The sequence below is a fragment of the Lissotriton helveticus genome, chromosome 4_1 (assembly GCF_964261635.1).
Source record: "Lissotriton helveticus chromosome 4_1, aLisHel1.1, whole genome shotgun sequence".
NCBI classification, from domain to species: domain Eukaryota; kingdom Metazoa; phylum Chordata; class Amphibia; order Caudata; family Salamandridae; genus Lissotriton; species Lissotriton helveticus.
The window spans coordinates 81810970-81881258 of record NC_136063.1 but is presented as its reverse complement, the minus strand read 5'-3'; the positions used below and the strand labels follow the sequence as shown (position 1 = coordinate 81881258).

At 50.3% G+C, this 70289-nt stretch overlaps 5 protein-coding genes across 5 annotated transcripts; 1 reads left to right on the top strand and 4 right to left on the bottom strand.

The window, feature by feature from the left end:
* Window positions 1-31854: 31854 nt before the first annotated feature.
* Window positions 31855-32166, bottom strand: LOC144827903 (histone H4). The gene has a single exon (XM_078686065.1). The coding sequence runs from the start codon at window positions 32164-32166 to the stop codon at window positions 31855-31857; it is 312 nt and encodes a 103-aa protein (XP_078542191.1).
* A 6655-nt stretch (window positions 32167-38821) lies between these two features.
* On the bottom strand, window positions 38822-39220 carry LOC144827902 (histone H2A type 2-C-like). Its single transcript, XM_078686063.1, has one exon. The coding sequence runs from the start codon at window positions 39218-39220 to the stop codon at window positions 38822-38824; it is 399 nt and encodes a 132-aa protein (XP_078542189.1).
* A 284-nt stretch (window positions 39221-39504) lies between these two features.
* LOC144827901 (histone H2B 1.2-like) lies at window positions 39505-39885 on the top strand. Its single transcript, XM_078686062.1, has one exon. It carries the CDS (start codon window positions 39505-39507, stop codon window positions 39883-39885), a length of 381 nt encoding a protein of 126 aa, XP_078542188.1.
* An 894-nt stretch (window positions 39886-40779) lies between these two features.
* On the bottom strand, window positions 40780-41400 carry LOC144827005 (histone H3). The gene has a single exon (XM_078685469.1). It carries the CDS (start codon window positions 41240-41242, stop codon window positions 40832-40834), a length of 411 nt encoding a protein of 136 aa, XP_078541595.1. The 5' UTR covers window positions 41243-41400; the 3' UTR covers window positions 40780-40831.
* A 796-nt stretch (window positions 41401-42196) lies between these two features.
* Window positions 42197-42975, bottom strand: LOC144827004 (histone H1.4-like). Its single transcript, XM_078685467.1, has one exon. The coding sequence runs from the start codon at window positions 42973-42975 to the stop codon at window positions 42331-42333; it is 645 nt and encodes a 214-aa protein (XP_078541593.1). The 3' UTR covers window positions 42197-42330.
* Window positions 42976-70289: the final 27314 nt, after the last annotated feature.

The following is a 70289-nucleotide window of genomic DNA, read 5'->3' as shown; positions in this document are numbered from 1 at the left end:
GGGTAAAAGGTGTGACTTCATCCCCTTGAAGCTGAACACCTCCAAATGTCTCAAGTATCACAAAAACAGGTGCCTGGAGGCTGGAAACTGGCACTAGGCATTGCAGGCCTTTCCTGATACTATGAAAGGGGTGAAATAGACTTTATTGGGCATGTGAAGTGTTTTTCTTTAACACCTCCAGCCAGGGGGATAACCCGAATTCTTACCCTGCACTGAGCTCCATAACCCTGGGTAGAAGGTGTGACTTCATCCCCTTGACGCTTAGCACCTCCAAATGTCACAGGTATCAGTAAAATTGGTGCCTGGAGGATGGAAGTAGGCCCAAGGCCTTGCAGGCCTTTCCTGATACTGTGAAGGGGTGAAATAGACTTTATTGGGCATGTGGAGTGTTTTGCTTTAACACCTCCAGCCAGGGGGATAATCTGAAATCTTACCCTGCGCTGAGCTCCATAACCCTGGGTAAAAGGTGTGCCTTCATCCCCTTGAAGCTCAACACCACCTTATGTCACAGGTATCAGTAACATTGGTGCCTGGAGGCTGGAAGTAGGACCAAGGCCTTGCAGGTCCTTCCTGATACTGTGAAAGGGTGAAATAGACTTTATTGGGCATGTGAAGTGTTTTTCTTTAACACCTCCAGCCAGGGGGATAACCCCAATTCTTACCCTGCACTGAGCTCCATAACCCTGGGTAGAGGGTGTGACTTCATCCCCTTGAAGCTTAACACTACCAAATGTCACAGGTATCAGTAACATTGGTGCCTGGAGGCCTGAAGTAGGCACAAGGCCTTGCAGGCCTTTCCTGATACCGTGAAGGGGTGAAATAGACTTTATTGGGCAGTTGAAGTGTTTTGCTTTAACACCTCAGGCCAGGGGGATAAACTGAAATCTTACCCTGCGCTGAGCTCCATAACCCTGGGTAAAAGGTGTGACTTCATCCCCTCGAAGCTTAACACCACCAAATGTCACAGGTATCAGTAAAATTGGTGCCTGTAGGCTGGAAGTAGGCCCAAGGCCTTGAAGGCCTTTCCTGATACTGTGAATGGGTGAAATACACTGTACTGGGCATGTGAGGTGTTTTGCTTAAACACCTCAAGCCAGGGGGATAACCTGAATTGTTACCCTGCGCTGAGCTCCATAACCCTGGGTAAAAGGTGTGCCTTCATCCCCTTGAAGCTCAACACCACCAAATGTCACAGGTATCAGTAACATTGGTGCCTGGAGGCTGGAAGTAGGCACAAGGCCTTGCAGGCCTTTCCTGATACTGGGAAAGGGTAAAATACACTGTACTGGGCATGTGAGGTGTTTTGCTTAAACACCTCCTGCCAGGGGGATAACCTGAATTCTTACCCTGCGCTGAGCTCCATAACCCTGGGTAGAAGATGTGACTTCTTCCCCTTGAAGAATAACACCACCAATTGTCACAGGTATTAGTAACATTGGCGCCTGGAGGCTGGAAGTAGGCACAAGGCCTTGCAGGCCTTTCCTGATACTGTGGAGGGGTGAAATAGACTTTATTGGGCATGTGAGGTGTTTTGATTTAACACCTCCAGCCAAGGGGATAACCTGAATTCTTACCCAGCGCTGAGCTCCATAACCCTGGGTAGAAGGTGCAACTTCTTCCCCTTGAAGCTTAACACCACCAAATGTCACAGGTATCAGTAACATTGGTGCCTGGAGGATGGAAGTAGGCCCAAGGCCTTGCAGGCCTTTCCTGATACTGTGAAGGGGTGAAATAGACTTTATAGGGCATGTGAAGTGTTTTGCTTTAACACCTCAGGCCAGGGAGATAAACTGAAATCTTACCCTGCACTGAGCTCCATAACTCTGGGTAGAAGGTGTGACTTCATCCCCTTGAAGCTGAACACCTCCAAATGTCACAAGTATCACAAAAACAGGTGTCTGGGGGCTGGAAGTAGGCCTAAGGCCTTGCAGGCCTTTCCTGATACTGTGGAGGGGTGAAATAGACTTTATTGGGCATGTGGAGTGTTTTGCTTTAACACCTCGAGCCAGGGGGATAACCTGAAATCATACCCTGCGGTGAGCTCCATAACCCTGGGTAGAAGATGTGACTGCTTCCCCTTGAAGCTTAACACCACCAAATGTCACAGGTATCAGTAACATTGGTGCCTGGAGGCTGGTAGTAGGCCCAAGGCCTTGCAGGCCTTTTCCTGATACTGTAAAAGGGGTGAAATAGACTTTATTGGGCATGTGAAGTGTTTTGCTTAAACACCTCCAGCCAGGGGGATAACCTAAAATATTACCCTGCGCTGAGCTCCATAACCCTGGGTAGAAGATGTGACTTCTTCCCCTTGAAGCTTAACACCACCAAATGTCACAGGTATCAGTAACATTGGTGCCTGGAGGCTGGAAGTAGGCACAAGGCCTTTTAGGCCTTCCCTGATACTGTGGAGGGGTGAAATAGACTTTATTGGGCATGTGAGGTGTTTTGCTTTAACACCTCCAGCCAGGGGGATAACCTGAAATCTTACCCTGCGCTGAGCTCCATAACCCTGGGTAAAAGGTGTGACTTCATCCCCTTGAAGTTTAACACCACCAAATGTCACAGGTATCAGTAACATTGGTGCCTGTGGGCTGGAAGTAGGCCCAAGGCCTTGCAGGCCTTTCCTGATACTGGGAAAGGGTGAAATACACTGTACTGGGCATGTGAGGTGTTTTGCTTAAACACCTCCAGCCAGGGGGGATAACCTAAAATCTTACCCTGCGCTGAGCTCCATAACCCTGGGTAGAAAGTGTGACTACATCCCCTTGAAGCTTAACACCTCCAAATGCCACAGGTATCAGTAAAATTGGTGCCTGGAGGCTGGAAGTAGGCAGAAGGCCTTGCAGGCCTTTCCTGATACTGGGAAAGGGTGAAATACACTGTACTGGGCATGTGAGGTGTTTTGCTTAAACACCTCCAGCCAGGGGGATAACCTAAAATCTTACCCTGCGCTGAGCTCCATAACCCTGGGTAGAAAGTGTGACTTCATCCCCTTGAAGCTTAACACCACCAAATGTCACAGGTATCCGTAAAATTGGTGCCTGGAGGCTGGAAGTAGGCCCAAGGCCTTGTAGGCCTTTCCTGATACTGTGAAAGGGTGGAATACCATTTATTGGGCATGTGAAGTGTTTTGCTTTAACACCTCAAGCCAGGGGGATAACCTGGAATCTTACCCTGCGCTGAGCTCCATAACCCTGGGTAAAAGGTGTGACTTCATCCCCTTGAGGCTTAACACCACCAAATGTTACTGGTATCAGTAACATTGGTGCCTGGAGGCCTGAAGTAGGCACAAGGCCTTGCAGGCCTTTCCTGATACTGGGAAAGGGTGAAATACACTGTACTGGGCATGTGAGGTGTTTTGCTTAAACACCTCCAGCCAGGGGGATAACCTGAATTCTTACCCTGCGCTGAGCTCCATAACCCTGGGTAGAAGATGTGACTTCTTCCCCTTGAAGCTTAACACCACCAAATGTCACAGGTATCAGTAACATTGGTGCCTGGAGGCTGGAAGTAGGCACAAGGCCTTGCAGGCCTTCCCTGATACTGTGGAGGGGTGAAATAGACTTTATTGGGCATGAGAAGTGTTTTGCTTCAACACATCCAGCTAGGGGTGAAAAGCTGAAATCTTACCCTGCGCTGAGCTCCATAACCCTCGGTAGAAGGTGTGACTTCTTCCCCTTGAAGCTTAACACCACCAAATGTCACAGATATCAGTAACATTGGTGCCTGGAGGCTGGAAGTAGGCACAAGGCCTTGCAGGCCTTTCCTGATACTGTGAAGGGGTGAAATAGACTTTATTGGGCATGTGAAGTGTTTTGCTTTAACACCTCAAGCTTGGGGTATAACCTGAAATCTTACCCTGCGCGGAGCTCCATAACCCTGGGTAGAAGGTGCGACTTCATCCCCTTGAAGCTTAACACCACCAAATGTCACAGGTATCAGTAACATTGGTGCCTGGAGGCTGGAAGTAGGACCAAGGCCTTGCAGGTCCTTCCTGATACTGTGAAGGGGTGAAATAGACTTTATTGGGCATGTGAAGTGTTTTGCTTTAACACCTCAAGCCAGGGGGATAACCTGGAATCTTACCCTGCGCTGAGCTCCATAACCCTGGGTAAAAGGTGTGACTTCATTCCCTTGAAGCTTAGCACCTCCAAATGTCACAGGTATCAGTAAAATTGGTGCCTGGAGGCTGGAAGTAGGCCCAAGGTCTTGCAGGCCTTTCCTGATACTGTGAAGGGGTAAAATAGACTTTAATGGGCATGTGGAGTGTTTTGCTTTAACACCTCCAGCCAGGGGGATAACCTGAATTCTTACCCTGCGCGGAGCTCCATAACCCTGGGTAGAAGGTGTGACTTCATCCCCTTGACGCTTAGCACCTCCAAATGTCACAGGTATCAGTACAATTGGTGCCTGGAGGCTGGAAGTAGGCCCAAGGTCTTGCAGGCCTTTCCTGATACTGTGAAAGGGGTGAAATAGACTTTATTGGGCATGTGAAGTGTTTTGCTTTAACGCCTCAAGACAGGGGGATAACCCGGAATCTTACCCTGCGCTGAGCTCCATAACCCTGGGTAGAAGGTGTGACTTCATCCCCTTGACGCTTAGCACCTCCAAATGTCACAGGTATCAGTAACATTGGTGCCTGGAGGCTGGAAGTAGGCCCAAGGCCTTGCAGGCCTTTCCTGATACTGTGAAGGGGTGAAATACAATTTATTGGGCATGTGAGGTGTTTTGCTTTAACACCTCCAGCCAGGGTTGAAACTTGAAATCTTACCCTTCGCTGAGCTCCATAACCCTGGGTAGAAAGTGTGACTTCTTCCCCTTGAAGCTTAACACCTCCAAATGTCACAGGTATCAGTGTAATTGGTGCCAGGAGGCTGGAAGTAGGCCCAAGGCCTTGTAGGCCTTTTACTGATACTGTGAAGGGGTGAAATAGACGTTAATGGGCATGTGAAGTGTTTTGCTTTAACACCTCCAGCCAGGGGGATAAACTGAAATCTTACCCTGCACGGAGCTCCATAACCCTGGGTAGAAGGTGCGACTTCATCCCCTTGAAGCTGAACACCTCCAAATGTCTCAAGTATCACAAAAACAGGTGCCTGGAGGCTGGAAACTGGCACTAGGCCTTGCAGGCCTTTCCTGATACTATGAAAGGGGTGAAATAGACTTTATTGGGCATGTGGAGTGTTTTGCTTTAACACCTCCAGCCAGGGGGATAACCTGGAATCTTACCCTGCACTGAGTTCCATAACCCTGGGTAAAAGGTGCGACTTCTTCCCCTTTAAGCTTAACACCACCAAATGTCACAGGTGTCAGTAACATTGGTGCCTGGGGGCTGGAAGTAGGCCCAAGGCCTTGCAGGCCTTTCCTGATACTGTGAAAGGGGTGAAATAGACTTTATTGGGCATGTGAAGTGTTTTGCTTTAACACCTCAAGCCAGGGGGATAACCTGGAATCTTACCCTGCGCTGAGCTCCAGAACCCTGGGTAAAAGGTGTGACTTCATTCCCTTGAAGCTTAACACCACCAAATGTCACAGGTATCAGTAACATTATTGCCTGGAGGCCTGAAGTAGGCACAAGGCCTTGCAGGCCTTTCCTGATACTGGGAAAGGGTGAAATAGACTTTATTGGGCATGTGGAGTGTTTTGCTTTAACACCTCCAGCCAGGGGCATAACCTGAAATCTTACCCTGCACTGAGCTCCATAACCCTGGGTAGAAGGTGTGACTTCATCCCCTTGAAGCTTAACACCACCAAATGTCACAGGTATCAGTAACATTGGTGCCTGGAGGCTGGAAGTAGGACCAAGGCCTTGCAGGTCCTTCCTGATACTGTGAAGGGGTGAAATAGACTTTATTGGGCATGTGAAGTGTTTTGCTTTAACACCTCCAGCCAGGGGGATAACCTGGAATCTTACCCTGCGCTGAGCTCCATAACCCTGGGTAAAAGGTGTGACTTCATCCCCTTGAAGCTTAGCACCTCCAAATGTCACAGGTATCAGTAACATTGGTGCCTGGAGGCTGGAAGTAGGACCAAGGCCTTGCAGGTCCTTCCTGATACTGTGAAGGGGTGAAATAGACTTTATTGGGCATGTGAAGTGTTTTGCTTTAACACCTCAAGCCAGGGGGATAACCTGGAATCTTACCCTGCGCTGAGCTCCATAACCCTGGGTAAAAGGTGTGACTTCATCCCCTTGAAGCTTAGCACCTCCAAATGTCACAGGTATCAGTAAAATTGGTGCCTGGAGGCTGGAAGTAGGCCCAAGGTCTTGCAGGCCTTTCCTGATACTGTGAAGGGGTAAAATAGAGTTTAATGGGCATGTGGAGTGTTTTGCTTTAACACCTCCAGCCAGGGGGATAACCTGAATTCTTACCCTGCGCTGAGCTCCATAACCCTGGGTAGAAGGTGTGACTTCATCCCCTTGACGCTTAGCACCTCCAAATGTCACAGGTATGAGTACAATTGGTGCCTGGAGGCTGGAAGTAGGCCCAAGGCCTTGCAGGCCTTTCCTGATACTGTGAAGGGGTGAAATACAATTTATTGGGCATGTGAGGTGTTTTGCTTTAACACCTCAAGCTTGGGGTATAACTTGAAATCTTACCCTGCGCTGAGCTCCATAACCCTGGGTAAAAGGTGTTACCTCATCCCCTTGAAGCTTAACACCACCACATGTCACAGGTATCAGTAACATTGGTGACTTGAGGCTGGAAGTAGGCACAAGGCCTTGCAGGCCTTTCCTGATACTGGGAAAGGGTGAAATACACTGTACTGGGCATGTGAGGTGTTTTGCTTAAACACCTCCAGCCAGGGGGATAACCTGAAATCTTACCCTGCACGGAGCTCCATAACCCTGGGTAGAAGATGTGACTTCTTCCCCTTGAAGCTGAACACCTCCAAATGTCTCAAGTATCACAAAAACAGGTGCCTGGAGGCTGGAAACTGGCACTAGGCCTTGCAGGCCTTTCCTGATACTATGAAAGGGGTGAAATAGACGTTATTGGGCATGTGGAGTGTTTTGCTTTAACACCTCCAGCCAGGGGGATAACCTGGAATCTTACCCTGCACTGAGTTCCATAACCCTGGGTAAAAGGTGCGACTTCTTCCCCTTTAAGCTTAACACCACCAAATGTCACAGGTTTATTGGGCATGTGAAGTGTTTTGCTTTAACACCTCCAGCCAGGGGGATAATCTGAAATCTTACCCTGCGCTGAGCTCCATAACCCTGGGTAAAAGGTGTGCCTTCATCCCCTTGAAGCTCAACACCACCAAATGTCACAGGTATCAGTAACATTGGTGCCTGGAGGCTGGAAGTAGGACCAAGGCCTTGCAGGTCCTTCCTGATACTGTGAAGGGGTGAAATAGACTTTATTGGGCATGTGAAGTGTTTTGCTTTAACACCTCCAGCCAGGGGGATAACCCCAATTCTTACCCTGCGCTGAGCTCCATAACCCTGGGTAGAAAGTGTGACTTCATCCCCTTGAAGCTGAACACCACCAAATGTCACCGGTATCAGTAAAATTGGTGCCTGGAAGCTGGAAGTAGGCCCAAGGCCTTGCAGGCCTTTCCTGTTACTGTGAAAGGGGTGAAATAGACTTTATTGGGCATGTGGAGTGTTTTGCTTTAACACCTCCAGCCAGGGGGATAACCCCAATTCTTACCCTGCGCTGAGCTCCATTACCCTGGGTAAAAGGTGTGACTTCATCCCCTTGAAGCTGAACACCTCCAAATGTCTCAAGTATCACAAAAACAGGTGCCTGGAGGCTGGAAACTGGCACTAGGCATTGCAGGCCTTTCCTGATACTATGAAAGGGGTGAAATAGACTTTATTGGGCATGTGAAGTGTTTTTCTTTAACACCTCCAGCCAGGGGGATAACCCGAATTCTTACCCTGCACTGAGCTCCATAACCCTGGGTAGAAGGTGTGACTTCATCCCCTTGACGCTTAGCACCTCCAAATGTCACAGGTATCAGTAAAATTGGTGCCTGGAGGATGGAAGTAGGCCCATGGCCTTGCAGGCCTTTCCTGATACTGTGAAGGGGTGAAATAGACTTTATTGGGCATGTGGAGTGTTTTGCTTTAACACCTCCAGCCAGGGGGATAATCTGAAATCTTACCCTGCGCTGAGCTCCATAACCCTGGGTAAAAGGTGTGCCTTCATCCCCTTGAAGCTCAACACCACCTTATGTCACAGGTATCAGTAACATTGGTGCCTGGAGGCTGGAAGTAGGACCAAGGCCTTGCAGGTCCTTCCTGATACTGTGAAAGGGTGAAATAGACTTTATTGGGCATGTGAAGTGTTTTTCTTTAACCCCTCCAGCCAGGGGGATAACCCCAATTCTTACCCTGCACTGAGCTCCATAACCCTGGGTAGAGGGTGTGACTTCATCCCCTTGAAGCTTAACACTACCAAATGTCACAGGTATCAGTAACATTGGTGCCTGGAGGCCTGAAGTAGGCACAAGGCCTTGCAGGCCTTTCCTGATACCGTGAAGGGGTGAAATAGACTTTATTGGGCAGTTGAAGTGTTTTGCTTTAACACCTCAGGCCAGGGGGATAAACTGAAATCTTACCCTGCGCTGAGCTCCATAACCCTGGGTAAAAGGTGTGACTTCATCCCCTCGAAGCTTAACACCACCAAATGTCACAGGTATCAGTAAAATTGGTGCCTGTAGGCTGGAAGTAGGCCCAAGGCCTTGAAGGCCTTTCCTGATACTGTGAATGGGTGAAATACACTGTACTGGGCATGTGAGGTGTTTTGCTTAAACACCTCAAGCCAGGGGGATAACCTGAATTGTTACCCTGCGCTGAGCTCCATAACCCTGGGTAAAAGGTGTGCCTTCATCCCCTTGAAGCTCAACACCACCAAATGTCACAGGTATCAGTAACATTGGTGCCTGGAGGCTGGAAGTAGGCACAAGGCCTTGCAGGCCTTTCCTGATACTGGGAAAGGGTAAAATACACTGTACTGGGCATGTGAGGTGTTTTGCTTAAACACCTCCAGCCAGGGGGATAACCTGAAATCTTACCCTGCACGGAGCTCCATAACCCTGGGTAGAAGATGTGACTTCTTCCCCTTGAAGCTGAACACCTCCAAATGTCTCAAGTATCACAAAAACAGGTGCCTGTAGGCTGGAAACTGGCACTAGGCCTTGCAGGCCTTTCCTGATACTATGAAAGGGGTGAAATAGACGTTATTGGGCATGTGGAGTGTTTTGCTTTAACACCTCCAGCCAGGGGGATAACCTGGAATCTTACCCTGCACTGAGTTCCATAACCCTGGGTAAAAGGTGCGACTTCTTCCCCTTTAAGCTTAACACCACCAAATGTCACAGGTTTATTGGGCATGTGAAGTGTTTTGCTTTAACACCTCCAGCCAGGGGGATAATCTGAAATCTTACCCTGCGCTGAGCTCCATAACCCTGGGTAAAAGGTGTGCCTTCATCCCCTTGAAGCTCAACACCACCAAATGTCACAGGTATCAGTAACATTGGTGCCTGGAGGCTGGAAGTAGGACCAAGGCCTTGCAGGTCCTTCCTGATACTGTGAAGGGGTGAAATAGACTTTATTGGGCATGTGAAGTGTTTTGCTTTAACACCTCCAGCCAGGGGGATAACCCCAATTCTTACCCTGCGCTGAGCTCCATAACCCTGGGTAGAAAGTGTGACTTCATCCCCTTGAAGCTGAACACCACCAAATGTCACCGGTATCAGTAAAATTGGTGCCTGGAAGCTGGAAGTAGGCCCAAGGCCTTGCAGACCTTTCCTGTTACTGTGAAAGGGGTGAAATAGACTTTATTGGGCATGTGGAGTGTTTTGCTTTAACACCTCCAGCCAGGGGGATAACCCCAATTCTTACCCTGCGCTGAGCTCCATTACCCTGGGTAAAAGGTGTGACTTCATCCCCTTGAAGCTGAACACCTCCAAATGTCTCAAGTATCACAAAAACAGGTGCCTGGAGGCTGGAAACTGGCACTAGGCATTGCAGGCCTTTCCTGATACTATGAAAGGGGTGAAATAGACTTTATTGGGCATGTGAAGTGTTTTTCTTTAACACCTCCAGCCAGGGGGATAACCCGAATTCTTACCCTGCACTGAGCTCCATAACCCTGGGTAGAAGGTGTGACTTCATCCCCTTGACGCTTAGCACCTCCAAATGTCACAGGTATCAGTAAAATTGGTGCCTGGAGGATGGAAGTAGGCCCAAGGCCTTGCAGGCCTTTCCTGATACTGTGAAGGGGTGAAATAGACTTTATTGGGCATGTGGAGTGTTTTGCTTTAACACCTCCAGCCAGGGGGATAATCTGAAATCTTACCCTGCGCTGAGCTCCATAACCCTGGGTAAAAGGTGTGCCTTCATCCCCTTGAAGCTCAACACCACCTTATGTCACAGGTATCAGTAACATTGGTGCCTGGAGGCTGGAAGTAGGACCAAGGCCTTGCAGGTCCATCCTGATACTGTGAAAGGGTGAAATAGACTTTATTGGGCATGTGAAGTGTTTTTCTTTAACACCTCCAGCCAGGGGGATAACCCCAATTCTTACCCTGCACTGAGCTCCATAACCCTGGGTAGAGGGTGTGACTTCATCCCCTTGAAGCTTAACACTACCAAATGTCACAGGTATCAGTAACATTGGTGCCTGGAGGCCTGAAGTAGGCACAAGGCCTTGCAGGCCTTTCCTGATACCGTGAAGGGGTGAAATAGACTTTATTGGGCAGTTGAAGTGTTTTGCTTTAACACCTCAGGCCAGGGGGATAAACTGAAATCTTACCCTGCGCTGAGCTCCATAACCCTGGGTAAAAGGTGTGACTTCATCCCCTCGAAGCTTAACACCACCAAATGTCACAGGTATCAGTAAAATTGGTGCCTGTAGGCTGGAAGTAGGCCCAAGGCCTTGAAGGCCTTTCCTGATACTGTGAATGGGTGAAATACACTGTACTGGGCATGTGAGGTGTTTTGCTTAAACACCTCAAGCCAGGGGGATAACCTGAATTGTTACCCTGCGCTGAGCTCCATAACCCTGGGTAAAAGGTGTGCCTTCATCCCCTTGAAGCTCAACACCACCAAATGTCACAGGTATCAGTAACATTGGTGCCTGGAGGCTGGAAGTAGGCACAAGGCCTTGCAGGCCTTTCCTGATACTGGGAAAGGGTAAAATACACTGTACTGGGCATGTGAGGTGTTTTGCTTAAACACCTCCTGCCAGGGGGATAACCTGAATTCTTACCCTGCGCTGAGCTCCATAACCCTGGGTAGAAGATGTGACTTCTTCCCCTTGAAGAATAACACCACCAATTGTCACAGGTATTAGTAACATTGGCGCCTGGAGGCTGGAAGTAGGCACAAGGCCTTGCAGGCCTTTCCTGATACTGTGGAGGGGTGAAATAGACTTTATTGGGCATGTGAGGTGTTTTGATTTAACACCTCCAGCCAAGGGGATAACCTGAATTCTTACCCAGCGCTGAGCTCCATAACCCTGGGTAGAAGGTGCAACTTCTTCCCCTTGAAGCTTAACACCACCAAATGTCACAGGTATCAGTAACATTGGTGCCTGGAGGATGGAAGTAGGCCCAAGGCCTTGCAGGCCTTTCCTGATACTGTGAAGGGGTGAAATAGACTTTATAGGGCATGTGAAGTGTTTTGCTTTAACACCTCAGGCCAGGGAGATAAACTGAAATCTTACCCTGCACTGAGCTCCATAACTCTGGGTAGAAGGTGTGACTTCATCCCCTTGAAGCTGAACACCTCCAAATGTCACAAGTATCACAAAAACAGGTGTCTGGGGGCTGGAAGTAGGCCTAAGGCCTTGCAGGCCTTTCCTGATACTGTGGAGGGGTGAAATAGACTTTATTGGGCATGTGGAGTGTTTTGCTTTAACACCTCGAGCCAGGGGGATAACCTGAAATCATACCCTGCGGTGAGCTCCATAACCCTGGGTAGAAGATGTGACTGCTTCCCCTTGAAGCTTAACACCACCAAATGTCACAGGTATCAGTAACATTGGTGCCTGGAGGCTGGTAGTAGGCCCAAGGCCTTGCAGGCCTTTTCCTGATACTGTAAAAGGGGTGAAATAGACTTTATTGGGCATGTGAAGTGTTTTGCTTAAACACCTCCAGCCAGGGGGATAACCTAAAATATTACCCTGCGCTGAGCTCCATAACCCTGGGTAGAAGATGTGACTTCTTCCCCTTGAAGCTTAACACCACCAAATGTCACAGGTATCAGTAACATTGGTGCCTGGAGGCTGGAAGTAGGCACAAGGCCTTTTAGGCCTTCCCTGATACTGTGGAGGGGTGAAATAGACTTTATTGGGCATGTGAGGTGTTTTGCTTTAACACCTCCAGCCAGGGGGATAACCTGAAATCTTACCCTGCGCTGAGCTCCATAACCCTGGGTAAAAGGTGTGACTTCATCCCCTTGAAGTTTAACACCACCAAATGTCACAGGTATCAGTAACATTGGTGCCTGTGGGCTGGAAGTAGGCCCAAGGCCTTGCAGGCCTTTCCTGATACTGGGAAAGGGTGAAATACACTGTACTGGGCATGTGAGGTGTTTTGCTTAAACACCTCCAGCCAGGGGGGATAACCTAAAATCTTACCCTGCGCTGAGCTCCATAACCCTGGGTAGAAAGTGTGACTACATCCCCTTGAAGCTTAACACCTCCAAATGCCACAGGTATCAGTAAAATTGGTGCCTGGAGGCTGGAAGTAGGCAGAAGGCCTTGCAGGCCTTTCCTGATACTGGGAAAGGGTGAAATACACTGTACTGGGCATGTGAGGTGTTTTGCTTAAACACCTCCAGCCAGGGGGATAACCTAAAATCTTACCCTGCGCTGAGCTCCATAACCCTGGGTAGAAAGTGTGACTTCATCCCCTTGAAGCTTAACACCACCAAATGTCACAGGTATCCGTAAAATTGGTGCCTGGAGGCTGGAAGTAGGCCCAAGGCCTTGTAGGCCTTTCCTGATACTGTGAAAGGGTGGAATACCATTTATTGGGCATGTGAAGTGTTTTGCTTTAACACCTCAAGCCAGGGGGATAACCTGGAATCTTACCCTGCGCTGAGCTCCATAACCCTGGGTAAAAGGTGTGACTTCATCCCCTTGAGGCTTAACACCACCAAATGTTACTGGTATCAGTAACATTGGTGCCTGGAGGCCTGAAGTAGGCACAAGGCCTTGCAGGCCTTTCCTGATACTGGGAAAGGGTGAAATACACTGTACTGGGCATGTGAGGTGTTTTGCTTAAACACCTCCAGCCAGGGGGATAACCTGAATTCTTACCCTGCGCTGAGCTCCATAACCCTGGGTAGAAGATGTGACTTCTTCCCCTTGAAGCTTAACACCACCAAATGTCACAGGTATCAGTAACATTGGTGCCTGGAGGCTGGAAGTAGGCACAAGGCCTTGCAGGCCTTCCCTGATACTGTGGAGGGGTGAAATAGACTTTATTGGGCATGAGAAGTGTTTTGCTTCAACACATCCAGCTAGGGGTGAAAAGCTGAAATCTTACCCTGCGCTGAGCTCCATAACCCTCGGTAGAAGGTGTGACTTCTTCCCCTTGAAGCTTAACACCACCAAATGTCACAGATATCAGTAACATTGGTGCCTGGAGGCTGGAAGTAGGCACAAGGCCTTGCAGGCCTTTCCTGATACTGTGAAGGGGTGAAATAGACTTTATTGGGCATGTGAAGTGTTTTGCTTTAACACCTCAAGCTTGGGGTATAACCTGAAATCTTACCCTGCGCGGAGCTCCATAACCCTGGGTAGAAGGTGCGACTTCATCCCCTTGAAGCTTAACACCACCAAATGTCACAGGTATCAGTAACATTGGTGCCTGGAGGCTGGAAGTAGGACCAAGGCCTTGCAGGTCCTTCCTGATACTGTGAAGGGGTGAAATAGACTTTATTGGGCATGTGAAGTGTTTTGCTTTAACACCTCAAGCCAGGGGGATAACCTGGAATCTTACCCTGCGCTGAGCTCCATAACCCTGGGTAAAAGGTGTGACTTCATTCCCTTGAAGCTTAGCACCTCCAAATGTCACAGGTATCAGTAAAATTGGTGCCTGGAGGCTGGAAGTAGGCCCAAGGTCTTGCAGGCCTTTCCTGATACTGTGAAGGGGTAAAATAGACTTTAATGGGCATGTGGAGTGTTTTGCTTTAACACCTCCAGCCAGGGGGATAACCTGAATTCTTACCCTGCGCGGAGCTCCATAACCCTGGGTAGAAGGTGTGACTTCATCCCCTTGACGCTTAGCACCTCCAAATGTCACAGGTATCAGTACAATTGGTGCCTGGAGGCTGGAAGTAGGCCCAAGGTCTTGCAGGCCTTTCCTGATACTGTGAAAGGGGTGAAATAGACTTTATTGGGCATGTGAAGTGTTTTGCTTTAACGCCTCAAGACAGGGGGATAACCCGGAATCTTACCCTGCGCTGAGCTCCATAACCCTGGGTAGAAGGTGTGACTTCATCCCCTTGACGCTTAGCACCTCCAAATGTCACAGGTATCAGTAACATTGGTGCCTGGAGGCTGGAAGTAGGCCCAAGGCCTTGCAGGCCTTTCCTGATACTGTGAAGGGGTGAAATACAATTTATTGGGCATGTGAGGTGTTTTGCTTTAACACCTCCAGCCAGGGTTGAAACTTGAAATCTTACCCTTCGCTGAGCTCCATAACCCTGGGTAGAAAGTGTGACTTCTTCCCCTTGAAGCTTAACACCTCCAAATGTCACAGGTATCAGTGTAATTGGTGCCAGGAGGCTGGAAGTAGGCCCAAGGCCTTGTAGGCCTTTTACTGATACTGTGAAGGGGTGAAATAGACGTTAATGGGCATGTGAAGTGTTTTGCTTTAACACCTCCAGCCAGGGGGATAAACTGAAATCTTACCCTGCACGGAGCTCCATAACCCTGGGTAAAAGGTGTGCCTTCATCCCCTTGAAGCTCAACACCACCAAATGTCACAGGTATCAGTAACATTGGTGCCTGGAGGCTGGAAGTAGGACCAAGGCCTTGCAGGTCCTTCCTGATACTGTGAAGGGGTGAAATAGACTTTATTGGGCATGTGAAGTGTTTTGCTTTAACACCTCCAGCCAGGGGGATAACCCCAATTCTTACCCTGCGCTGAGCTCCATAACCCTGGGTAGAAAGTGTGACTTCATCCCCTTGAAGCTGAACACCACCAAATGTCACCGGTATCAGTAAAATTGGTGCCTGGAAGCTGGAAGTAGGCCCAAGGCCTTGCAGGCCTTTCCTGTTACTGTGAAAGGGGTGAAATAGACTTTATTGGGCATGTGGAGTGTTTTGCTTTAACACCTCCAGCCAGGGGGATAACCCCAATTCTTACCCTGCGCTGAGCTCCATTACCCTGGGTAAAAGGTGTGACTTCATCCCCTTGAAGCTGAACACCTCCAAATGTCTCAAGTATCACAAAAACAGGTGCCTGGAGGCTGGAAACTGGCACTAGGCATTGCAGGCCTTTCCTGATACTATGAAAGGGGTGAAATAGACTTTATTGGGCATGTGAAGTGTTTTTCTTTAACACCTCCAGCCAGGGGGATAACCCGAATTCTTACCCTGCACTGAGCTCCATAACCCTGGGTAGAAGGTGTGACTTCATCCCCTTGACGCTTAGCACCTCCAAATGTCACAGGTATCAGTAAAATTGGTGCCTGGAGGATGGAAGTAGGCCCAAGGCCTTGCAGGCCTTTCCTGATACTGTGAAGGGGTGAAATAGACTTTATTGGGCATGTGGAGTGTTTTGCTTTAACACCTCCAGCCAGGGGGATAATCTGAAATCTTACCCTGCGCTGAGCTCCATAACCCTGGGTAAAAGGTGTGCCTTCATCCCCTTGAAGCTCAACACCACCTTATGTCACAGGTATCAGTAACATTGGTGCCTGGAGGCTGGAAGTAGGACCAAGGCCTTGCAGGTCCTTCCTGATACTGTGAAAGGGTGAAATAGACTTTATTGGGCATGTGAAGTGTTTTTCTTTAACACCTCCAGCCAGGGGGATAACCCCAATTCTTACCCTGCACTGAGCTCCATAACCCTGGGTAGAGGGTGTGACTTCATCCCCTTGAAGCTTAACACTACCAAATGTCACAGGTATCAGTAACATTGGTGCCTGGAGGCCTGAAGTAGGCACAAGGCCTTGCAGGCTTTCCTGATACCGTGAAGGGGTGAAATAGACTTTATTGGGCAGTTGAAGTGTTTTGCTTTAACACCTCAGGCCAGGGGGATAAACTGAAATCTTACCCTGCGCTGAGCTCCATAACCCTGGGTAAAAGGTGTGACTTCATCCCCTCGAAGCTTAACACCACCAAATGTCACAGGTATCAGTAAAATTGGTGCCTGTAGGCTGGAAGTAGGCCCAAGGCCTTGAAGGCCTTTCCTGATACTGTGAATGGGTGAAATACACTGTACTGGGCATGTGAGGTGTTTTGCTTAAACACCTCAAGCCAGGGGGATAACCTGAATTGTTACCCTGCGCTGAGCTCCATAACCCTGGGTAAAAGGTGTGCCTTCATCCCCTTGAAGCTCAACACCACCAAATGTCACAGGTATCAGTAACATTGGTGCCTGGAGGCTGGAAGTAGGCACAAGGCCTTGCAGGCCTTTCCTGATACTGGGAAAGGGTAAAATACACTGTACTGGGCATGTGAGGTGTTTTGCTTAAACACCTCCTGCCAGGGGGATAACCTGAATTCTTACCCTGCGCTGAGCTCCATAACCCTGGGTAGAAGATGTGACTTCTTCCCCTTGAAGAATAACACCACCAATTGTCACAGGTATTAGTAACATTGGCGCCTGGAGGCTGGAAGTAGGCACAAGGCCTTGCAGGCCTTTCCTGATACTGTGGAGGGGTGAAATAGACTTTATTGGGCATGTGAGGTGTTTTGATTTAACACCTCCAGCCAAGGGGATAACCTGAATTCTTACCCAGCGCTGAGCTCCATAACCCTGGGTAGAAGGTGCAACTTCTTCCCCTTGAAGCTTAACACCACCAAATGTCACAGGTATCAGTAACATTGGTGCCTGGAGGATGGAAGTAGGCCCAAGGCCTTGCAGGCCTTTCCTGATACTGTGAAGGGGTGAAATAGACTTTATAGGGCATGTGAAGTGTTTTGCTTTAACACCTCAGGCCAGGGAGATAAACTGAAATCTTACCCTGCACTGAGCTCCATAACTCTGGGTAGAAGGTGTGACTTCATCCCCTTGAAGCTGAACACCTCCAAATGTCACAAGTATCACAAAAACAGGTGTCTGGGGGCTGGAAGTAGGCCTAAGGCCTTGCAGGCCTTTCCTGATACTGTGGAGGGGTGAAATAGACTTTATTGGGCATGTGGAGTGTTTTGCTTTAACACCTCGAGCCAGGGGGATAACCTGAAATCATACCCTGCGGTGAGCTCCATAACCCTGGGTAGAAGATGTGACTGCTTCCCCTTGAAGCTTAACACCACCAAATGTCACAGGTATCAGTAACATTGGTGCCTGGAGGCTGGTAGTAGGCCCAAGGCCTTGCAGGCCTTTTCCTGATACTGTAAAAGGGGTGAAATAGACTTTATTGGGCATGTGAAGTGTTTTGCTTAAACACCTCCAGCCAGGGGGATAACCTAAAATATTACCCTGCGCTGAGCTCCATAACCCTGGGTAGAAGATGTGACTTCTTCCCCTTGAAGCTTAACACCACCAAATGTCACAGGTATCAGTAACATTGGTGCCTGGAGGCTGGAAGTAGGCACAAGGCCTTTTAGGCCTTCCCTGATACTGTGGAGGGGTGAAATAGACTTTATTGGGCATGTGAGGTGTTTTGCTTTAACACCTCCAGCCAGGGGGATAACCTGAAATCTTACCCTGCGCTGAGCTCCATAACCCTGGGTAAAAGGTGTGACTTCATCCCCTTGAAGTTTAACACCACCAAATGTCACAGGTATCAGTAACATTGGTGCCTGTGGGCTGGAAGTAGGCCCAAGGCCTTGCAGGCCTTTCCTGATACTGGGAAAGGGTGAAATACACTGTACTGGGCATGTGAGGTGTTTTGCTTAAACACCTCCAGCCAGGGGGGATAACCTAAAATCTTACCCTGCGCTGAGCTCCATAACCCTGGGTAGAAAGTGTGACTACATCCCCTTGAAGCTTAACACCTCCAAATGCCACAGGTATCAGTAAAATTGGTGCCTGGAGGCTGGAAGTAGGCAGAAGGCCTTGCAGGCCTTTCCTGATACTGGGAAAGGGTGAAATACACTGTACTGGGCATGTGAGGTGTTTTGCTTAAACACCTCCAGCCAGGGGGATAACCTAAAATCTTACCCTGCGCTGAGCTCCATAACCCTGGGTAGAAAGTGTGACTTCATCCCCTTGAAGCTTAACACCACCAAATGTCACAGGTATCCGTAAAATTGGTGCCTGGAGGCTGGAAGTAGGCCCAAGGCCTTGTAGGCCTTTCCTGATACTGTGAAAGGGTGGAATACCATTTATTGGGCATGTGAAGTGTTTTGCTTTAACACCTCAAGCCAGGGGGATAACCTGGAATCTTACCCTGCGCTGAGCTCCATAACCCTGGGTAAAAGGTGTGACTTCATCCCCTTGAGGCTTAACACCACCAAATGTTACTGGTATCAGTAACATTGGTGCCTGGAGGCCTGAAGTAGGCACAAGGCCTTGCAGGCCTTTCCTGATACTGGGAAAGGGTGAAATACACTGTACTGGGCATGTGAGGTGTTTTGCTTAAACACCTCCAGCCAGGGGGATAACCTGAATTCTTACCCTGCGCTGAGCTCCATAACCCTGGGTAGAAGATGTGACTTCTTCCCCTTGAAGCTTAACACCACCAAATGTCACAGGTATCAGTAACATTGGTGCCTGGAGGCTGGAAGTAGGCACAAGGCCTTGCAGGCCTTCCCTGATACTGTGGAGGGGTGAAATAGACTTTATTGGGCATGAGAAGTGTTTTGCTTCAACACATCCAGCTAGGGGTGAAAAGCTGAAATCTTACCCTGCGCTGAGCTCCATAACCCTCGGTAGAAGGTGTGACTTCTTCCCCTTGAAGCTTAACACCACCAAATGTCACAGATATCAGTAACATTGGTGCCTGGAGGCTGGAAGTAGGCACAAGGCCTTGCAGGCCTTTCCTGATACTGTGAAGGGGTGAAATAGACTTTATTGGGCATGTGAAGTGTTTTGCTTTAACACCTCAAGCTTGGGGTATAACCTGAACTCTTACCCTGCGCGGAGCTCCATAACCCTGGGTAGAAGGTGCGACTTCATCCCCTTGAAGCTTAACACCACCAAATGTCACAGGTATCAGTAACATTGGTGCCTGGGGGCTGGAAGTAGGACCAAGGCCTTGCAGGTCCTTCCTGATACTGTGAAGGGGTGAAATAGACTTTATTGGGCATGTGAAGTGTTTTGCTTTAACACCTCAAGCCAGGGGGATAACCTGGAATCTTACCCTGCGCTGAGCTCCATAACCCTGGGTAAAAGGTGTGACTTCATTCCCTTGAAGCTTAGCACCTCCAAATGTCACAGGTATCAGTAAAATTGGTGCCTGGAGGCTGGAAGTAGGCCCAAGGTCTTGCAGGCCTTTCCTGATACTGTGAAGGGGTAAAATAGACTTTAATGGGCATGTGGAGTGTTTTGCTTTAACACCTCCAGCCAGGGGGATAACCTGAATTCTTACCCTGCGCGGAGCTCCATAACCCTGGGTAGAAGGTGTGACTTCATCCCCTTGACGCTTAGCACCTCCAAATGTCACAGGTATCAGTACAATTGGTGCCTGGAGGCTGGAAGTAGGCCCAAGGTCTTGCAGGCCTTTCCTGATACTGTGAAAGGGGTGAAATAGACTTTATTGGGCATGTGAAGTGTTTTGCTTTAACGCCTCAAGACAGGGGGATAACCCGGAATCTTACCCTGCGCTGAGCTCCATAACCCTGGGTAGAAGGTGTGACTTCATCCCCTTGACGCTTAGCACCTCCAAATGTCACAGGTATCAGTAACATTGGTGCCTGGAGGCTGGAAGTAGGCCCAAGGCCTTGCAGGCCTTTCCTGATACTGTGAAGGGGTGAAATACAATTTATTGGGCATGTGAGGTGTTTTGCTTTAACACCTCCAGCCAGGGTTGAAACTTGAAATCTTACCCTTCGCTGAGCTCCATAACCCTGGGTAGAAAGTGTGACTTCTTCCCCTTGAAGCTTAACACCTCCAAATGTCACAGGTATCAGTGTAATTGGTGCCAGGAGGCTGGAAGTAGGCCCAAGGCCTTGTAGGCCTTTTACTGATACTGTGAAGGGGTGAAATAGACGTTAATGGGCATGTGAAGTGTTTTGCTTTAACACCTCCAGCCAGGGGGATAAACTGAAATCTTACCCTGCACGGAGCTCCATAACCCTGGGTAGAAGGTGCAACTTCATCCCCTTGAAGCTGAACACCTCCAAATGTCTCAAGTATCACAAAAACAGGTGCCTGGAGGCTGGAAACTGGCACTAGGCCTTGCAGGCCTTTCCTGATACTATGAAAGGGGTGAAATAGACTTTATTGGGCATGTGGAGTGTTTTGCTTTAACACCTCCAGCCAGGGGGATAACCTGGAATCTTACCCTGCACTGAGTTCCATAACCCTGGGTAAAAGGTGCGACTTCTTCCCCTTTAAGCTTAACACCACCAAATGTCACAGGTGTCAGTAACATTGGTGCCTGGGGGCTGGAAGTAGGCCCAAGGCCTTGCAGGCCTTTCCTGATACTGTGAAAGGGGTGAAATAGACTTTATTGGGCATGTGAAGTGTTTTGCTTTAACACCTCAAGCCAGGGGGATAACCTGGAATCTTACCCTGCGCTGAGCTCCAGAACCCTGGGTAAAAGGTGTGACTTCATTCCCTTGAAGCTTAACACCACCAAATGTCACAGGTATCAGTAACATTATTGCCTGGAGGCCTGAAGTAGGCACAAGGCCTTGCAGGCCTTTCCTGATACTGGGAAAGGGTGAAATAGACTTTATTGGGCATGTGGAGTGTTTTGCTTTAACACCTCCAGCCAGGGGCATAACCTGAAATCTTACCCTGCACTGAGCTCCATAACCCTGGGTAGAAGGTGTGACTTCATCCCCTTGAAGCTTAACACCACCAAATGTCACAGGTATCAGTAACATTGGTGCCTGGAGGCTGGAAGTAGGACCAAGGCCTTGCAGGTCCTTCCTGATACTGTGAAGGGGTGAAATAGACTTTATTGGGCATGTGAAGTGTTTTGCTTTAACACCTCCAGCCAGGGGGATAACCTGGAATCTTACCCTGCGCTGAGCTCCATAACCCTGGGTAAAAGGTGTGACTTCATCCCCTTGAAGCTTAGCACCTCCAAATGTCACAGGTATCAGTAACATTGGTGCCTGGAGGCTGGAAGTAGGACCAAGGCCTTGCAGGTCCTTCCTGATACTGTGAAGGGGTGAAATAGACTTTATTGGGCATGTGAAGTGTTTTGCTTTAACACCTCAAGCCAGGGGGATAACCTGGAATCTTACCCTGCGCTGAGCTCCATAACCCTGGGTAAAAGGTGTGACTTCATCCCCTTGAAGCTTAGCACCTCCAAATGTCACAGGTATCAGTAAAATTGGTGCCTGGAGGCTGGAAGTAGGCCCAAGGTCTTGCAGGCCTTTCCTGATACTGTGAAGGGGTAAAATAGAGTTTAATGGGCATGTGGAGTGTTTTGCTTTAACACCTCCAGCCAGGGGGATAACCTGAATTCTTACCCTGCGCTGAGCTCCATAACCCTGGGTAGAAGGTGTGACTTCATCCCCTTGACGCTTAGCACCTCCAAATGTCACAGGTATGAGTACAATTGGTGCCTGGAGGCTGGAAGTAGGCCCAAGGCCTTGCAGGCCTTTCCTGATACTGTGAAGGGGTGAAATACAATTTATTGGGCATGTGAGGTGTTTTGCTTTAACACCTCAAGCTTGGGGTATAACTTGAAATCTTACCCTGCGCTGAGCTCCATAACCCTGGGTAAAAGGTGTTACCTCATCCCCTTGAAGCTTAACACCACCACATGTCACAGGTATCAGTAACATTGGTGACTTGAGGCTGGAAGTAGGCACAAGGCCTTGCAGGCCTTTCCTGATACTGGGAAAGGGTGAAATACACTGTACTGGGCATGTGAGGTGTTTTGCTTAAACACCTCCAGCCAGGGGGATAACCTGAAATCTTACCCTGCACGGAGCTCCATAACCCTGGGTAGAAGATGTGACTTCTTCCCCTTGAAGCTGAACACCTCCAAATGTCTCAAGTATCACAAAAACAGGTGCCTGGAGGCTGGAAACTGGCACTAGGCCTTGCAGGCCTTTCCTGATACTATGAAAGGGGTGAAATAGACGTTATTGGGCATGTGGAGTGTTTTGCTTTAACACCTCCAGCCAGGGGGATAACCTGGAATCTTACCCTGCACTGAGTTCCATAACCCTGGGTAAAAGGTGCGACTTCTTCCCCTTTAAGCTTAACACCACCAAATGTCACAGGTTTATTGGGCATGTGAAGTGTTTTGCTTTAACACCTCCAGCCAGGGGGATAATCTGAAATCTTACCCTGCGCTGAGCTCCATAACCCTGGGTAAAAGGTGTGCCTTCATCCCCTTGAAGCTCAACACCACCAAATGTCACAGGTATCAGTAACATTGGTGCCTGGAGGCTGGAAGTAGGACCAAGGCCTTGCAGGTCCTTCCTGATACTGTGAAGGGGTGAAATAGACTTTATTGGGCATGTGAAGTGTTTTGCTTTAACACCTCCAGCCAGGGGGATAACCCCAATTCTTACCCTGCGCTGAGCTCCATAACCCTGGGTAGAAAGTGTGACTTCATCCCCTTGAAGCTGAACACCACCAAATGTCACCGGTATCAGTAAAATTGGTGCCTGGAAGCTGGAAGTAGGCCCAAGGCCTTGCAGGCCTTTCCTGTTACTGTGAAAGGGGTGAAATAGACTTTATTGGGCATGTGGAGTGTTTTGCTTTAACACCTCCAGCCAGGGGGATAACCCCAATTCTTACCCTGCGCTGAGCTCCATTACCCTGGGTAAAAGGTGTGACTTCATCCCCTTGAAGCTGAACACCTCCAAATGTCTCAAGTATCACAAAAACAGGTGCCTGGAGGCTGGAAACTGGCACTAGGCATTGCAGGCCTTTCCTGATACTATGAAAGGGGTGAAATAGACTTTATTGGGCATGTGAAGTGTTTTTCTTTAACACCTCCAGCCAGGGGGATAACCCGAATTCTTACCCTGCACTGAGCTCCATAACCCTGGGTAGAAGGTGTGACTTCATCCCCTTGACGCTTAGCACCTCCAAATGTCACAGGTATCAGTAAAATTGGTGCCTGGAGGATGGAAGTAGGCCCAAGGCCTTGCAGGCCTTTCCTGATACTGTGAAGGGGTGAAATAGACTTTATTGGGCATGTGGAGTGTTTTGCTTTAACACCTCCAGCCAGGGGGATAATCTGAAATCTTACCCTGCGCTGAGCTCCATAACCCTGGGTAAAAGGTGTGCCTTCATCCCCTTGAAGCTCAACACCACCTTATGTCACAGGTATCAGTAACATTGGTGCCTGGAGGCTGGAAGTAGGACCAAGGCCTTGCAGGTCCTTCCTGATACTGTGAAAGGGTGAAATAGACTTTATTGGGCATGTGAAGTGTTTTTCTTTAACACCTCCAGCCAGGGGGATAACCCCAATTCTTACCCTGCACTGAGCTCCATAACCCTGGGTAGAGGGTGTGACTTCATCCCCTTGAAGCTTAACACTACCAAATGTCACAGGTATCAGTAACATTGGTGCCTGGAGGCCTGAAGTAGGCACAAGGCCTTGCAGGCCTTTCCTGATACCGTGAAGGGGTGAAATAGACTTTATTGGGCAGTTGAAGTGTTTTGCTTTAACACCTCAGGCCAGGGGGATAAACTGAAATCTTACCCTGCGCTGAGCTCCATAACCCTGGGTAAAAGGTGTGACTTCATCCCCTCGAAGCTTAACACCACCAAATGTCACAGGTATCAGTAAAATTGGTGCCTGTAGGCTGGAAGTAGGCCCAAGGCCTTGAAGGCCTTTCCTGATACTGTGAATGGGTGAAATACACTGTACTGGGCATGTGAGGTGTTTTGCTTAAACACCTCAAGCCAGGGGGATAACCTGAATTGTTACCCTGCGCTGAGCTCCATAACCCTGGGTAAAAGGTGTGCCTTCATCCCCTTGAAGCTCAACACCACCAAATGTCACAGGTATCAGTAACATTGGTGCCTGGAGGCTGGAAGTAGGCACAAGGCCTTGCAGGCCTTTCCTGATACTGGGAAAGGGTAAAATACACTGTACTGGGCATGTGAGGTGTTTTGCTTAAACACCTCCTGCCAGGGGGATAACCTGAATTCTTACCCTGCGCTGAGCTCCATAACCCTGGGTAGAAGATGTGACTTCTTCCCCTTGAAGAATAACACCACCAATTGTCACAGGTATTAGTAACATTGGCGCCTGGAGGCTGGAAGTAGGCACAAGGCCTTGCAGGCCTTTCCTGATACTGTGGAGGGGTGAAATAGACTTTATTGGGCATGTGAGGTGTTTTGATTTAACACCTCCAGCCAAGGGGATAACCTGAATTCTTACCCAGCGCTGAGCTCCATAACCCTGGGTAGAAGGTGCAACTTCTTCCCCTTGAAGCTTAACACCACCAAATGTCACAGGTATCAGTAACATTGGTGCCTGGAGGATGGAAGTAGGCCCAAGGCCTTGCAGGCCTTTCCTGATACTGTGAAGGGGTGAAATAGACTTTATAGGGCATGTGAAGTGTTTTGCTTTAACACCTCAGGCCAGGGAGATAAACTGAAATCTTACCCTGCACTGAGCTCCATAACTCTGGGTAGAAGGTGTGACTTCATCCCCTTGAAGCTGAACACCTCCAAATGTCACAAGTATCACAAAAACAGGTGTCTGGGGGCTGGAAGTAGGCCTAAGGCCTTGCAGGCCTTTCCTGATACTGTGGAGGGGTGAAATAGACTTTATTGGGCATGTGGAGTGTTTTGCTTTAACACCTCGAGCCAGGGGGATAACCTGAAATCATACCCTGCGGTGAGCTCCATAACCCTGGGTAGAAGATGTGACTGCTTCCCCTTGAAGCTTAACACCACCAAATGTCACAGGTATCAGTAACATTGGTGCCTGGAGGCTGGTAGTAGGCCCAAGGCCTTGCAGGCCTTTTCCTGATACTGTAAAAGGGGTGAAATAGACTTTATTGGGCATGTGAAGTGTTTTGCTTAAACACCTCCAGCCAGGGGGATAACCTAAAATATTACCCTGCGCTGAGCTCCATAACCCTGGGTAGAAGATGTGACTTCTTCCCCTTGAAGCTTAACACCACCAAATGTCACAGGTATCAGTAACATTGGTGCCTGGAGGCTGGAAGTAGGCACAAGGCCTTTTAGGCCTTCCCTGATACTGTGGAGGGGTGAAATAGACTTTATTGGGCATGTGAGGTGTTTTGCTTTAACACCTCCAGCCAGGGGGATAACCTGAAATCTTACCCTGCGCTGAGCTCCATAACCCTGGGTAAAAGGTGTGACTTCATCCCCTTGAAGTTTAACACCACCAAATGTCACAGGTATCAGTAACATTGGTGCCTGTGGGCTGGAAGTAGGCCCAAGGCCTTGCAGGCCTTTCCTGATACTGGGAAAGGGTGAAATACACTGTACTGGGCATGTGAGGTGTTTTGCTTAAACACCTCCAGCCAGGGGGGATAACCTAAAATCTTACCCTGCGCTGAGCTCCATAACCCTGGGTAGAAAGTGTGACTACATCCCCTTGAAGCTTAACACCTCCAAATGCCACAGGTATCAGTAAAATTGGTGCCTGGAGGCTGGAAGTAGGCAGAAGGCCTTGCAGGCCTTTCCTGATACTGGGAAAGGGTGAAATACACTGTACTGGGCATGTGAGGTGTTTTGCTTAAACACCTCCAGCCAGGGGGATAACCTAAAATCTTACCCTGCGCTGAGCTCCATAACCCTGGGTAGAAAGTGTGACTTCATCCCCTTGAAGCTTAACACCACCAAATGTCACAGGTATCCGTAAAATTGGTGCCTGGAGGCTGGAAGTAGGCCCAAGGCCTTGTAGGCCTTTCCTGATACTGTGAAAGGGTGGAATACCATTTATTGGGCATGTGAAGTGTTTTGCTTTAACACCTCAAGCCAGGGGGATAACCTGGAATCTTACCCTGCGCTGAGCTCCATAACCCTGGGTAAAAGGTGTGACTTCATCCCCTTGAGGCTTAACACCACCAAATGTTACTGGTATCAGTAACATTGGTGCCTGGAGGCCTGAAGTAGGCACAAGGCCTTGCAGGCCTTTCCTGATACTGGGAAAGGGTGAAATACACTGTACTGGGCATGTGAGGTGTTTTGCTTAAACACCTCCAGCCAGGGGGATAACCTGAATTCTTACCCTGCGCTGAGCTCCATAACCCTGGGTAGAAGATGTGACTTCTTCCCCTTGAAGCTTAACACCACCAAATGTCACAGGTATCAGTAACATTGGTGCCTGGAGGCTGGAAGTAGGCACAAGGCCTTGCAGGCCTTCCCTGATACTGTGGAGGGGTGAAATAGACTTTATTGGGCATGAGAAGTGTTTTGCTTCAACACATCCAGCTAGGGGTGAAAAGCTGAAATCTTACCCTGCGCTGAGCTCCATAACCCTCGGTAGAAGGTGTGACTTCTTCCCCTTGAAGCTTAACACCACCAAATGTCACAGATATCAGTAACATTGGTGCCTGGAGGCTGGAAGTAGGCACAAGGCCTTGCAGGCCTTTCCTGATACTGTGAAGGGGTGAAATAGACTTTATTGGGCATGTGAAGTGTTTTGCTTTAACACCTCAAGCTTGGGGTATAACCTGAAATCTTACCCTGCGCGGAGCTCCATAACCCTGGGTAGAAGGTGCGACTTCATCCCCTTGAAGCTTAACACCACCAAATGTCACAGGTATCAGTAACATTGGTGCCTGGAGGCTGGAAGTAGGACCAAGGCCTTGCAGGTCCTTCCTGATACTGTGAAGGGGTGAAATAGACTTTATTGGGCATGTGAAGTGTTTTGCTTTAACACCTCAAGCCAGGGGGATAACCTGGAATCTTACCCTGCGCTGAGCTCCATAACCCTGGGTAAAAGGTGTGACTTCATTCCCTTGAAGCTTAGCACCTCCAAATGTCACAGGTATCAGTAAAATTGGTGCCTGGAGGCTGGAAGTAGGCCCAAGGTCTTGCAGGCCTTTCCTGATACTGTGAAGGGGTAAAATAGACTTTAATGGGCATGTGGAGTGTTTTGCTTTAACACCTCCAGCCAGGGGGATAACCTGAATTCTTACCCTGCGCGGAGCTCCATAACCCTGGGTAGAAGGTGTGACTTCATCCCCTTGACGCTTAGCACCTCCAAATGTCACAGGTATCAGTACAATTGGTGCCTGGAGGCTGGAAGTAGGCCCAAGGTCTTGCAGGCCTTTCCTGATACTGTGAAAGGGGTGAAATAGACTTTATTGGGCATGTGAAGTGTTTTGCTTTAACGCCTCAAGACAGGGGGATAACCCGGAATCTTACCCTGCGCTGAGCTCCATAACCCTGGGTAGAAGGTGTGACTTCATCCCCTTGACGCTTAGCACCTCCAAATGTCACAGGTATCAGTAACATTGGTGCCTGGAGGCTGGAAGTAGGCCCAAGGCCTTGCAGGCCTTTCCTGATACTATGAAAGGGGTGAAATAGACTTTATTGGGCATGTGGAGTGTTTTGCTTTAACACCTCCAGCCAGGGGGATAACCTGGAATCTTACCCTGCACTGAGTTCCATAACCCTGGGTAAAAGGTGCGACTTCTTCCCCTTTAAGCTTAACACCACCAAATGTCACAGGTGTCAGTAACATTGGTGCCTGGGGGCTGGAAGTAGGCCCAAGGCCTTGCAGGCCTTTCCTGATACTGTGAAAGGGGTGAAATAGACTTTATTGGGCATGTGAAGTGTTTTGCTTTAACACCTCAAGCCAGGGGGATAACCTGGAATCTTACCCTGCGCTGAGCTCCAGAACCCTGGGTAAAACGTGTGACTTCATTCCCTTGAAGCTTAACACCACCAAATGTCACAGGTATCAGTAACATTAGTGCCTGGAGGCCTGAAGTAGGCACAAGGCCTTGCAGGCCTTTCCTGATACTGGGAAAGGGTGACATAGACTTTATTGGGCATGTGGAGTGTTTTGCTTTAACACCTCCAGCCAGGGGGATAACCCCAATTATTACCCTGCGTTGAGCTCCATAACCCTGGGTAGAAAGTGTGACTTCATCCCCTTGAAGCTGAACACCACCAAATGTCATCGGTATCAGTAAAATTGGTGCCTGGGGGCTGGAAGTAGCTACGCCCAAGGCCTTGCAGGCCTTTCCTGATACTGTGAAGGGGTGAAATAGACTGTGTTGGGCAAGTGAAGTGTTTTGCTTTAACACCTGTTGCCAGGGGGATAACCTGAATTGTTACCCTGCACTGAGCTCCATAACCCTGGGTAGAAGGTGTGACTTCTTCCCCTTGAAGCTTAACACCACCAAATGTCACAGGTATCAGTAACATTGGTGCCTGGAGGATGGAAGTAGGCCCAAGGCCTTGCAGGCCTTTCCTGATACTGTGAAGGGGTGAAATAGACTTCAATGGGCATGTGAAGTGTTTGGCTTTAACACCTCCAGCCAGGGGGATAAACTGAAATCTTACCCTGCGCGGAGCTCCATAACCCTGGGTAGAAGGCGCGACTTCATCCCCTTGAAGCCTTACAGCTCCAAATGTCACAGGTATTTGTTAAACTGGTACCTGGAGGCTGGAAGTAGGCCCATGGCCTAGCAGGCCTTGTCCTGATACTGTAAAAGGGGTTAAAAACATTGTATTGACCACGTGACGTGTCTCCTTTTCACACCTCAAGCCAGGGGGTCAGCCTGAAGCCTTACCCTGCGCAGAGCTCCTTAACCCTAGGTAGAAGGTGTGACTTCATCCCCTTGAAGCCTTACACCTCCAAATCTCACAGGTATCAGTAAAACTGGTGCTTGGAGGCTGGAAGAAGTTCCATGGCCTTGCTGGCCTCACCTGACACTGTTAAGGGGTGACATACACTTTATTGGACTTTTGAAGTGTGTTGTTTTCACACCCCCAGCCAGGAGTATAACCCTAAATATTACCCTGCGCGGAGTTCCTTAACCCTGGGTAGGAGGAGTGACTTTGTCCCCTTGAAGCTGCAGGCTTCATAATGTCACAAGTATCACGAAAATAGGTGCCTGGAGGCTGGAAATGTGCCTATGGTCTTGCAGGCCTGGGTCTGATACTGTAAAGGGGTTAGATACAGTGTTGGAATAAATAACTCTTTCGTTTTCCCACCTCCAGCCAGGGGTGGAACCTGAAATCTTACTCTGCGCGGAGGTCCATAGCCCAGGTTAGTAGGAGCAACTGTATCCCCTTTGAAGATTAACTCCGCCGAATGTTACAAGTATCCCTAAAAGAGGTGTTTGGAGGCTAGGAATGGGCCCACAGCCTTGTGCTGATACTGTAACAGGGGGGAATCTCACCCTGCGCGGAGCTCCATAGCCCTGTGCAGAAATAGACACTTTGTGCCTGCAGGCTAGAAATGGGCTTGGGACACTGAAGGCTAGGATCTGATAATGCAAAGGGCTTTATATACCTTTTGAATGACTTTTTTTTTTTTCTCCGCCTCCAGCCAAAGGGGAAATCCTGAAATATTACCCTAATCGGAGCTCCATAGCCCTGAGTAGAAAAAGTGACTTAGTCCCCTAGAACCTAAACATTGAGCAAAATATATATATATATATATTTTGTATTAACAGTTTTAAATGGGTAAATTGTACCCGGATCGGAGATCCATAGGCCGGGTAGAAAAAGTGACTTTGTCCCCTTCAACCTAGAGTTATTTGAAGAAGAAGAAAAAAATTGTATGTGTATATATATTTTTTTTATTTATTTTGGACCACCTTCAGCTTAGGGGGAAAACCTGAAGTTTTACCCGGATCGGAGCTCCACATCCTCGGGTAGAAACAGTGACGTTGTCCCCTTGAACCTAAAGTTAGTAAAAAAAAAAAAAAGTTTAGATTTTTTTTTTGCCGACCTCCGGCTAAGGGGGGAAACCCGAAATTGTACCCGAATCGGAGCTCCCCAGCCCTGGGTAGAACAAGTGACTTTGTCCCCTTGAAACTAAGGAAATAGTAAAAAAAAAAAAATATGTATATATATATATATAGTTATTTTTTTTGCCGACCTCCAGCTAAGGGGGGAAACCGGAAATGTTACCCGAATCGGAGCTCATCAGCCCTGGGTAGAAAAAGTGACTTTGTCCCCTTGAACATAAAGTTAGAAAAAATGTATGTATCGTTTTTTTTTTTTTTTTTTTTTTTGCCGACCTCCAGCTAAGGGGGAAATGCGGAAATTTTACCCGAATCGGAGCTCACCAGCCCTGGGTAGAAGTAGTGCCCACGTCCCCTTGAACCAAAATGTCCACACACAAAAAAAGAAAAATACTGAAAGCGTTGTTTAAAGGCCCACAGGGACCCGTAAACGGACATGGTGGTTCGCCACATCATTTAGGACCCCACACCCTCTTCCTATGGGCCTGCATGGGAACCCTATTGTATCGACTATTAAGCCCCTAGGGCTTATGCTCCTGGGCGGAAGACAAAGTTGGAGTTAGCACGGCCATTCCGCCGCCCGGCCATCTGGTCGCCGTAGCTGACTGGGCCATCTGGTCGCCGACCAGATGGCCCAGTGAGTTGCGGCGACCAGATGGCCGGGCGGCGGAATGGCCGCGCTAACTCCAACTTTGTCTCCCAGCCAGGCGCTGTAAGCCCCCACTACGTGGGGGGCTTAATAGTCGGTGAACTGCGTGACTCGTGGGGCCCTGAGCCGGGCTAAACCCACTTTAGGTCCCCAGGCAAGGGCTCCATGATGGCGGGCCCCTGGGCCGTGCTAAACCCACCGTAGGTCCCCAGTCCAGGGCTCCATGATGGCAGGCCCCTGGACCGGGCTGAACCCACCTTAGGTCCCCAGGCAAGGGCTCCATGATGGCGGGCCCCTGGGCCGGGCTAAACCCACCGTAGGTCCCCAGTCCAGGGCTCCATGATGGCAGGCCCCTGGACCGGACTGAACCCACCTTAGGTCCCCAGGCAAGGGCTCCATGATGGCGGGCCCCTGGGCCGTGCTAAACCCACCTTAGGTCCCCAGTCCAGGGCTCCATGATGGCAGGCCGCTGGACCGGGCTGAACCCACAGTAGGTCCCCAGGCAAGGGCTCCATGTTGGCGTGCACCTGGGCCGGGCTAAACCTGCCTTATCTCCCCAGTGAAGGGCTTCAGGATAACGGGACCCTGGGACGGGCTAAACACGAATTAGGTCCCCAGTCCAGGGCTCCGTGGTGGCGGGCCCCTGGACCGGGCTGAGCCCGCCTTAGGTCACCAGTTTAGGGCTCCATGGTTGCGGGCCCCTGGGCCGGGCTAAACACGCCTTAGGTCCCCAGTTTAGAGCTCCAGGAAAACGGGACCCTGGGCCGGGCTAAACCCACCGTAGGTCCCCAGGCAAGGGCTCCATAATGGCGGGCACCTGGGCCGGTCTAAACACCCCCTTAGGGACCCAGTCCAGGGCTCCTGAATGGCGGGCTCCTGGGGCCACGGGACAGCGCCCGACATGGTAGGGTGGCACCGGAGCAAATCCCCTGGTATTGGGCTAGCGAGTAGCCGATCCCGGCTCTGCGGGAACAATAGTGCATAGACACAGCTCTCCCATGACATCGTGGTCGGCTCTTAAAAGAGCCTTTGGGTTGGTGTTTTGCGTTTTTCCGAGGGCAAGTCGAGTGTTTAACCGCCGAATCCGTAGAGGGTGCGGCCCTGGCGCTTCAGGGCATAGACCACATCCATGGCGGTGACGGTCTTCCGCTTGGCGTGCTCGGTGTAGGTGACGGCGTCCCGGATCACGTTCTCCAGGAAAACCTTGAGCACCCCGCGGGTCTCCTCGTAGATGAGGCCGGAGATGCGCTTGACTCCGCCACGGCGCGCCAGGCGGCGAATGGCCGGCTTGGTGATGCCCTGGATGTTGTCCCGGAGCACCTTGCGGTGCCTCTTGGCGCCGCCTTTGCCGAGCCCCTTCCCTCCTTTGCCGCGTCCAGACATGTTCTCCTCTCGATGATGTGAGCAGAAATGAAATCTCGTCTGCTGTCTTGTTTTCGTCTGTCAGATTCCTTCTGACAGTGGTGAGTTTTTGGATACCGAGGCAGTAGCCTCATTACTCCACAATCGTTTTGAATTTTTTAGTCGCTGTTTAGATTGTCTTATTGATGTGTGACGCTTTGTCACAGTTGAGGTTGCATCACATGGTCATCTCAGTGATGGGCCGCGGGTAGCGGTCGATTGAGTATGCAGAATTGTCAGCATGTTTCCTCAGGGGGTCTTGTCTTTGTCCATCAAGTTCCTTCTGATAGTGTTGAGTTTTGGTTGCTTGCCGAGGCTATCATGCCATCTGGCAGCGGTGGGTTTTGTGTACCTGCCGGCGTTTGCCTTCAAGCAGTGCTGAGTTTTTGGATGCTGCGTTTCTGTTTCAGTTTCGCAAGGTTAGCGCTTCAATGGGACGCGGGTAGCGGTCAAATGGGTTCGTAGAGATGTCTGCGAGTTTCCTGATCAGTGGGTTTTCTTTTTGATCTAATCCTGTGTAGAATTTCCTGTTGAGTTTGAGGAGATGGTCGTCCAGCATCTCAATCCCTAAGTCTCTGTGGAGGTCTGCTGTTCGTGTGAACATAGGTGCACCTGCTGCAATCCGTAAGGCCTTGTTCTGTACTTTCTGTAGGTCCATCCGAAGCTGTGGGCGGCAGCCACTCCAAACTGGTGAAGCGTATGTCATAGTTGGTCGAATTATTGCAGTGACTACTCGCACCTTGCTCTGCATGGGCATCGACTTGGTCTTCAGGAGTGGGTATAATGCAGCCAGTTTGGATGCTGCTTTCTGGCAGGTCTTCTCTATGTGGTTTTTCCAGCTGAGTTTAGAGTCCAGAGTCACCCCCAGGTAGGAGCTGCTGTTTTCCCATTTGACCTCGTCCCCGTTGAGGAGGATCTGTGGGTGTTTCCTGTTCTGCTTCCTGGTAAATAATGTTGCAGTGGTTTTGCCCGTGTTCAAGGTGATCTGCCAGTCGCTGTACCATTCGGAGAGTCTGCAGAGCGATGTCTCCAGGTTCTTAGCCACTTCCTTGTCGCTGAAGGATTGAGAGATGACCGCGACATCATCTGCGTAAAGGGCAAGATCAGTCTTCTTTAGGTCCGTGGGGATGTCGTTTGTGAATATGTTGAAGAGGAATGGTCCTAGGATTGATCCCTGAGGCACTCCAGCAAGAATTGGGCGTGGCGATGAGCATTCTTCTCGCACTGCCACGTGAAAGGTCCGATTTGTCAGGTAGCTGGACAGTAGCATGACCAGGTAGCTGGGAAACTGGAGCTTGATAAGTTTATAAAGCAGTCCCTCGTGCCATACTCGGTCGAACGCTTTGGCTACATCCAGAAAGACTACTCCGGTAGACTTGTTGATGTTGAAACCATGGCTGATGATGTCCACAACTCTGAGGAGTTGGTGATTGGTTGAGTGATCTTTCCGGAACCCAAACTGTTCTTTGGCAAGGAGGTTGTTGCTTGTCGCAAAGTCCACAAGACGGGCGTGGATAACTTTTTCAAAGAGTTTTGATAGGCCAGATAGTAGACTTATGGGCCGGTAATTTGCAGGATCTCGCAGTGGTTTCCCAGCCTTGGGGAATACGACGACTCTTGCTTCTTTCCAGGTGTTTGGGAAATACTGGTGCTTCATGCATGCGTTAAATATCTCAGCAAGGTGATCCACTGCAGTATCTGGTAGCATCTTGATGGCTTGGTTGACTATTCTGTCCTTCCCTGGTGCCTTGCCGTTTTTTAGTGTTTTTGCCAGGTCCAGTAATTCGCCCATTGAGCATTCCTCAATGTGTGCAGTTTCTGTTTCTGGTGGGTGCTCCCGGTGATGCTTGGCGACCTCTTGCTCTACTTCTGGTGCCAGTTTGCTTGCCTGGTTGGGCCTGAATGATGCCTCCAGCGTGTCAGCGAAGACCTCAGCCTTATCCCTGCTGCTGCATGCCAGGTGAGTCGTCCCTTGTATCGGTGGGTTTGGTTCCTTCTTCCCAGTCAGGCGGCGGGTCATTCTCCAGAGAGAGTTGTCTGAGTCCTTAAGGTTGGCTGTAGCTGCTTCCCATTTTTCGCCTCTATGCTGGCTTATTTGCATCTTCAGCTGTCTTGTCAGTTCATTATACTTCTTCAGCAGGTCGGGGGTGCGGTTCCTTTGCCACTCTCTGCGGGCTCTGTTCTTGGCAGCTATTGACTGCTTGATGCCCTTCGGGAGATCGTAGATAGAGCATCGTTGTAGTTTCTGCTCTGGAATGCTGCGCTCAATAGCTGTGTGGATTGAAGCTGTGAAGTGGTGAATTGCCTGGTCAATGTCTTCAGTGCTTCGCAGGGGACCTGGGACCAGTGTCTCCTCCAGGCATCTCTTGTATAGGCACCAGTCCGCCTTCTTGAAGTTGTGTCTGATGCCCTGCTGCTGGTCTTCAAGTACGTCTCCAACTGTGATCAATACTGGGTTGTGGTCGGATGTCAGCGCTGTTAGGGTTTCAAGCTCCATAGACTGGGAGAGATTCTTCATGACCACAATGTCCAGAACATCTGGTTTATGCAGTGCAGAGCCTGGATAGTGCGTTGGTTGAGTCGGGCCGGCCACTACAAAGTCCTCCTTCTTTGAGTGGGCAAGTAGGGCGTGTCCTTTGCTGTTTCCCGTCCGAGAGTTCCAGCATTTGTGCTTGGCATTAAGGTCGCCTCCAATTAGTGTTGGGATGCTGGGGTCCAGTAAAGCATCCAGGTCCTTTGGGCTTAGCTTGCCTGGGGGTGAGTAGGCGGCGATCAGCCGCAGCGGGCCTGCAGATGTCTGAATCTGTATGCCAGTTGCTTCAATGCTCCCAACTGGTGGTAGAGAGATCTCGTGGTGCTTCACTTTTGTGCTGACGATCACCGCTGTTCCCCCACCCTTGGCTCCAGTGGTGCGATCTGTGCGGTATACCCTGTGGTTTGCTATGTTGAGCTTCTGGCTTCCTTGAAGGTGGGTCTCGGAGATAAGCGCTATATCCACGTCCATGGTTTCCATCAGGTGCAGGAGTTCTGCAGTTTTCTTCTGAATGCCATTAGCATTCCACATCACGAAGAGGGAGTTTCTTTTAGATTTTGCTGCCATTGCTGGTGTTTTCTTCGCCCTGGAAAAGTCCGGCGATAATATTCGCCACCATTGTCACCACCGGGTGGATGTTCATATCTGCAACCGTTTTTGCAATCTTCGCAATGAGTTCCTGCCAGTTGATGGCTGAGCCTATTTCACAGGATGGTCCCGGTGCGGTTGTTGGAGGTGGGCTGGTTGAGCCTGTTCCACCGGATGGTCCCGGTGCTGTTGTGGGAGGCGGGCTGACTTGTTTCGGTACTATGACGTCCGCGTATGTCCTTCCATCCACGTGTGCTTCTCTACTGTTGTCGGTTGTATTGGGGGTTGGGATCCTGTGGTCCAGTGCAGGTCTGCGGTTGTAGGTCTTCCTTTGGTGCTGGTCCGTTGCTGATGATTGTTGGGAAGACCTTTGTGGTTGTGAGGGTGGCTTGCGGTGTTCAACCTTCTTTGCATTCTGTAGATAGGGACAGCCGCGATAGCTCGCTGGGTGGGGTCCTGCGCAGTTGGCACACTTTGCTGGTTCGGTTTCCCGGTTCCTTGTGCATTGGGTGGAGGTGTGTTCACCTCCGCAGCGTACACACTTTGGCTTCTGTTGGCAGAAAGCAGAGGTGTGCCCCAGGCGCTGGCAGTTGTAGCACATGACTGGTCCTCGTTTCCCTTTAGGTGCTTCTGTGGTTACGATGCAGCCGCAGAGCCGTGTGACTGCTGAAAGGTCCGCTGGTTTCCCGTCGTGGCTTGCTGACAGGGTTACGACAAAGAGGGGAAATTTCTTGCTCTTGTCTGCTGGAGAGGCAATCTGCGCGATATTTTTGACTGGAAGCCCGCGTTCAGCTAAGTCCCCAGTGATGTGGTCAAGTGATGCATTTGCTGGGAGTCCCCGTATTACAAAGCGCTGGGCTTTTGCAGTGGTCATTGGGAAGGTGTAATACTCCATTTTCTGTTCGGTGAGTGTGCTGGTCACGCTCCTGTAGTCTTCTGGGGTGGTGAGCATAAGCTTGGCGTGGTCTTGCCTGGGCTTGATCGTGTAGGGGGAGCCGCAGTGTTCATCCAGCATCTCCACGAGGTCCTTGTGTGTGGGTAAGTTCTTCAGGATGATGGGGGGGATCCGTAGTCTTTTTGTGGGACCTGGAGACGTCCCTGGTTCACCTGCCCCGTGGTCCTGAGGGTTGGCGTCGCAGTCCTGGGTAAGCTGGAGAGCCTGATAGCGGTTTGAGGTTGGAATTGTAGGACTGATGAGAGGTGGGCGGGCAAGCTTTGCATGTTTTTCCGGCGAGCTTGGATTTGAGTCGCGTCCCTTTCTTTTTGCCTGAGTGCGCCATTCCGTGTCGTCTCCGGTGTTGCAGGGTTGAGTCCCGGCGTCTGCATCCATGGTTGGTGCTGCTTGGTGGAGGGGCTGTGGGTCGCCTTGGGTAGACATAGGGTAGTAGCTATGGGGCTTCTACGGGTATAGTAACACTAAGTTTTTTGCTAAGAAAAACCTGAAATTCACAGACAGTGTTGCTAGGGAGTCGCAAGATCCAGAGTATCAAAAGGTCAATTGATGCAAAACCACAGTCTCAGAATCAGCTGTTGTAAAATCACAAATGCAAGTGCAGACAATGCAGGAGGATAGCACAGCTTATAGCAGGTCAGAAAGCGCAGGTAGCAAACTATGCAAAACCACAGGTTCAGTAAATGCAAGTTCACAAATGCAGGCAATGCAATATAATATTACAAATGCTAAACAATGCCAGGGAATAGCGCAGCGTTTAGCAGAGGCGCAGGCAAGAAACGATGCGGAAACCACAAATTCAGTTAATACAAGGTCACAATTGCGAGCAATGCAGTAGAATATGATAGTATTTACCAGGTTAAAAAGCACAGAATCAAATCACAAGTGCAGTTTTAGCAGGTACTCACTGTTTTGTTGACCCCCGGCAATCCAGCGGCGATTCTCCGGAAGACAGCACGCCCCCACGGCAGGAACAGTCAGTCCAGGTGGATGGGTCTGGGGGAGGGTCTGGGGGAAGCCCTTGGTATTCTCAGGCAGTCAGCCTGCTTGCCTGCCCCCCTCTCTGGTGCGCAGCCTGGCCCCGGTCAAGCCAGGGAGACGCAGGCCCAGCACCCAAGAGGAGCTGGCTGTGAAATGGGGCTAGCTCTTCTCCTTCCCCTCCTCGGTGCGCAGCCTGGCCCCGGTCAAGCCAGGGAGCGCAGGCCCAGCACCTTAGAGGAGTGGGGAGAGAGAGCGTGGAGCGAGGGAGGGAGAGGCCCTACTCAGGTGCTGCCATCAGCTGTAGCTTCCCCTCCTTGGAGCGCAGCCTGGCCCCGGACAAGCCAGGGAACGCAGGCCCAGCACCTCGGAGGAGCAGGCAGGCAGCGAGGCGCGAGGGCGGGAGGGCGGGGGGGGGAGAGCCCTAATCAGCTGCTGCTCATCGTCGTCACCAGATCAGCTGTATCAATCAATAAATGAATGAGAAATGTGATGTCAAATGAAATCTCGACCAGCAGCGGCTGCTTATATTGAGGAGCAGCGGACCTGCGCGGGAGCCCATGTAGAGCCCGGCCCCGTCCCGCCCTCTGCAGGGAGCGGGGGCTGGAGCGGCCGTTGCCGTTTGAAAAAGAGCGGGCTCCCAGCCCGCCTTTGTCATGGGCTGGCTCAGCAGCTGCCACCGGTGCACAGATCACAGTCAAACACACCCCTTCCCGGCCCCTACTTGTGACCGCGGCCCGCCTAAACCTCTCCTTCCTTCCCCCCTCCCAATATGAACAGCCTCGGGCATGTTTTAATAAAGCCCACACACGTTAAACCGGACTCACCGGCACCACCCCGCTGTGTGTCACCGCCTGCAACCCCGCAACACTGTCCACGTCTCGCGCCCAAGGCACCTCCCTTCCCGGCCCCCACTTGTGACCGCGGCCCGCCTAACCCTCTCGTTCGGTGGCCCCTCCCAATATGAAGAAAAAAAAACATGGATACGTTTTAATGGAGCCCAACACACGTTAAAGTCCTCACCGGCACCACCTGCCTTCAACCTCGCAACACTGCCCACATCTCGCTCCCGGCTGGGGCAAGCCTGCACAATGTGTCCCCCAAAAATGAAAAAATATATATGTATATATTGATTGAAAAAGAGCGCGCTCCCAGCCCGCCTCTTTGTCAGGGGCTCCCGATCGGGCTCAGCAGCTGCCGCCGGTGCACCGATCAGTCAAACACGCACACTCCTCCCTGCCAGGCCCCCACTTGTCACCGCGGCCCGCCTAACCCTCGCCTTCGGTGCCCGCTCGGCTGGGGCAAGTCTGCAAAATGTGTCCCTGAAAATTCAAATTATACATGTATATACTAAAAAAAAAACATTAATATGGTCGGCCTCATGCTAGGCTTCGGGAAGGAACAACAGTGCACGGCCAGAGCTTGGGCATGCCCCCCTATGAAGCTACGGTAGCGGGCGCTGCCGCATCTATGAAGCCGCCAGAGAGTAACACCTCGGCACGGATACGCTCTTTGATGGAGTCTGTGGATGGCCCTGAAAAGAGCCTTTGTGTTTAGGGTGTGTTTCCACGGGGGTCTGCGGGCCTTTACTTGCTTGCTTTGCCCTGTGCCTTGTGGCTCTCGGTTTTCTTGGGCAGCAGCACGGCCTGGATGTTGGGCAGGACTCCTCCCTGGGCGATGGTGACTCGGCCCAGCAGCTTGTTCAGCTCCTCGTCGTTGCGGATGGCCAACTGGAGGTGTCTGGGGATGATGCGGGTCTTCTTGTTGTCCCGGGCGGCGTTGCCGGCCAGCTCCAGGATCTCAGCGGTCAGGTACTCCAGCACTGCAGCCAGATAGACGGGGGCACCGGCTCCCACCCTCTCGGCGTAGCTTCCCTTCCGGAGCAGCCTGTGCACACGGCCCACGGGGAACTGGAGCCCGGCTCTGGAAGAGCGTGTCTTGGCCTTGGCGCGGGCCTTTCCTCCCTGCTTTCCTCTTCCAGACATGGCGATCGATCTAGGGTCTCAGTCACACAACAGAGAGAAGAATACTTCTCTTTCTGCTGGACTCGGTTATATAAAGACTTCGGGAGCGTCTGATTGGTTGACAGCTAGGCGCTGATAGTACTTCTCATTGGAGGAGGGCTTAACATAGGAAGTGGGGAGCCTGCCAATGAGAAGGGAGAGCCGGGAAGGAGACTGCTTTGCAGGCCAAGCCCATAAATACAAGTGCCGGGCCCTCCTTCCGTATTTCTCTCGGCTTCACAGCAAGCAGTGAAAGAGCGTCCACCATGCCTGAACCAGCCAAGTCCGCGCCGGCTCCCAAGAAGGGCTCCAAGAAAGCGCTCTCCAAGCCGCCCAAGAAGGACGGGAAGAAGCGCAGGAAGAGCAGGAAGGAAAGCTATGCCATCTACATTTACAAAGTGATGAAGCAGGTGCACCCAGATACCGGCATTTCCTCCAAGGCCATGGGCATCATGAACTCCTTCGTGAACGACATCTTCGAGCGCATCGCTAACGAGTCTTCCAAACTGGCTCTCTACAACTCGCGGCGCACCATCACCTCCCGGGAGATCCAGACCGCAGTCCGCCTTCTGCTGCCCGGAGAGCTGGCCAAGCACGCCGTGTCGGAGGGCACCAAGGCCGTCACCAAGTACACCAGCGCCAAGTAAGGCTTCGAGGCGCATCACCAACAAACACAACGGCTCTTTTAAGGGCCAATCACTTCCTCCTCTAAGAGCTAATGTGCTTCTGTTATCACTTGAGAAATATGTGTTTTAGAAGGGTAATGTTGAGTGCAGAAAGGCCCGCTCTCACGGGGCTTGCTGCAGACCGAGGGCCGACAGAGCAGTCAACCCGTTTTTCCTCTTTAAATCAACATGTATATGAATGAGCCCTCGTTGGGACCAAGTGTCACATAAGCACTGCAACGATGAGGTTACATAAACCCACTGGGAATTCGCGCATCTGCCCGTGGGCTTATTCTTTTCCATGTATGGGGCGAACAGTGTTTGTGTGAGCGGGTTTAACGTTGTGTTAGTACTTTTAAGACCCTGGGGAACGGCTATAATCCGCCCCGGGGCAAACGTTCCTGAAATCGGACACATGAACCCGATGTACCGGGAGCACAGATGCGCCATAGCGCTGGCTTGTGACCAGCGGATCCCTACACAATCCTCTACCCCCGAAGAAGCTCTCTATTAAATGAAGGACACGTTTAAGAGGTGTTTGTGCACTGTGAACACGGAGTGCTCTGGTTCCCCCCCAGAGCCGGTATAAGTTGCCCAGTAATCGAGGTACTCTCAGAACCCGACGTACCGGGGGCACAGATGCCCCATAGTGCTGGCTTGTGACCCGCGGATCCCGACCACAACCCTCTACCCAAACAACGCTTTAAAATGAAGGACACATTGGAGAGGTGTTGGTGCACTGTGAACACAGAGTGCTCTGGTTTCTCAAGAGCCGGCGGTATAAGTTGCCCAGTGCTCGTGGTACTCACAGCCCACCCTCCCTGACGTGTTAAAACACGTGCCATGACAGATAAGATAAGCTCGTAGGTGACAGGGTGGTGGCCCTTAAAAGAGCCGTTGTGGTGGTTGTTCGGGTCGGTCCGTCGCCTTAGGCCCTCTCGCCTCGGATGCGACGTGCCAGCTGGATGTCCTTGGGCATGATGGTCACCCTCTTGGCGTGGATGGCGCACAGGTTGGTGTCCTCGAAGAGCCCGACCAGGTAGGCCTCGCTGGCCTCCTGCAGGGCCATGACGGCGGAGCTCTGGAAGCGCAGGTCGGTCTTGAAGTCCTGGGCGATCTCCCTCACCAGGCGCTGGAAGGGCAGCTTGCGGATGAGGAGCTCGGTGGACTTCTGGTAGCGGCGGATCTCGCGGAGGGCCACGGTGCCGGGCCGGTAGCGGTGAGGCTTCTTGACGCCGCCGGTGGCAGGCGCGCTCTTGCGGGCAGCCTTGGTGGCCAGCTGCTTGCGGGGCGCTTTGCCGCCGGTGGACTTGCGGGCTGTCTGCTTGGTGCGGGCCATGGCGGGAGCGGTCTCTCTCGGCGAAGGCAGAGAAGAATGGCGTCGAACGGGGAAAGAGCCCTATTTATGCGCTCACAGACGGAGGGCTGCTCTGATTGGCTGAGGAGACCGCCCCACGTTCGAAAATAGCCCGCGGTGTGCAACGATTGGTTACTGGACCGGAGGCTGCAGCCTAGGTGTCCAATGAGCTGTGGATAAAAGAGAACAGTCCGGTTGGATGATGTAGCCGGAGCCCGCGCCCCGGCCAGCCTTTGTCTCCGTGTCCGTCCGTCCACTGGTGGTCCACCCGACCCCGGTCAACCGGGAGAGGAGCCCGAGATGTCATGAGCACGCCGCCCTGGAACACTCCCCGTTACCTGCGCTCGATGGAAAGTTCACAATCGTCTGCTTTATGCAGACACTATGTCGAGTTTGCCCGGGTACAGTGAAAGCACCAACACACACACACACACGTTAGCACACGTTTATAATAAACTGAGGTCTCATAACTCCCAGACCCCCTTTTACCCGCCCCATGTCACCCTGGAGCACGCAGTGCCCTGCGCTCCATTTAAAGTTCACAATCGTCTGCTTTATGCAGACACTATGTCGAGTTTGCCCGGGTACAGTGAAAGCACCAACACACACACACACGTTTATAATAAACTGAGGTCTCATAACTCCCAGACCCCCTTTTACCCGCCCCATGTCACCCTGGAGCACGCAGTGCCCTGCGCTCCATTTAAAGTTCACAATCGTCTGCCTTATGCAGACACTATGTCGAGTCTGCCCGGGTACAGTGAAAGCACCGAGACACAAACACGTTATTGCACATGTACTATGAACGGAGGTCTTATAACTCCCGGACCCCCTTGTTTTCTATGTGATAACGATTTCAATCCACTCAGCACCGAAAGAGCCGTTTTATATGGCCAAGATCACACGCAGCACTCGCCTGTGAAACGGTGCGCTGGGATGTATTGTGCGGTTTATTTTTGGAAAAGTGGGGCATTGGGTGGGTGCAAAGGTGGGGATGAACACGCTCTCTTCTAGACAGGGTGGTGGCCCTTAAAAGAGCCTTTGTGTTTGCAGTGTCTCGGTGCAAGCCCTTACTTCTTCTTGGGTGCTGCCTTTTTGGGCTTGGCTGCTTTGGGCTTGGCTGCCTTGGGTTTGACTACCTTGGCAGGGCTTTTCTTGGCTACTTTGGGCTTCGCCGCCTTGGCTTTCGCTGGGCTCTTGGCAGCCTTCTTGGCGGGGGCAGCCTTGGGCTTCTTGGGGCTCTTGGCTGCCGCCGGCTTCTTGACCTTCTTCGGGCTCTTCTTGACCCCCGCGGGAGCCTTTTTGGGCTTCTTGGCGGCAGGGGCAGCTTTCTTGGCCGCTGGCTTCTTGGTGGCTGTCTTCTTTGCCGCCTTCTTGCCCACCAGCTGCTTCTTGTTCACCTTGAAGGAGCCGGAGGCCCCGGTGCCCTTCAGCTGGGCTAGGGCGCCTTTGCTGACCAGGCTCTTCAGGGAGACCTTTACTCGGCCCTTGTTCTTGTCCGCATCGTAGCCGGCGGCGAGCAGCCCCTTCTTCAGGGCCGACAGGGAGACTCCCTTCCTCTCGGCCGAGGCAGTCACCACCTTCATAATCATGTCGGACACGCTGGGACCGGAAGGCTTCTTGGCCTTGGAGGCCCCCGCTGCTTTCTTCTGCTGCTTCTTCTTGGGGGCGACCTCAGCGGGAGGAGCCGCGGCGACTGGAGCGGTTTCTGCCATGGTAACGCAAGTCTGGGCGCAGGCACTGTCAGAGAACAGAAATGTACCGCCAGAGCCGAGCCCCGTGCATATATAGGGAGGAGCCAGCCCCTGATTGGTCCCGGGGAGAGAGGGCTGTGCGAGGCGCACTCGGCTCCCTGCTCCCAGCTGACTTTTGTGTTTCCTACCATCGGAATAACTAAGTTTTAAAACACAATCACTGAAACACACGCTCCCAGGCACACATGAAAAGAAGCCCAGCTTCAGCCCCTTCCCGCGCCCGCCCCTGTTTCAGCTGCCCCCGTCCTCAGAGGCTCGTAATGCCCCGTGGATCTCTGCCCTCCCCCGATGGCTGACGCCTCCGTGCCTGGAATCCCGGGCCCCGGGCCCCTTTTCCCCGGTCCACCCTCGCGCTCCGAGGCCGGGAGCGGCGGCCCGCGGGCGGGAGGGGCCTCCTGCAGGGAGCGGGCCCTGTGGCGGCGCAGTGGGGCTCCGGGGGCCGCGGGGAGCGCGTGCTGGAACGGGCCGAAGTAGCACAGGGCTCCGCCGGCCGAGCGCGGGGAGCGGAGACAATGCCAGGGGGCCAGGGGGGCCCTCACGGCGCGCCTGCACCCTCGGCTTTGGCACCCACGAGTCGGGGCCAGCCGGGGGACTTTTACAAGCAGCGGGGCACGGTCCGGGCTCAGGCATCACCAGGGGTGCTGCGCGCTGATAGCTGCACATGCAGGCAGAGGGCATTCACTGCCAAGCGCCGAGCTGGAGGAGACGGGCGCAGACTCAACATCATAAACACACAGTGGCACGGTGAAGGCAGGCGGCCGAGTCAGGCCTGCATGTTTAACGGCACCCAGAGTGAGAGCAGAGGGTGTGAATGCACCTGAAATGGTGACCCCCCCAGTACCTGCATGGAGGCACTCTGCTGTGCTGCTTTTTTACAGCTGGAGTTAGGTTTACCACTCAGGTGACGTACCTAGAAGGGAACCGACCTTAACAACGCGGTCAAAACACCGCAGTACATTTAGATCTCTGCATTTACCCCGCAAGTCGTTTCCACGACTTGCACTGGAGGGCGCTCTACACTAAGGAATAGTGTGATTTACTATTCCAACACCTTCCCTCCCTGGCATAGTAAATCATACTATTCCTAAGTCTAGATCGCCCTCCCGTGCAAGTTGTGGAAAGCGCCTAAAAAAGCAATGTAATGTACCGCAATCTAATTCTTACATCATACATCCCACAGTACAGAGTGAGGCCTGTGACTATCACCGTTGTAGTGAGCCCGATTGCTGGCGTGGGGACCACTCCTGAATCAAATGGTCTGTCAAGAGTGCGACCTGCGCCCACATATCAGATTCTGCGCCTGGCAGCCTGATTGAGATCTACTTCTAAATACCGGTTTTCGCCTTGGATGTAGGTAGAGTGAACCACAAATCAAACACTTCTCACAGTACAAAACGTACATCAACAGTTTCAGATCTTAGCCTTCAGGTACTCTGGCCCATCCCTAGCTTGTCACAGGTATCACTAAAACTGGTGCCTGTAGGCTGGAAACACTCCCAAGGCCTTGCAAGCCTTTCCTGATAATGTGAACAGGCGAAGTACACTTTACTGGACATGTGAAGTGTTTTGCTTTAACACCTCCAGTCATGGGTGAAGCCTGCAATCTTACCCTGTGCTGAGCTCCATAACCCTGGGTAGAAGGTGTGACTTCATCCCCTTGAAGCTTAACACCACCAAATGTCACAGGTATGAGTAACATTGGTGCCTGGAGGCTGGAAGTAGGCCCAAGGCCTTGCATGCCTTTCCTGATACTGTGAAGGGGTGAAATAGACTTTAATGGGCATGTGGAGTGTTTTGCTATAACACCTCCAGCCAGGGGGATAACCTAAAATCTTACCCTGCGCTGAGCTCCATAACCCTGGGTAGAAAGTGTGACTTCATCCCCTTGAAGCTTAACACCACCAAATGTCACAGGTATCAGTAAAATTGGTGCCTGGGAGCTGGAAGTAGGCCCAAGGCCTTGCATGCCTTTCCAGATACTGTGGAGGGGTGAAATAGACTTTATTGGGCATGTGGTGTGTTTTGCTTTAACACCTCAAGCCGGGGGGATAACCTGGAATCTTACCCTGCGCTGAGCTCCATAACCCTGGGTAAAAGGTGTGACTTCATCCCCTTGAAGCTTAACACCACCAAATGTCACAGGTGTCAGTAACATTGGTGCCTGGGGGCTGGAAGTAGGCCCAAGGCCTTGCAGGCCTTTCCTGATACTGTGAAGGGGTGAAATAGACTTTTTTGGGCATGTGGAGTGTTTTGCTTTAACACCTCTAGCCAGGGGGATAACCTGAAATCTTACCCTGCGCTGAGCTCCATAACCCTGGGTAAAAGGTGTGACTTCATCCCCTTGAAGCTTAGCACCTCCAAATGTCACAGGTATCAGTAAAATTGGTGCCTGGAGGCTGGAAGTAGGCCCAAGGTCTTGCAGGCCTTTCCTGATACTGTGAAGGGGTAAAATAGACTTTAATGGGCATGTGGAGTGTTTTGCTTTAACACCTCCAGCCAGGGGAATAACCTGAATTCTTACCCTGCGCGGAGCTCCATAACCCTGGGTAGAAGGTGTGACTTCATCCCCTTGACGCTTAGCACCTCCAAATGTCACAGGTATCAGTACAATTGGTGCCTGGAGGCTGGAAGTAGGCCCAAGGTCGTGCAGGCCTTTCCTGATACTGTGAAGGGGTAAAATAGACTTTATTGGGCATGTGAAGTGTTTTGCTTTAACACCTCAAGCCAGGGGGATAACCTGGAATCTTACCGTGCGCTGAGCTCCATAACCCTGGGTAAAAGGTGTGACTTCATCCCCTTGAAGCTTAGCACCTCCAAATGTCACAGGTATCAGTAAAATTGGTGCCTGGAGGCTGGAAGTAGGCCCAAGGTCTTGCAGGCCTTTCCTGATACTGTGAAGGGGTGAAATACACATTGTTGTGTATGGTAATTGTTCTATTTTCACGCCTCCAACCTGGGGAGAAGCATGAAATCTTACCCTGCGCGGAGCTCCATAACCCTGGGTAGAAGGTGCGACTTCATCCCCTTGAAGCTTAACACCACCAAATGTCACAGGTATCAGTAACATTGGTGCCTGGAGGCTGGAAGTAGGACCAAGGCCTTGCAGGTCCTTCCTGATACTGTGAAGGGGTGAAATAGACTTTATTGGGCATGTGAAGTGTTTTGCTTTAACACCTCAAGCCAGGGGGATAACCTGGAATCTTACCCTGCGCTGAGCTCCATAACCCTGGGTAAAAGGTGTGACTTCATCCCCTTGAAGCTTAGCACCTCCAAATGTCACAGGTATCAGTAAAATTGGTGCCTGGAGGCTGGAAGTAGGCCCAAGGTCTTGCAGGCCTTTCCTGATACTGTGAAGGGGTAAAATAGACTTTAATGGGCATGTGGAGTGTTTTGCTTTAACACCTCCAGCCAGGGGGATAACCTGAATTCTTACCCTGCGCGGAGCTCCATAACCCTGGGTAGAAGGTGTGGCTTCATCCCCTTGACGCTTAGCACCTCCAAATGTCACAGGTATCAGTACAATTGGTGCCTGGAGGCTGGAAGTAGGCCCAAGGTCTTGCAGGCCTTTCCTGATACTGTGAAGGGGTAAAATAGACTTTAATGGGCATGTGGAGTGTTTTGCTTTAACACCTCCAGCCAGGGGGATAACCTAAAATCTTACCCTGCGCTGAGCTCCATAACCCTGGGTAGAAAGTGTGACTTCATCCCCTTGAAGCTTAACACCACCAAATGTCACAGGTATCAGTAACATTGGTGCCTGGAGGCCTGAAGTAGGCACAAGGCCTTGCAGGCCTTTCCTGATACTGGGAAAGGGTGAAATACACTGTACTGGGCATGTGAGGTGTTTTGCTTAAACACCTCAAGCCAGGGGGATAACCTGAAATATTACCCTGCGCTGAGCTCCATAACCCTGGGTAGAAGGTGTGACTTCTTCCCCTTTAAGCTTAACACCACCAAATGTCACAGGTGTCAGTAACATTGGTGCCTGGGGGCTGGAAGTAGGCCCAAGGCCTTGCAGTCCTTTCCTGATACTGTGAAGGGGTGAAATAGACTGTGTTGGGCAAGTGAAGTTTTTTGCTTTAACACCTGCAGCCAGGGAGATAACCTGAATTGTTACCCTGCACTGAGCTCCATAACCCTGGGTAGAAGGTGTGACTTCTTCCCCTTGAAGCTTAACACCACCAAATGTCACAGGTATCAGTAACATTGGTGCCTGGAGGATGGAAGTAGGCCCAAGGCCTTGCAGGCCTTTCCTGATACTGTGAAGGGGTGAAATAGACTTTATTGGGCATGTGAAGTGTTTTGCTTTAACACCTCCAGCCAGGGGGATAATCTGAAATCTTACCCTGCGCTGAGCTCCATAACCCTGGGTAAAAGGTGTGCCTTCATCCCCTTGAAGCTCAACACCACCAAATGTCACAGGTATCAGTAACATTGGTGCCTGGAGGCTGGAAGTAGGACCAAGGCCTTGCAGGTCCTTCCTGATACTGTGAAGGGGTGAAATAGACTTTATTGGGCATGTGAAGTGTTTTGCTTTAACACCTCCAGCCAGGGGGATAACCCCAATTCTTACCCTGCGCTGAGCTCCATAACCCTGGGTAGAAAGTGTGACTTCATCCCCTTGAAGCTGAACACCACCAAATGTCACCGGTATCAGTAAAATTGGTGCCTGGAAGCTGGAAGTAGGCCCAAGGCCTTGCAGGCCTTTCCTGTTACTGTGAAAGGGGTGAAATAGACTTTATTGGGCATGTGGAGTGTTTTGCTTTAACACCTCCAGCCAGGGGGATAACCCCAATTCTTACCCTGCGCTGAGCTCCATTACCCTGGGTAAAAGGTGTGACTTCATCCCCTTGAAGCTGAACACCTCCAAATGTCTCAAGTATCACAAAAACAGGTGCCTGGAGGCTGGAAACTGGCACTAGGCATTGCAGGCCTTTCCTGATACTATGAAAGGGGTGAAATAGACTTTATTGGGCATGTGAAGTGTTTTTCTTTAACACCTCCAGCCAGGGGGATAACCCGAATTCTTACCCTGCACTGAGCTCCATAACCCTGGGTAGAAGGTGTGACTTCATCCCCTTGACGCTTAGCACCTCCAAATGTTACAGGTATCAGTAAAATTGGTGCCTGGAGGATGGAAGTAGGCCCAAGGCCTTGCAGGCCTTTCCTGATACTGTGAAGGGGTGAAATAGACTTTATTGGGCATGTGGAGTGTTTTGCTTTAACACCTCCAGCCAGGGGGATAATCTGAAATCTTACCCTGCGCTGAGCTCCATAACCCTGGGTAAAAGGTGTGCCTTCATCCCCTTGAAGCTCAACACCACCTTATGTCACAGGTATCAGTAACATTGGTGCCTGGAGGCTGGAAGTAGGACCAAGGCCTTGCAGGTCCTTCCTGATACTGTGAAAGGGTGAAATAGACTTTATTGGGCATGTGAAGTGTTTTTCTTTAACACCTCCAGCCAGGGGGATAACCCCAATTCTTACCCTGCACTGAGCTCCATAACCCTGGGTAGAGGGTGTGACTTCATCCCCTTGAAGCTTAACACTACCAAATGTCACAGGTATCAGTAACATTGGTGCCTGGAGGCCTGAAGTAGGCACAAGGCCTTGCAGGCCTTTCCTGATACCGTGAAGGGGTGAAATAGACTTTATTGGGCAGTTGAAGTGTTTTGCTTTAACACCTCAGGCCAGGGGGATAAACTGAAATCTTACCCTGCGCTGAGCTCCATAACCCTGGGTAAAAGGTGTGACTTCATCCCCTCGAAGCTTAACACCACCAAATGTCACAGGTATCAGTAAAATTGGTGCCTGTAGGCTGGAAGTAGGCCCAAGGCCTTGAAGGCCTTTCCTGATACTGTGAATGGGTGAAATACACTGTACTGGGCATGTGAGGTGTTTTGCTTAAACACCTCAAGCCAGGGGGATAACCTGAATTGTTACCCTGCGCTGAGCTCCATAACCCTGGGTAAAAGGTGTGCCTTCATCCCCTTGAAGCTCAACACCACCAAATGTCACAGGTATCAGTAACATTGGTGCCTGGAGGCTGGAAGTAGGCACAAGGCCTTGCAGGCCTTTCCTGATACTGGGAAAGGGTAAAATACACTGTACTGGGCATGTGAGGTGTTTTGCTTAAACACCTCCTGCCAGGGGGATAACCTGAATTCTTACCCTGCGCTGAGCTCCATAACCCTGGGTAGAAGATGTGACTTCTTCCCCTTGAAGAATAACACCACCAATTGTCACAGGTATTAGTAACATTGGCGCCTGGAGGCTGGAAGTAGGCACAAGGCCTTGCAGGCCTTTCCTGATACTGTGGAGGGGTGAAATAGACTTTATTGGGCATGTGAGGTGTTTTGATTTAACACCTCCAGCCAAGGGGATAACCTGAATTCTTACCCAGCGCTGAGCTCCATAACCCTGGGTAGAAGGTGCAACTTCTTCCCCTTGAAGCTTAACACCACCAAATGTCACAGGTATCAGTAACATTGGTGCCTGGAGGATGGAAGTAGGCCCAAGGCCTTGCAGGCCTTTCCTGATACTGTGAAGGGGTGAAATAGACTTTATAGGGCATGTGAAGTGTTTTGCTTTAACACCTCAGGCCAGGGAGATAAACTGAAATCTTACCCTGCACTGAGCTCCATAACTCTGGGTAGAAGGTGTGACTTCATCCCCTTGAAGCTGAACACCTCCAAATGTCACAAGTATCACAAAAACAGGTGTCTGGGGGCTGGAAGTAGGCCTAAGGCGTTGCAGGCCTTTCCTGATACTGTGGAGGGGTGAAATAGACTTTATTGGGCATGTGGAGTGTTTTGCTTTAACACCTCGAGCCAGGGGGATAACCTGAAATCATACCCTGCGGTGAGCTCCATAACCCTGGGTAGAAGATGTGACTGCTTCCCCTTGAAGCTTAACACCACCAAATGTCACAGGTATCAGTAACATTGGTGCCTGGAGGCTGGTAGTAGGCCCAAGTCCTTGCAGGCCTTTTCCTGATACTGTAAAAGGGGTGAAATAGACTTTATTGGGCATGTGAAGTGTTTTGCTTAAACACCTCCAGCCAGGGGGATAACCTAAAATATTACCCTGCGCTGAGCTCCATAACCCTGGGTAGAAGATGTGACTTCTTCCCCTTGAAGCTTAACACCACCAAATGTCACAGGTATCAGTAACATTGGTGCCTGGAGGCTGGAAGTAGGCACAAGGCCTTTTAGGCCTTCCCTGATACTGTGGAGGGGTGAAATAGACTTTATTGGGCATGTGAGGTGTTTTGCTTTAACACCTCCAGCCAGGGGGATAACCTGAAATCTTACCCTGCGCTGAGCTCCATAACCCTGGGTAAAAGGTGTGACTTCATCCCCTTGAAGTTTAACACCACCAAATGTCACAGGTATCAGTAACATTGGTGCCTGTGGGCTGGAAGTAGGCCCAAGGCCTTGCAGGCCTTTCCTGATACTGGGAAAGGGTGAAATACACTGTACTGGGCATGTGAGGTGTTTTGCTTAAACACCTCCAGCCAGGGGGGATAACCTAAAATCTTACCCTGCGCTGAGCTCCATAACCCTGGGTAGAAAGTGTGACTACATCCCCTTGAAGCTTAACACCTCCAAATGCCACAGGTATCAGTAAAATTGGTGCCTGGAGGCTGGAAGTAGGCAGAAGGCCTTGCAGGCCTTTCCTGATACTGGGAAAGGGTGAAATACACTGTACTGGGCATGTGAGGTGTTTTGCTTAAACACCTCCAGCCAGGGGGATAACCTAAAATCTTACCCTGCGCTGAGCTCCATAACCCTGGGTAGAAAGTGTGACTTCATCCCCTTGAAGCTTAACACCACCAAATGTCACAGGTATCCGTAAAATTGGTGCCTGGAGGCTGGAAGTAGGCCCAAGGCCTTGTAGGCCTTTCCTGATACTGTGAAAGGGTGGAATACCATTTATTGGGCATGTGAAGTGTTTTGCTTTAACACCTCAAGCCAGGGGGATAACCTGGAATCTTACCCTGCGCTGAGCTCCATAACCCTGGGTAAAAGGTGTGACTTCATCCCCTTGAGGCTTAACACCACCAAATGTTACTGGTATCAGTAACATTGGTGCCTGGAGGCCTGAAGTAGGCACAAGGCCTTGCAGGCCTTTCCTGATACTGGGAAAGGGTGAAATACACTGTACTGGGCATGTGAGGTGTTTTGCTTAAACACCTCCAGCCAGGGGGATAACCTGAATTCTTACCCTGCGCTGAGCTCCATAACCCTGGGTAGAAGATGTGACTTCTTCCCCTTGAAGCTTAACACCACCAAATGTCACAGGTATCAGTAACATTGGTGCCTGGAGGCTGGAAGTAGGACCAAGGCCTTGCAGGTCCTTCCTGATACTGTGAAGGGGTGAAATAGACTTTATTGGGCATGTGAAGTGTTTTGCTTTAACACCTCCAGCCAGGGGGATAACCCCAATTCTTACCCTGCGCTGAGCTCCATAACCCTGGGTAGAAAGTGTGACTTCATCCCCTTGAAGCTGAACACCACCAAATGTCACCGGTATCAGTAAAATTGGTGCCTGGAAGCTGGAAGTAGGCCCAAGGCCTTGCAGGCCTTTCCTGTTACTGTGAAAGGGGTGAAATAGACTTTATTGGGCATGTGGAGTGTTTTGCTTTAACACCTCCAGCCAGGGGGATAACCCCAATTCTTACCCTGCGCTGAGCTCCATTACCCTGGGTAAAAGGTGTGACTTCATCCCCTTGAAGCTGAACACCTCCAAATGTCTCAAGTATCACAAAAACAGGTGCCTGGAGGCTGGAAACTGGCACTAGGCATTGCAGGCCTTTCCTGATACTATGAAAGGGGTGAAATAGACTTTATTGGGCATGTGAAGTGTTTTTCTTTAACACCTCCAGCCAGGGGGATAACCCGAATTCTTACCCTGCACTGAGCTCCATAACCCTGGGTAGAAGGTGTGACTTCATCCCCTTGACGCTTAGCACCTCCAAATGTCACAGGTATCAGTAAAATTGGTGCCTGGAGGATGGAAGTAGGCCCAAGGCCTTGCAGGCCTTTCCTGATACTGTGAAGGGGTGAAATAGACTTTATTGGGCATGTGGAGTGTTTTGCTTTAACACCTCCAGCCAGGGGGATAATCTGAAATCTTACCCTGCGCTGAGCTCCATAACCCTGGGTAAAAGGTGTGCCTTCATCCCCTTGAAGCTCAACACCACCTTATGTCACAGGTATCAGTAACATTGGTGCCTGGAGGCTGGAAGTAGGACCAAGGCCTTGCAGGTCCTTCCTGATACTGTGAAAGGGTGAAATAGACTTTATTGGGCATGTGAAGTGTTTTTCTTTAACACCTCCAGCCAGGGGGATAACCCCAATTCTTACCCTGCACTGAGCTCCATAACCCTGGGTAGAGGGTGTGACTTCATCCCCTTGAAGCTTAACACTACCAAATGTCACAGGTATCAGTAACATTGGTGCCTGGAGGCCTGAAGTAGGCACAAGGCCTTGCAGGCCTTTCCTGATACCGTGAAGGGGTGAAATAGACTTTATTGGGCAGTTGAAGTGTTTTGCTTTAACACCTCAGGCCAGGGGGATAAACTGAAATCTTACCCTGCGCTGAGCTCCATAACCCTGGGTAAAAGGTGTGACTTCATCCCCTCGAAGCTTAACACCACCAAATGTCACAGGTATCAGTAAAATTGGTGCCTGTAGGCTGGAAGTAGGCCCAAGGCCTTGAAGGCCTTTCCTGATACTGTGAATGGGTGAAATACACTGTACTGGGCATGTGAGGTGTTTTGCTTAAACACCTCAAGCCAGGGGGATAACCTGAATTGTTACCCTGCGCTGAGCTCCATAACCCTGGGTAAAAGGTGTGCCTTCATCCCCTTGAAGCTCAACACCACCAAATGTCACAGGTATCAGTAACATTGGTGCCTGGAGGCTGGAAGTAGGCACAAGGCCTTGCAGGCCTTTCCTGATACTGGGAAAGGGTAAAATACACTGTACTGGGCATGTGAGGTGTTTTGCTTAAACACCTCCTGCCAGGGGGATAACCTGAATTCTTACCCTGCGCTGAGCTCCATAACCCTGGGTAGAAGATGTGACTTCTTCCCCTTGAAGAATAACACCACCAATTGTCACAGGTATTAGTAACATTGGCGCCTGGAGGCTGGAAGTAGGCACAAGGCCTTGCAGGCCTTTCCTGATACTGTGGAGGGGTGAAATAGACTTTATTGGGCATGTGAGGTGTTTTGATTTAACACCTCCAGCCAAGGGGATAACCTGAATTCTTACCCAGCGCTGAGCTCCATAACCCTGGGTAGAAGGTGCAACTTCTTCCCCTTGAAGCTTAACACCACCAAATGTCACAGGTATCAGTAACATTGGTGCCTGGAGGATGGAAGTAGGCCCAAGGCCTTGCAGGCCTTTCCTGATACTGTGAAGGGGTGAAATAGACTTTATAGGGCATGTGAAGTGTTTTGCTTTAACACCTCAGGCCAGGGAGATAAACTGAAATCTTACCCTGCACTGAGCTCCATAACTCTGGGTAGAAGGTGTGACTTCATCCCCTTGAAGCTGAACACCTCCAAATGTCACAAGTATCACAAAAACAGGTGTCTGGGGGCTGGAAGTAGGCCTAAGGCCTTGCAGGCCTTTCCTGATACTGTGGAGGGGTGAAATAGACTTTATTGGGCATGTGGAGTGTTTTGCTTTAACACCTCGAGCCAGGGGGATAACCTGAAATCATACCCTGCGGTGAGCTCCATAACCCTGGGTAGAAGATGTGACTGCTTCCCCTTGAAGCTTAACACCACCAAATGTCACAGGTATCAGTAACATTGGTGCCTGGAGGCTGGTAGTAGGCCCAAGGCCTTGCAGGCCTTTTCCTGATACTGTAAAAGGGGTGAAATAGACTTTATTGGGCATGTGAAGTGTTTTGCTTAAACACCTCCAGCCAGGGGGATAACCTAAAATATTACCCTGCGCTGAGCTCCATAACCCTGGGTAGAAGATGTGACTTCTTCCCCTTGAAGCTTAACACCACCAAATGTCACAGGTATCAGTAACATTGGTGCCTGGAGGCTGGAAGTAGGCACAAGGCCTTTTAGGCCTTCCCTGATACTGTGGAGGGGTGAAATAGACTTTATTGGGCATGTGAGGTGTTTTGCTTTAACACCTCCAGCCAGGGGGATAACCTGAAATCTTACCCTGCGCTGAGCTCCATAACCCTGGGTAAAAGGTGTGACTTCATCCCCTTGAAGTTTAACACCACCAAATGTCACAGGTATCAGTAACATTGGTGCCTGTGGGCTGGAAGTAGGCCCAAGGCCTTGCAGGCCTTTCCTGATACTGGGAAAGGGTGAAATACACTGTACTGGGCATGTGAGGTGTTTTGCTTAAACACCTCCAGCCAGGGGGGATAACCTAAAATCTTACCCTGCGCTGAGCTCCATAACCCTGGGTAGAAAGTGTGACTACATCCCCTTGAAGCTTAACACCTCCAAATGCCACAGGTATCAGTAAAATTGGTGCCTGGAGGCTGGAAGTAGGCAGAAGGCCTTGCAGGCCTTTCCTGATACTGGGAAAGGGTGAAATACACTGTACTGGGCATGTGAGGTGTTTTGCTTAAACACCTCCAGCCAGGGGGATAACCTAAAATCTTACCCTGCGCTGAGCTCCATAACCCTGGGTAGAAAGTGTGACTTCATCCCCTTGAAGCTTAACACCACCAAATGTCACAGGTATCCGTAAAATTGGTGCCTGGAGGCTGGAAGTAGGCCCAAGGCCTTGTAGGCCTTTCCTGATACTGTGAAAGGGTGGAATACCATTTATTGGGCATGTGAAGTGTTTTGCTTTAACACCTCAAGCCAGGGGGATAACCTGGAATCTTACCCTGCGCTGAGCTCCATAACCCTGGGTAAAAGGTGTGACTTCATCCCCTTGAGGCTTAACACCACCAAATGTTACTGGTATCAGTAACATTGGTGCCTGGAGGCCTGAAGTAGGCACAAGGCCTTGCAGGCCTTTCCTGATACTGGGAAAGGGTGAAATACACTGTACTGGGCATGTGAGGTGTTTTGCTTAAACACCTCCAGCCAGGGGGATAACCTGAATTCTTACCCTGCGCTGAGCTCCATAACCCTGGGTAGAAGATGTGACTTCTTCCCCTTGAAGCTTAACACCACCAAATGTCACAGGTATCAGTAACATTGGTGCCTGGAGGCTGGAAGTAGGCACAAGGCCTTGCAGGCCTTCCCTGATACTGTGGAGGGGTGAAATAGACTTTATTGGGCATGAGAAGTGTTTTGCTTCAACACATCCAGCTAGGGGTGAAAAGCTGAAATCTTACCCTGCGCTGAGCTCCATAACCCTCGGTAGAAGGTGTGACTTCTTCCCCTTGAAGCTTAACACCACCAAATGTCACAGATATCAGTAACATTGGTGCCTGGAGGCTGGAAGTAGGCACAAGGCCTTGCAGGCCTTTCCTGATACTGTGAAGGGGTGAAATAGACTTTATTGGGCATGTGAAGTGTTTTGCTTTAACACCTCAAGCTTGGGGTATAACCTGAAATCTTACCCTGCGCGGAGCTCCATAACCCTGGGTAGAAGGTGCGACTTCATCCCCTTGAAGCTTAACACCACCAAATGTCACAGGTATCAGTAACATTGGTGCCTGGAGGCTGGAAGTAGGACCAAGGCCTTGCAGGTCCTTCCTGATACTGTGAAGGGGTGAAATAGACTTTATTGGGCATGTGAAGTGTTTTGCTTTAACACCTCAAGCCAGGGGGATAACCTGGAATCTTACCCTGCGCTGAGCTCCATAACCCTGGGTAAAAGGTGTGACTTCATTCCCTTGAAGCTTAGCACCTCCAAATGTCACAGGTATCAGTAAAATTGGTGCCTGGAGGCTGGAAGTAGGCCCAAGGTCTTGCAGGCCTTTCCTGATACTGTGAAGGGGTAAAATAGACTTTAATGGGCATGTGGAGTGTTTTGCTTTAACACCTCCAGCCAGGGGGATAACCTGAATTCTTACCCTGCGCGGAGCTCCATAACCCTGGGTAGAAGGTGTGACTTCATCCCCTTGACGCTTAGCACCTCCAAATGTCACAGGTATCAGTACAATTGGTGCCTGGAGGCTGGAAGTAGGCCCAAGGTCTTGCAGGCCTTTCCTGATACTGTGAAAGGGGTGAAATAGACTTTATTGGGCATGTGAAGTGTTTTGCTTTAACGCCTCAAGACAGGGGGATAACCCGGAATCTTACCCTGCGCTGAGCTCCATAACCCTGGGTAGAAGGTGTGACTTCATCCCCTTGACGCTTAGCACCTCCAAATGTCACAGGTATCAGTAACATTGGTGCCTGGAGGCTGGAAGTAGGCCCAAGGCCTTGCAGGCCTTTCCTGATACTGTGAAGGGGTGAAATACAATTTATTGGGCATGTGAGGTGTTTTGCTTTAACACCTCCAGCCAGGGTTGAAACTTGAAATCTTACCCTTCGCTGAGCTCCATAACCCTGGGTAGAAAGTGTGACTTCTTCCCCTTGAAGCTTAACACCTCCAAATGTCACAGGTATCAGTGTAATTGGTGCCAGGAGGCTGGAAGTAGGCCCAAGGCCTTGTAGGCCTTTTACTGATACTGTGAAGGGGTGAAATAGACGTTAATGGGCATGTGAAGTGTTTTGCTTTAACACCTCCAGCCAGGGGGATAAACTGAAATCTTACCCTGCACGGAGCTCCATAACCCTGGGTAGAAGGTGCGACTTCATCCCCTTGAAGCTGAACACCTCCAAATGTCTCAAGTATCACAAAAACAGGTGCCTGGAGGCTGGAAACTGGCACTAGGCCTTGCAGGCCTTTCCTGATACTATGAAAGGGGTGAAATAGACTTTATTGGGCATGTGGAGTGTTTTGCTTTAACACCTCCAGCCAGGGGGATAACCTGGAATCTTACCCTGCACTGAGTTCCATAACCCTGGGTAAAAGGTGCGACTTCTTCCCCTTTAAGCTTAACACCACCAAATGTCACAGGTGTCAGTAACATTGGTGCCTGGGGGCTGGAAGTAGGCCCAAGGCCTTGCAGGCCTTTCCTGATACTGTGAAAGGGGTGAAATAGACTTTATTGGGCATGTGAAGTGTTTTGCTTTAACACCTCAAGCCAGGGGGATAACCTGGAATCTTACCCTGCGCTGAGCTCCAGAACCCTGGGTAAAAGGTGTGACTTCATTCCCTTGAAGCTTAACACCACCAAATGTCACAGGTATCAGTAACATTATTGCCTGGAGGCCTGAAGTAGGCACAAGGCCTTGCAGGCCTTTCCTGATACTGGGAAAGGGTGAAATAGACTTTATTGGGCATGTGGAGTGTTTTGCTTTAACACCTCCAGCCAGGGGCATAACCTGAAATCTTACCCTGCACTGAGCTCCATAACCCTGGGTAGAAGGTGTGACTTCATCCCCTTGAAGCTTAACACCACCAAATGTCACAGGTATCAGTAACATTGGTGCCTGGAGGCTGGAAGTAGGACCAAGGCCTTGCAGGTCCTTCCTGATACTGTGAAGGGGTGAAATAGACTTTATTGGGCATGTGAAGTGTTTTGCTTTAACACCTCCAGCCAGGGGGATAACCTGGAATCTTACCCTGCGCTGAGCTCCATAACCCTGGGTAAAAGGTGTGACTTCATCCCCTTGAAGCTTAGCACCTCCAAATGTCACAGGTATCAGTAACATTGGTGCCTGGAGGCTGGAAGTAGGACCAAGGCCTTGCAGGTCCTTCCTGATACTGTGAAGGGGTGAAATAGACTTTATTGGGCATGTGAAGTGTTTTGCTTTAACACCTCAAGCCAGGGGGATAACCTGGAATCTTACCCTGCGCTGAGCTCCATAACCCTGGGTAAAAGGTGTGACTTCATCCCCTTGAAGCTTAGCACCTCCAAATGTCACAGGTATCAGTAAAATTGGTGCCTGGAGGCTGGAAGTAGGCCCAAGGTCTTGCAGGCCTTTCCTGATACTGTGAAGGGGTAAAATAGAGTTTAATGGGCATGTGGAGTGTTTTGCTTTAACACCTCCAGCCAGGGGGATAACCTGAATTCTTACCCTGCGCTGAGCTCCATAACCCTGGGTAGAAGGTGTGACTTCATCCCCTTGACGCTTAGCACCTCCAAATGTCACAGGTATGAGTACAATTGGTGCCTGGAGGCTGGAAGTAGGCCCAAGGCCTTGCAGGCCTTTCCTGATACTGTGAAGGGGTGAAATACAATTTATTGGGCATGTGAGGTGTTTTGCTTTAACACCTCAAGCTTGGGGTATAACTTGAAATCTTACCCTGCGCTGAGCTCCATAACCCTGGGTAAAAGGTGTTACCTCATCCCCTTGAAGCTTAACACCACCACATGTCACAGGTATCAGTAACATTGGTGACTTGAGGCTGGAAGTAGGCACAAGGCCTTGCAGGCCTTTCCTGATACTGGGAAAGGGTGAAATACACTGTACTGGGCATGTGAGGTGTTTTGCTTAAACACCTCCAGCCAGGGGGATAACCTGAAATCTTACCCTGCACGGAGCTCCATAACCCTGGGTAGAAGATGTGACTTCTTCCCCTTGAAGCTGAACACCTCCAAATGTCTCAAGTATCACAAAAACAGGTGCCTGGAGGCTGGAAACTGGCACTAGGCCTTGCAGGCCTTTCCTGATACTATGAAAGGGGTGAAATAGACGTTATTGGGCATGTGGAGTGTTTTGCTTTAACACCTCCAGCCAGGGGGATAACCTGGAATCTTACCCTGCACTGAGTTCCATAACCCTGGGTAAAAGGTGCGACTTCTTCCCCTTTAAGCTTAACACCACCAAATGTCACAGGTTTATTGGGCATGTGAAGTGTTTTGCTTTAACACCTCCAGCCAGGGGGATAATCTGAAATCTTACCCTGCGCTGAGCTCCATAACCCTGGGTAAAAGGTGTGCCTTCATCCCCTTGAAGCTCAACACCACCAAATGTCACAGGTATCAGTAACATTGGTGCCTGGAGGCTGGAAGTAGGACCAAGGCCTTGCAGGTCCTTCCTGATACTGTGAAGGGGTGAAATAGACTTTATTGGGCATGTGAAGTGTTTTGCTTTAACACCTCCAGCCAGGGGGATAACCCCAATTCTTACCCTGCGCTGAGCTCCATAACCCTGGGTAGAAAGTGTGACTTCATCCCCTTGAAGCTGAACACCACCAAATGTCACCGGTATCAGTAAAATTGGTGCCTGGAAGCTGGAAGTAGGCCCAAGGCCTTGCAGGCCTTTCCTGTTACTGTGAAAGGGGTGAAATAGACTTTATTGGGCATGTGGAGTGTTTTGCTTTAACACCTCCAGCCAGGGGGATAACCCCAATTCTTACCCTGCGCTGAGCTCCATTACCCTGGGTAAAAGGTGTGACTTCATCCCCTTGAAGCTGAACACCTCCAAATGTCTCAAGTATCACAAAAACAGGTGCCTGGAGGCTGGAAACTGGCACTAGGCATTGCAGGCCTTTCCTGATACTATGAAAGGGGTGAAATAGACTTTATTGGGCATGTGAAGTGTTTTTCTTTAACACCTCCAGCCAGGGGGATAACCCGAATTCTTACCCTGCACTGAGCTCCATAACCCTGGGTAGAAGGTGTGACTTCATCCCCTTGACGCTTAGCACCTCCAAATGTCACAGGTATCAGTAAAATTGGTGCCTGGAGGATGGAAGTAGGCCCATGGCCTTGCAGGCCTTTCCTGATACTGTGAAGGGGTGAAATAGACTTTATTGGGCATGTGGAGTGTTTTGCTTTAACACCTCCAGCCAGGGGGATAATCTGAAATCTTACCCTGCGCTGAGCTCCATAACCCTGGGTAAAAGGTGTGCCTTCATCCCCTTGAAGCTCAACACCACCTTATGTCACAGGTATCAGTAACATTGGTGCCTGGAGGCTGGAAGTAGGACCAAGGCCTTGCAGGTCCTTCCTGATACTGTGAAAGGGTGAAATAGACTTTATTGGGCATGTGAAGTGTTTTTCTTTAACACCTCCAGCCAGGGGGATAACCCCAATTCTTACCCTGCACTGAGCTCCATAACCCTGGGTAGAGGGTGTGACTTCATCCCCTTGAAGCTTAACACTACCAAATGTCACAGGTATCAGTAACATTGGTGCCTGGAGGCCTGAAGTAGGCACAAGGCCTTGCAGGCCTTTCCTGATACCGTGAAGGGGTGAAATAGACTTTATTGGGCAGTTGAAGTGTTTTGCTTTAACACCTCAGGCCAGGGGGATAAACTGAAATCTTACCCTGCGCTGAGCTCCATAACCCTGGGTAAAAGGTGTGACTTCATCCCCTCGAAGCTTAACACCACCAAATGTCACAGGTATCAGTAAAATTGGTGCCTGTAGGCTGGAAGTAGGCCCAAGGCCTTGAAGGCCTTTCCTGATACTGTGAATGGGTGAAATACACTGTACTGGGCATGTGAGGTGTTTTGCTTAAACACCTCAAGCCAGGGGGATAACCTGAATTGTTACCCTGCGCTGAGCTCCATAACCCTGGGTAAAAGGTGTGCCTTCATCCCCTTGAAGCTCAACACCACCAAATGTCACAGGTATCAGTAACATTGGTGCCTGGAGGCTGGAAGTAGGCACAAGGCCTTGCAGGCCTTTCCTGATACTGGGAAAGGGTAAAATACACTGTACTGGGCATGTGAGGTGTTTTGCTTAAACACCTCCAGCCAGGGGGATAACCTGAAATCTTACCCTGCACGGAGCTCCATAACCCTGGGTAGAAGATGTGACTTCTTCCCCTTGAAGCTGAACACCTCCAAATGTCTCAAGTATCACAAAAACAGGTGCCTGTAGGCTGGAAACTGGCACTAGGCCTTGCAGGCCTTTCCTGATACTATGAAAGGGGTGAAATAGACGTTATTGGGCATGTGGAGTGTTTTGCTTTAACACCTCCAGCCAGGGGGATAACCTGGAATCTTACCCTGCACTGAGTTCCATAACCCTGGGTAAAAGGTGCGACTTCTTCCCCTTTAAGCTTAACACCACCAAATGTCACAGGTTTATTGGGCATGTGAAGTGTTTTGCTTTAACACCTCCAGCCAGGGGGATAATCTGAAATCTTACCCTGCGCTGAGCTCCATAACCCTGGGTAAAAGGTGTGCCTTCATCCCCTTGAAGCTCAACACCACCAAATGTCACAGGTATCAGTAACATTGGTGCCTGGAGGCTGGAAGTAGGACCAAGGCCTTGCAGGTCCTTCCTGATACTGTGAAGGGGTGAAATAGACTTTATTGGGCATGTGAAGTGTTTTGCTTTAACACCTCCAGCCAGGGGGATAACCCCAATTCTTACCCTGCGCTGAGCTCCATAACCCTGGGTAGAAAGTGTGACTTCATCCCCTTGAAGCTGAACACCACCAAATGTCACCGGTATCAGTAAAATTGGTGCCTGGAAGCTGGAAGTAGGCCCAAGGCCTTGCAGGCCTTTCCTGTTACTGTGAAAGGGGTGAAATAGACTTTATTGGGCATGTGGAGTGTTTTGCTTTAACACCTCCAGCCAGGGGGATAACCCCAATTCTTACCCTGCGCTGAGCTCCATTACCCTGGGTAAAAGGTGTGACTTCATCCCCTTGAAGCTGAACACCTCCAAATGTCTCAAGTATCACAAAAACAGGTGCCTGGAGGCTGGAAACTGGCACTAGGCATTGCAGGCCTTTCCTGATACTATGAAAGGGGTGAAATAGACTTTATTGGGCATGTGAAGTGTTTTTCTTTAACACCTCCAGCCAGGGGGATAACCCGAATTCTTACCCTGCACTGAGCTCCATAACCCTGGGTAGAAGGTGTGACTTCATCCCCTTGACGCTTAGCACCTCCAAATGTCACAGGTATCAGTAAAATTGGTGCCTGGAGGATGGAAGTAGGCCCAAGGCCTTGCAGGCCTTTCCTGATACTGTGAAGGGGTGAAATAGACTTTATTGGGCATGTGGAGTGTTTTGCTTTAACACCTCCAGCCAGGGGGATAATCTGAAATCTTACCCTGCGCTGAGCTCCATAACCCTGGGTAAAAGGTGTGCCTTCATCCCCTTGAAGCTCAACACCACCTTATGTCACAGGTATCAGTAACATTGGTGCCTGGAGGCTGGAAGTAGGACCAAGGCCTTGCAGGTCCTTCCTGATACTGTGAAAGGGTGAAATAGACTTTATTGGGCATGTGAAGTGTTTTTCTTTAACACCTCCAGCCAGGGGGATAACCCCAATTCTTACCCTGCACTGAGCTCCATAACCCTGGGTAGAGGGTGTGACTTCATCCCCTTGAAGCTTAACACTACCAAATGTCACAGGTATCAGTAACATTGGTGCCTGGAGGCCTGAAGTAGGCACAAGGCCTTGCAGGCCTTTCCTGATACCGTGAAGGGGTGAAATAGACTTTATTGGGCAGTTGAAGTGTTTTGCTTTAACACCTCAGGCCAGGGGGATAAACTGAAATCTTACCCTGCGCTGAGCTCCATAACCCTGGGTAAAAGGTGTGACTTCATCCCCTCGAAGCTTAACACCACCAAATGTCACAGGTATCAGTAAAATTGGTGCCTGTAGGCTGGAAGTAGGCCCAAGGCCTTGAAGGCCTTTCCTGATACTGTGAATGGGTGAAATACACTGTACTGGGCATGTGAGGTGTTTTGCTTAAACACCTCAAGCCAGGGGGATAACCTGAATTGTTACCCTGCGCTGAGCTCCATAACCCTGGGTAAAAGGTGTGCCTTCATCCCCTTGAAGCTCAACACCACCAAATGTCACAGGTATCAGTAACATTGGTGCCTGGAGGCTGGAAGTAGGCACAAGGCCTTGCAGGCCTTTCCTGATACTGGGAAAGGGTAAAATACACTGTACTGGGCATGTGAGGTGTTTTGCTTAAACACCTCCTGCCAGGGGGATAACCTGAATTCTTACCCTGCGCTGAGCTCCATAACCCTGGGTAGAAGATGTGACTTCTTCCCCTTGAAGAATAACACCACCAATTGTCACAGGTATTAGTAACATTGGCGCCTGGAGGCTGGAAGTAGGCACAAGGCCTTGCAGGCCTTTCCTGATACTGTGGAGGGGTGAAATAGACTTTATTGGGCATGTGAGGTGTTTTGATTTAACACCTCCAGCCAAGGGGATAACCTGAATTCTTACCCAGCGCTGAGCTCCATAACCCTGGGTAGAAGGTGCAACTTCTTCCCCTTGAAGCTTAACACCACCAAATGTCACAGGTATCAGTAACATTGGTGCCTGGAGGATGGAAGTAGGCCCAAGGCCTTGCAGGCCTTTCCTGATACTGTGAAGGGGTGAAATAGACTTTATAGGGCATGTGAAGTGTTTTGCTTTAACACCTCAGGCCAGGGAGATAAACTGAAATCTTACCCTGCACTGAGCTCCATAACTCTGGGTAGAAGGTGTGACTTCATCCCCTTGAAGCTGAACACCTCCAAATGTCACAAGTATCACAAAAACAGGTGTCTGGGGGCTGGAAGTAGGCCTAAGGCCTTGCAGGCCTTTCCTGATACTGTGGAGGGGTGAAATAGACTTTATTGGGCATGTGGAGTGTTTTGCTTTAACACCTCGAGCCAGGGGGATAACCTGAAATCATACCCTGCGGTGAGCTCCATAACCCTGGGTAGAAGATGTGACTGCTTCCCCTTGAAGCTTAACACCACCAAATGTCACAGGTATCAGTAACATTGGTGCCTGGAGGCTGGTAGTAGGCCCAAGGCCTTGCAGGCCTTTTCCTGATACTGTAAAAGGGGTGAAATAGACTTTATTGGGCATGTGAAGTGTTTTGCTTAAACACCTCCAGCCAGGGGGATAACCTAAAATATTACCCTGCGCTGAGCTCCATAACCCTGGGTAGAAGATGTGACTTCTTCCCCTTGAAGCTTAACACCACCAAATGTCACAGGTATCAGTAACATTGGTGCCTGGAGGCTGGAAGTAGGCACAAGGCCTTTTAGGCCTTCCCTGATACTGTGGAGGGGTGAAATAGACTTTATTGGGCATGTGAGGTGTTTTGCTTTAACACCTCCAGCCAGGGGGATAACCTGAAATCTTACCCTGCGCTGAGCTCCATAACCCTGGGTAAAAGGTGTGACTTCATCCCCTTGAAGTTTAACACCACCAAATGTCACAGGTATCAGTAACATTGGTGCCTGTGGGCTGGAAGTAGGCCCAAGGCCTTGCAGGCCTTTCCTGATACTGGGAAAGGGTGAAATACACTGTACTGGGCATGTGAGGTGTTTTGCTTAAACACCTCCAGCCAGGGGGGATAACCTAAAATCTTACCCTGCGCTGAGCTCCATAACCCTGGGTAGAAAGTGTGACTACATCCCCTTGAAGCTTAACACCTCCAAATGCCACAGGTATCAGTAAAATTGGTGCCTGGAGGCTGGAAGTAGGCAGAAGGCCTTGCAGGCCTTTCCTGATACTGGGAAAGGGTGAAATACACTGTACTGGGCATGTGAGGTGTTTTGCTTAAACACCTCCAGCCAGGGGGATAACCTAAAATCTTACCCTGCGCTGAGCTCCATAACCCTGGGTAGAAAGTGTGACTTCATCCCCTTGAAGCTTAACACCACCAAATGTCACAGGTATCCGTAAAATTGGTGCCTGGAGGCTGGAAGTAGGCCCAAGGCCTTGTAGGCCTTTCCTGATACTGTGAAAGGGTGGAATACCATTTATTGGGCATGTGAAGTGTTTTGCTTTAACACCTCAAGCCAGGGGGATAACCTGGAATCTTACCCTGCGCTGAGCTCCATAACCCTGGGTAAAAGGTGTGACTTCATCCCCTTGAGGCTTAACACCACCAAATGTTACTGGTATCAGTAACATTGGTGCCTGGAGGCCTGAAGTAGGCACAAGGCCTTGCAGGCCTTTCCTGATACTGGGAAAGGGTGAAATACACTGTACTGGGCATGTGAGGTGTTTTGCTTAAACACCTCCAGCCAGGGGGATAACCTGAATTCTTACCCTGCGCTGAGCTCCATAACCCTGGGTAGAAGATGTGACTTCTTCCCCTTGAAGCTTAACACCACCAAATGTCACAGGTATCAGTAACATTGGTGCCTGGAGGCTGGAAGTAGGCACAAGGCCTTGCAGGCCTTCCCTGATACTGTGGAGGGGTGAAATAGACTTTATTGGGCATGAGAAGTGTTTTGCTTCAACACATCCAGCTAGGGGTGAAAAGCTGAAATCTTACCCTGCGCTGAGCTCCATAACCCTCGGTAGAAGGTGTGACTTCTTCCCCTTGAAGCTTAACACCACCAAATGTCACAGATATCAGTAACATTGGTGCCTGGAGGCTGGAAGTAGGCACAAGGCCTTGCAGGCCTTTCCTGATACTGTGAAGGGGTGAAATAGACTTTATTGGGCATGTGAAGTGTTTTGCTTTAACACCTCAAGCTTGGGGTATAACCTGAAATCTTACCCTGCGCGGAGCTCCATAACCCTGGGTAGAAGGTGCGACTTCATCCCCTTGAAGCTTAACACCACCAAATGTCACAGGTATCAGTAACATTGGTGCCTGGAGGCTGGAAGTAGGACCAAGGCCTTGCAGGTCCTTCCTGATACTGTGAAGGGGTGAAATAGACTTTATTGGGCATGTGAAGTGTTTTGCTTTAACACCTCAAGCCAGGGGGATAACCTGGAATCTTACCCTGCGCTGAGCTCCATAACCCTGGGTAAAAGGTGTGACTTCATTCCCTTGAAGCTTAGCACCTCCAAATGTCACAGGTATCAGTAAAATTGGTGCCTGGAGGCTGGAAGTAGGCCCAAGGTCTTGCAGGCCTTTCCTGATACTGTGAAGGGGTAAAATAGACTTTAATGGGCATGTGGAGTGTTTTGCTTTAACACCTCCAGCCAGGGGGATAACCTGAATTCTTACCCTGCGCGGAGCTCCATAACCCTGGGTAGAAGGTGTGACTTCATCCCCTTGACGCTTAGCACCTCCAAATGTCACAGGTATCAGTACAATTGGTGCCTGGAGGCTGGAAGTAGGCCCAAGGTCTTGCAGGCCTTTCCTGATACTGTGAAAGGGGTGAAATAGACTTTATTGGGCATGTGAAGTGTTTTGCTTTAACGCCTCAAGACAGGGGGATAACCCGGAATCTTACCCTGCGCTGAGCTCCATAACCCTGGGTAGAAGGTGTGACTTCATCCCCTTGACGCTTAGCACCTCCAAATGTCACAGGTATCAGTAACATTGGTGCCTGGAGGCTGGAAGTAGGCCCAAGGCCTTGCAGGCCTTTCCTGATACTGTGAAGGGGTGAAATACAATTTATTGGGCATGTGAGGTGTTTTGCTTTAACACCTCCAGCCAGGGTTGAAACTTGAAATCTTACCCTTCGCTGAGCTCCATAACCCTGGGTAGAAAGTGTGACTTCTTCCCCTTGAAGCTTAACACCTCCAAATGTCACAGGTATCAGTGTAATTGGTGCCAGGAGGCTGGAAGTAGGCCCAAGGCCTTGTAGGCCTTTTACTGATACTGTGAAGGGGTGAAATAGACGTTAATGGGCATGTGAAGTGTTTTGCTTTAACACCTCCAGCCAGGGGGATAAACTGAAATCTTACCCTGCACGGAGCTCCATAACCCTGGGTAAAAGGTGTGCCTTCATCCCCTTGAAGCTCAACACCACCAAATGTCACAGGTATCAGTAACATTGGTGCCTGGAGGCTGGAAGTAGGACCAAGGCCTTGCAGGTCCTTCCTGATACTGTGAAGGGGTGAAATAGACTTTATTGGGCATGTGAAGTGTTTTGCTTTAACACCTCCAGCCAGGGGGATAACCCCAATTCTTACCCTGCGCTGAGCTCCATAACCCTGGGTAGAAAGTGTGACTTCATCCCCTTGAAGCTGAACACCACCAAATGTCACCGGTATCAGTAAAATTGGTGCCTGGAAGCTGGAAGTAGGCCCAAGGCCTTGCAGGCCTTTCCTGTTACTGTGAAAGGGGTGAAATAGACTTTATTGGGCATGTGGAGTGTTTTGCTTTAACACCTCCAGCCAGGGGGATAACCCCAATTCTTACCCTGCGCTGAGCTCCATTACCCTGGGTAAAAGGTGTGACTTCATCCCCTTGAAGCTGAACACCTCCAAATGTCTCAAGTATCACAAAAACAGGTGCCTGGAGGCTGGAAACTGGCACTAGGCATTGCAGGCCTTTCCTGATACTATGAAAGGGGTGAAATAGACTTTATTGGGCATGTGAAGTGTTTTTCTTTAACACCTCCAGCCAGGGGGATAACCCGAATTCTTACCCTGCACTGAGCTCCATAACCCTGGGTAGAAGGTGTGACTTCATCCCCTTGACGCTTAGCACCTCCAAATGTCACAGGTATCAGTAAAATTGGTGCCTGGAGGATGGAAGTAGGCCCAAGGCCTTGCAGGCCTTTCCTGATACTGTGAAGGGGTGAAATAGACTTTATTGGGCATGTGGAGTGTTTTGCTTTAACACCTCCAGCCAGGGGGATAATCTGAAATCTTACCCTGCGCTGAGCTCCATAACCCTGGGTAAAAGGTGTGCCTTCATCCCCTTGAAGCTCAACACCACCTTATGTCACAGGTATCAGTAACATTGGTGCCTGGAGGCTGGAAGTAGGACCAAGGCCTTGCAGGTCCTTCCTGATACTGTGAAAGGGTGAAATAGACTTTATTGGGCATGTGAAGTGTTTTTCTTTAACACCTCCAGCCAGGGGGATAACCCCAATTCTTACCCTGCACTGAGCCCCATAACCCTGGGTAGAGGGTGTGACTTCATCCCCTTGAAGCTTAACACTACCAAATGTCACAGGTATCAGTAACATTGGTGCCTGGAGGCCTGAAGTAGGCACAAGGCCTTGCAGGCCTTTCCTGATACCGTGAAGGGGTGAAATAGACTTTATTGGGCAGTTGAAGTGTTTTGCTTTAACACCTCAGGCCAGGGGGATAAACTGAAATCTTACCCTGCGCTGAGCTCCATAACCCTGGGTAAAAGGTGTGACTTCATCCCCTCGAAGCTTAACACCACCAAATGTCACAGGTATCAGTAAAATTGGTGCCTGTAGGCTGGAAGTAGGCCCAAGGCCTTGAAGGCCTTTCCTGATACTGTGAATGGGTGAAATACACTGTACTGGGCATGTGAGGTGTTTTGCTTAAACACCTCAAGCCAGGGGGATAACCTGAATTGTTACCCTGCGCTGAGCTCCATAACCCTGGGTAAAAGGTGTGCCTTCATCCCCTTGAAGCTCAACACCACCAAATGTCACAGGTATCAGTAACATTGGTGCCTGGAGGCTGGAAGTAGGCACAAGGCCTTGCAGGCCTTTCCTGATACTGGGAAAGGGTAAAATACACTGTACTGGGCATGTGAGGTGTTTTGCTTAAACACCTCCTGCCAGGGGGATAACCTGAATTCTTACCCTGCGCTGAGCTCCATAACCCTGGGTAGAAGATGTGACTTCTTCCCCTTGAAGAATAACACCACCAATTGTCACAGGTATTAGTAACATTGGCGCCTGGAGGCTGGAAGTAGGCACAAGGCCTTGCAGGCCTTTCCTGATACTGTGGAGGGGTGAAATAGACTTTATTGGGCATGTGAGGTGTTTTGATTTAACACCTCCAGCCAAGGGGATAACCTGAATTCTTACCCAGCGCTGAGCTCCATAACCCTGGGTAGAAGGTGCAACTTCTTCCCCTTGAAGCTTAACACCACCAAATGTCACAGGTATCAGTAACATTGGTGCCTGGAGGATGGAAGTAGGCCCAAGGCCTTGCAGGCCTTTCCTGATACTGTGAAGGGGTGAAATAGACTTTATAGGGCATGTGAAGTGTTTTGCTTTAACACCTCAGGCCAGGGAGATAAACTGAAATCTTACCCTGCACTGAGCTCCATAACTCTGGGTAGAAGGTGTGACTTCATCCCCTTGAAGCTGAACACCTCCAAATGTCACAAGTATCACAAAAACAGGTGTCTGGGGGCTGGAAGTAGGCCTAAGGCCTTGCAGGCCTTTCCTGATACTGTGGAGGGGTGAAATAGACTTTATTGGGCATGTGGAGTGTTTTGCTTTAACACCTCGAGCCAGGGGGATAACCTGAAATCATACCCTGCGGTGAGCTCCATAACCCTGGGTAGAAGATGTGACTGCTTCCCCTTGAAGCTTAACACCACCAAATGTCACAGGTATCAGTAACATTGGTGCCTGGAGGCTGGTAGTAGGCCCAAGGCCTTGCAGGCCTTTTCCTGATACTGTAAAAGGGGTGAAATAGACTTTATTGGGCATGTGAAGTGTTTTGCTTAAACACCTCCAGCCAGGGGGATAACCTAAAATATTACCCTGCGCTGAGCTCCATAACCCTGGGTAGAAGATGTGACTTCTTCCCCTTGAAGCTTAACACCACCAAATGTCACAGGTATCAGTAACATTGGTGCCTGGAGGCTGGAAGTAGGCACAAGGCCTTTTAGGCCTTCCCTGATACTGTGGAGGGGTGAAATAGACTTTATTGGGCATGTGAGGTGTTTTGCTTTAACACCTCCAGCCAGGGGGATAACCTGAAATCTTACCCTGCGCTGAGCTCCATAACCCTGGGTAAAAGGTGTGACTTCATCCCCTTGAAGTTTAACACCACCAAATGTCACAGGTATCAGTAACATTGGTGCCTGTGGGCTGGAAGTAGGCCCAAGGCCTTGCAGGCCTTTCCTGATACTGGGAAAGGGTGAAATACACTGTACTGGGCATGTGAGGTGTTTTGCTTAAACACCTCCAGCCAGGGGGGATAACCTAAAATCTTACCCTGCGCTGAGCTCCATAACCCTGGGTAGAAAGTGTGACTACATCCCCTTGAAGCTTAACACCTCCAAATGCCACAGGTATCAGTAAAATTGGTGCCTGGAGGCTGGAAGTAGGCAGAAGGCCTTGCAGGCCTTTCCTGATACTGGGAAAGGGTGAAATACACTGTACTGGGCATGTGAGGTGTTTTGCTTAAACACCTCCAGCCAGGGGGATAACCTAAAATCTTACCCTGCGCTGAGCTCCATAACCCTGGGTAGAAAGTGTGACTTCATCCCCTTGAAGCTTAACACCACCAAATGTCACAGGTATCCGTAAAATTGGTGCCTGGAGGCTGGAAGTAGGCCCAAGGCCTTGTAGGCCTTTCCTGATACTGTGAAAGGGTGGAATACCATTTATTGGGCATGTGAAGTGTTTTGCTTTAACACCTCAAGCCAGGGGGATAACCTGGAATCTTACCCTGCGCTGAGCTCCATAACCCTGGGTAAAAGGTGTGACT

Coding starts and splice junctions, on each gene's coding strand:
- LOC144827902 (XM_078686063.1), bottom strand. CDS start 39,220: ATGTCTGGAAGAGGAAAGCAGGGAGGAAAGGCCCGCGCCAAGGCCAAG.
- LOC144827903 (XM_078686065.1), bottom strand. CDS start 32,166: ATGTCTGGACGCGGCAAAGGAGGGAAGGGGCTCGGCAAAGGCGGCGCC.
- LOC144827901 (XM_078686062.1), top strand. CDS start 39,505: ATGCCTGAACCAGCCAAGTCCGCGCCGGCTCCCAAGAAGGGCTCCAAG.
- LOC144827005 (XM_078685469.1), bottom strand. CDS start 41,242: ATGGCCCGCACCAAGCAGACAGCCCGCAAGTCCACCGGCGGCAAAGCG.
- LOC144827004 (XM_078685467.1), bottom strand. CDS start 42,975: ATGGCAGAAACCGCTCCAGTCGCCGCGGCTCCTCCCGCTGAGGTCGCC.